Genomic DNA, 71,186 nt, shown 5'->3' with positions numbered 1-71,186 from the left:
ATGGTGGGCCGAGCAAAGAAGATCAAAATATAGTTAATGGCGATAATGCACATTGACGTTGTTAGCCAAACGTCTATAAACTGAACGAAGAAGAAGACCAGTAGCTAATAGTGGTTAACAAAATTAAGTTGATTTTATTGCTGCTATTCAGCAACGGTTACACTAACTTTAAAATGGCAAAAATATATAATTGACCTAAAAAATAACCTGCTTCTCTTATCTTATTCATCAGTCCCTTATATGTGTACTGTATGAACACATTATATATTAGCCTCTTTATCAAAAACATCTGAGCCAGAGCCTAGAGCTATGGACAACAAAAAAGGCAACAACAAAATGAGATATTCACACTTGTTCGACAACATTACTTGCTCTAGGCACATTCAACAACAAAGGAATCTTAAGTTCTGCAAGTAATATCTAAATCCAAGCATAACACAAGGATAAGGGTTTCTTTGATAATAGCAGCTGTACAAAGAGGGCTTACGGTGAGTGAATCAAAGAGGAAAAATAACAATGAATTTGCCATAATTTTGGGAAAAAACTAAACCTGCTCCACATCTTACTGAAAAATGCTACTTGCGGCAGCAGCAACACTCATGGGATAATTGGTCATCATAGTACAATTTACTGAAGTTAGACAAATCTTGTTGAATTGGTCAGTACAGATAGTGTTTTTCTTTTGTAGGTCGCATAAGCTCACCTGTTTTGATGCTGTGTGTACATCCAGTGCATCCTGTGCTGAAAGAGCAACCCCGGCTGGTGACGGGAGGCATGGCTCTGTATGTGTAGCCATTGATCCCACAGGCATCACCATAACAGGGTGAAGCCACAGAGTTACAGTAGGCAGGGTGGGCCTGCCCTGAGCCGTGGGACATCCGTGAACCCAGTAGCTTGGAGCCAGTCATCCGGTTAGGGCACAGACTGGATGGGGAAAAGTTCAGAGGTCGCGGTGCCAGGGATTGTGATGTTGTTCCAGTGTGTGTCGGGTGGGCAATGTGGACGTAGTAGCTGGAGAAGCAGTGGTCAGCGGTGCAGAGGCAGGGGTGGGGGCTGAGGGTCAGGGCTGTGTGTGGATGGGAATGGGTCAGGGACGGTGAGGTTACGAGGCACTCGCGCTTCACAGGGGTCATGGCTGTGTTAAGAGGCTGTTCATCTGATTCTCGATAGGGCTGCTGATCCAGAAAGAAGGCCAAACGGTGGCAGTATTCTACTGAGCCCTCTGGTGGACAGCAGTAGTATGGGCTCAGTTCAGTTTCCAGCGGCTCCTCCTTCACTTGTTTTAGTGGGTATGCTAGCATGCTGCGTGACTGGTAGCCGGGTTTGGTCAGTCTGTGTGTGCAGTTGCTTGTTTCCCACTCAACTTTGGGCTCAAAGTCCACCTTCTCCTTGCAGGCTGTGCAACCGCTGTGTGGGGAGGGGGCCTTCTTCCCCTTCTGCTTTTGTGATCGCCCTTTGTGTTTGTGTTTGACTCTGGAGTCCTGTATTGGGGTTGAGACTGCAGCCGGAGCCTTGCAGTCTGACGTGATAGTAGCTGTGGGTGCAGCCTTTAATCTCTGTTTACTGGTAGCAGAGGAGCTGGTTAACTTCAGCAGGGCTGCGGCATTGAGTCCAGCCAATCGTCTGGGGGCGGGAGCATCGAGACTCTCCTGACTCATCTCCCTGCGCTCATCAGCACGACTGACTTTGGCCCTCTTGACTGGCTTAGAGCTTTGGCACAGTTCTCGTCTGTGAGATGAGGAGACTTTACTGATGTTACCTCGTGAGGCCTTCAGACCTCCGGGGACACTTCTGGTTGGATCTGCATCTGAGGAACCCCCTCCATTTGTGGGTTCTATCTGTCTCCTGGCCTGTTTGGCGGCTGGCTGAAGGTCAGAAGCCCTTTCAAGCAGTAGACTGTTCACTGCCTCAGCATTGAGAGAGGCCAGCCGGCGCTTGCGTGGTTGTAAGACATTAATACCCTCCCCATGACTTGAGCTAACTGACTTTGATTTATTTTTTGGTGAACTCTTTGACTGTCTTCTTTCATTGCGTTTCCCTTTTTTGGGTTTACTTTTGAGGGCTGAATGTCGGCGTGCATTGTTTCCTTTCCTTTCTTCAGAACTCTCTTTTTCACGTATGCTTTCCTCCAATCGGGTGAGGAGGACGTGGCAGCTGAGCCCCTCCTCACCTGAACCCCCAGCCCGCCCTCTCAAGGGATACAACTTCCTGTCCAATTTTTTGTCACGCCGTCGGTCGAGTTTCCGGTTCTGATCAGATTTTTCTCTTCTCCCTCTCTTACGAGTCATCTTCTTGCCCATTTCTTTCCCTTGTTTGGTGACGTCAATTATCTTCATTGTCCTTCCAAATCGGAGTGAGCGCTCAGGCCCAGTGCCGCCCATAGTGCCACCATGTGGCCCAGGAGGACAGTTGTCCCACCACTCAGCAGTACTGCGGCTCTGCCTGAGGGAACCCTTCTGCCTTGCGTGAGTCATCACATGCTTCTCCTGGGGGCCTAGAGATAAGAGACCAGAAGTGGTTAAAACTCAGTTTGTCCTCGTTTCACCATGTCCGAGCAATGCTCACAAACTGCAGAACAACAACCAGTAATCTATAAAGAACTTCAATTCACAATCAAGGCTGTTAATTAGATCCATAGAGATGTGATTCAGTATTAACCATTAACATTTTATAACATCTATGGAAAGTTTTGTTTCTTATTATCACGCAGAAGATCTTACTTTTTTTGAATTTTCATTACTTAAAATTAAATAAAGCAGAACGTTTTTTTGATGTGTGGAAATAAGTGAGGCACAAAGAACATGAAAACAGGATTTAACCAAAAAGACACAAACATAACTAAGAAAATGATCTACCTAAGCCTTTAGTTTAGATATAAATAGACAGCAACTTCTGATTCAATAAAGAAGCCTAATGAGGAGTAAATTCAGCTGAATGCTTTGTAATCAATAACTCCAGCTATTATACACCTGTTTCCTCTCATTACACTGTGCTTGTGTGGCCGTTTTATGTTGAATGGAAGAATCTGATACACTCTGTCATTCATTCACTGCGCTTGATGCCTTATCACCCGATGTGCACCCAGCATGTAAATCAAACCTTGTTAAGGCCAATTGTTTCGTCTGAAATATTGACTCCGACAGGAAAACGGCTAAAAGGATTCACTACAGCAACCAACTCCACTGAGTAAAATAAGACAAAATAAACAAGCTGACTAAAAGCCCATTTAAACCAAGCCCACTTTGTACCTGTAATTTCATGGCATCGAATGACTCATTATCTCTATGTTACACAGAGGAATAGGATCTCTTGCATACATCTTCAGCATGTTAGAGCATAAATATTCCCAAAGCTCATTGTAAAATCATTTAGTAATTAAATGTACAACCATCCGCAGATAATTAGCTTGGGAGTTTTTTCATGGGAAAAAAGGGAAAAAAAACAAAGAATTTAAGTTAGAGCTGTGTATTTCTATAGTGAAGATCACAAGGAGTTATTATCTCCCTGATGAGAAGGAGAAACTTGTTTAGACTAAGATCTGCATTCAAAACTGTGCTTACACTGCCGCTCCCGAGAGAAAACCCCAAATAGAACTATATTTTCTATCATTCAACATTCATTTTCTAAATCAAACTGTTCTTTTCCAAACTCACAAGACTACCAATCTCCCATCCAATAATTAGCTATAAAATTTTGGCTAATTAATACGGTTCATGAAATCGCCTCTTAAAGAGTATTGACATGCATATTTACAGCAGTGCTTTCTAATCTCTAAAAGACTGCATTTGGGAGGTTTTTCCTCAATGGAGCTTGAAATATTCAGTCATTATCATAGCTTTTTAATGTTTCCCAATTCTTTCCGTATGCAGTAGCACTTCTGAGTTACGGGACAGGGCATCTGTTCAGACTAGCGTGGCTGTGTACGGCACTGAGAGGCTGGATGCACATTACTCTGCAGTTTAATCACATTCAAGACCGAAGATTTTGGCACAACCGACAACTGGTAGGCAGCCGAACACCGACAAGATGTTTGATTTTGTCTCGTCTGAGGGCTTGTGCATCACAAAGGTGCCATAAGACTCCAATGTGAGTGATCCTGGCAGTAGGGTTTAGCTCTAGGGCTAATGATAATTGAAGCAATTTGAGATTTCTCATTTAGTCTGATTAATTATTTATAAATTGATCAACAACTTAAATAGGAAGAAGCAGCCTTGTGTCTGGATCCACTGCGATTAATACGATGCACTTCACATAACACTAAATACAAGATTTACATGTTAATAATAGCTTCCAGACCTTGAAGCAACCACAAAAATCATCATTATTTGACACTGATCTGCTCGGTGATGTGTGAACCTTCATCTCATCTTAGCTCTGTCACAGAACGCCCAACTCTCGACTGCACTTCACAGAGAAGATCTAATCAGTTTCATGGTGTGACCTTGCCGACTAGGACTGAAATTCAATACCTCAATGGCACCAAAACAATCGGAGGTGTTTCACAATCTAACTCCGCATTTGTATGTTAATTCAAAGTAGTTCTGACATCCCATTCAATATTTCTACACAAAACTGCCCTACTTCAAAAGCCTTGAAACTTAGCTTTTATCGTTCCATAAGAGCATGACGGACAATTTTCCGGCAGCTTTCGTGGGACACTGCTACGAGGTGTGGGAGGGCAAACACCGAAAGAAATAACCTGTAAGATATTATCTCAGGTGGCAGCGCTCTGGTCAAATGGCAATTTGGCTCTTTAGAAACAGCTTGGCCCGGTGATCCTCAGGAAGTAATTTCACGTTTATAGCAAGATCAATGGCCCTGCGCTCTGTCTCTAATTGGTTAGAAAACAGATCATCAGTTCCTCTCTGAGCATCAAGCAGCCGGCTCACCAGGATCATGTTTTATGGTAAGACTTCTTCACACTCATGAGGATACGGTCAAAACAGCAACACAAATTAGTTTAAATAATGACTCTTCAGCATCGGGACACGCAAATTCAATTCAATTTGTCGACAAGCAAAGCCACACAAACACGAATACCAACAACACAAGCATGCATTTGTGGTAACTGGCCATGAATTCTTTAGCCTTTGGTTTGCCAAACTGTGGATTGAGAAGTTATTTTTGAGTAAAGTGCGACATTGGCCTTTTACAGCCGCTGCTCAATACTGCTGGTAAAATTAAAGACAGAATATTATTTTAAAAAGTAGAAAAATCTTCCTTGACACGTGAAAACTTTATAAAAATAAAAAAAACGGAAAAAAACACAGCCTAGCCCTGGTTATTTTAAACCCTTTTTTATCCACTAATAACTTTTTTTATTCTTTGTTTAATGCTGACATCTTTTTGAGCCTCTAAAAATATTTCAAAAGAGACGTCTCTGGGGACCCACCACTCGAGCAATGAAGGGTCACATACAGGTTACTTTTAAAGGATCAAAAACCACTGCATTAGCCAACACATGCACCCCTTCCAGTATAAAACTCAAACTCTGCTACAGCCACAAACACCTCCACACCTGCACCTGCAGTTAATACTCCATCCACTTGTTGTTCTCCCCTCTTTTTACTAATCTTCCTGGGTTTCCATTTGCAGGTGGAGGCGGCACACATCAAAAATAAATAGCCAGCCTGGGTAAAGGGAGCCCATCGGGTCACAGTGAGAGGGCTCTTCTTTTGCATGCTCTGTGTCCCAGCTGCTGACGGGCAGGTTGAACTGGAGGCGTTGGCATGTTGAGGTTTTTTTTCTCTTTTTTTATCAAGAGCAGATAAAAGACGAGAAGAATTTCAAACATTAGCTGGCACGGATTGTTCTTGTTTTCCTCCCAGACTTGCAGCCTTGAGCTTGATCTACATGCATTGAGGTGTCGGGAGGTTTGCATGCATGCACTTTACATCCATACCACATGCATACACATACACGCATGTATAAATGTGGCTGGGGAATACAGTAGGATGGGAAACAGTGCAGCTTGACGTAGCTTGCCCATTTGAAGTAGCCAGCCCAGGCTCTAAATATGGGCTGGAGAGGGGAGGGGGTGGCTACCAGAACACACACACACACACACACACAAATCAAGCAAAAATAAAGGGCAGTCACCCCCCACCCCCTCCTGATCACATTTACTTGACGGATCCCTCATTACCGACACGGCGGCTGTTCGGATCCCCGGTCCTGGTGGCGGAGCCCCGGGAGGACACGGCACGTAGCGGCTGCCCCTGCGATTCGCTTCTGGTGCACGAAGCGGAAAAAAATGGGCTCTGCGCTCCGCTCCTGGACGACTGGGCAGCCGGAGCAACTTCAAACATCCAGGGCCGAAGAGCAGCGAGAAATAATAATAATTTCAAAATAATAAGAAGAAAAGGGAGAATGTCGCCACAACTTACGCGCAGACACGCTTCCCCGTCTCCTGCCCTGCCTCGCCTCGCCTGCCAGCCGGGGAGCCGTCGAACAAATCCGCGGCTCGGGAGGAGGAGGAGGTGCGGGAGAAGAGTCGGACTGGTGCGATGGCAGAGCTCCGTGAACTGGGAGAGCTGGGGAGGAGTGGAGGGAGGACGGTCGGTGGCGCTGCCTGCGAGATGAGTGTGTGTCAGTGTGTGTGCGTGCGCTCTTCCTGGTTGGGCTTCCACCGATCAGTAGGACAAACTTAATCCAGCCTTCCTGCTCGACACCCCGGTCCTCCGCTGACGGACAGGCAGCTGTGTGTTGTGGAGGGCTGCTCGGTCCGCGAGGAACTAAATATTCGCAGTAATCGAGGGAACTTGTCTCCAACACACGGAGCTAGTACATCACGATGGATGTGACTGCCCCCCTCCTCCTCCTCCTCCTCTTCCTCCACCCTTACGACGGCAGCCTCACCCTGTCATTCGACGTGACCGAGCCACGACCAGCCAACCACCGTCACACTCTTCAAACACCGTCCAGAGACGTTCATGTGGAGGTGAACGCCGAGGGAGGCCATTAAAACCGATATCAACAGTGTCCCATGTGGTGAGAGGGACACATGGTTTTTAAATGATCCCCATTGAACAAAGTTCTGACGACTTAATCTGCACTAGACTCAAGTGCAGTTCATAAACAGAAAGTAAGCTGTAAGGGGTTAAAATAATATGCCTAAAAAAAACATTGAAATTCTTTAAACATATCCTGAGAGATTGGGTAGAGCTTATATCTCCGCCAAGGGCCCAACAGTCCCCTTGAATTCTAATCAAGCCACACCAAGTTGTCCAAATTCATTAAATATCAGGCCCCTAAATGTAGCTTATATTTTTTATCTTCAAGATCCATGAACGCTTCCCTGAGAGACTGATGAAAATTTGGAAAAACACCCGATCTTGCAATGTTAAGGAAAGAGATTCCTGTATCTGCCCCATTGTCTTTGCGAAAATGTAATGGATTCTTTCTTGGCCCATCTTCTATCCTTCCACCAAGTTCCGTGGAAATCCATCGAGTAGTTTCTGCCCGATCCTGTTGACAAACCAGTCAACCAACTAATAGGGGTCGAAATATAACCTCCTGAAGGTAACAACACATATCCTAATTTATGTAGCTGACATTCATCATTAAATGGAGAATATATAGAATTAAACTCTTCATAAGCAGCTGGGGTTGGAAAGAAAAATTAACCAATTAGGCTGCAGATCAAGTTCAACATGTTCAGATGGGAGGACGCATGTATTCCCTCTAACTGGCCCAAGAAACACAAGCAAAGCCAATTGTGCATTGTTGGGTTGTCTAACGAAAACACAAGTACTGGCAGAGGCAGATTATATACACAAGCAGCAAAATCCCACTATAAAAGCTACTCAGAAGTAAAAATCACCGTAAAGAAGTTTTATCACTAAAATATAAAGCGACATATGCATAGATTAACATGTAAGCATCAGTTTTGTGCTCTACCTGGTGGAAGTGAAGCTTATAAATATAGTTTACAGCTTTATAACAGTCATATTAAAGAGGTTTAATAAAAGAGCTGCATTGAAATAGTGAGACAATAAGTCTACTCCCTCCTCTTGTCTTTATAGTCTATAAAATGTTGTAATCATATAGATTTTTCAGTTTACAAGCTTTTTTTTAGTATGTGGCCTTTACTTAATACATTTTTAATATATTCATTTAAATATATCTAGAAATACACATTGTTTCAATATTTAAATGAAACTCAACACCGGTCTCTAAAACCTCAAATCCCAAAGCTAAATTCAGAGAACATGACCTCAGCATGCGCAACTAAAGCTACAGCGGCTTCATAAATTTTTTATGTACTTTAATCTGTAAAGTAACCCGTAACTCGGCTGTCAAATGAATGTGTAAAAGAGAAAAGTTCAATATTGTCCTTTGTGTGTAGTGGACAAGTGTAAAATATCACTGACAATATCCCAGAAGAGTGCAAACACCTCAATGTAGTAGTAGGTATTGGAGTTCTTAACTTAATTTTCACCCCTGCTGACTGAGCACAGGGGTGAAGAAGTACAGGAAAGATTACTCAAGTTTTTGATGATGTAATCCATTACATGAAATAGAGTAAACTGCCTTTTGCCAGTTCATTGAGGATGAGTGGATCTAGAGTGGTGAGGGCTAGAGGCCACGGTGTATTGTCACACCTTTTTAATACGGTGCAGCGACTAATGTTTTGACATGAAGCATGTCCTCATCACAGGAACAAAAGGCAGCAGCGGAGCTGATTAAATTATCTGCACCCTAATAGATGTCCCCCATAGAACAGAAAAGTCCTGGGTGTTGCTCTCGGGCGGGTGTCTCCAGCTCTTGAGATAAAGCCAGTGGTTCAATCCCGGGCTCCTTCACGCTGCATGCTGAAGTGTCCTTGGGCAAGATACTGAGTCCCAATTAGCCTCTGGCAGCTGTGCTGTGTGTGAATGGTCTGTGATAAAAAAAGCACAGCACTATTTGAAAGTGTGTGAACAGGTGACTGTAGCTTGTACTCTAAAGCACTTAAAGATCGATAAGACTAAGAGAAATACTATATAAATACAGTCGATTCACCGTACTGCTCTACAGGAATGTCCACAAGTGCGTCATCATCTTACTCAGATGACTCATTTTTAGTTCCAACTCCCTATTAAAACGTCATCATTTCAAATCCTGCCTCTTGACCACGTTTGATATGGATTCGATACATTATCGAGCATATGTAAATTTTATAAAATATTTTAATATCATATTTACCCAGAATATTTTTAATTCAACAGTTACTGACTATTTTATTTGTCTTTCAGTTTGAGGACCAGTACAGTTTAAGATCCACCTTTCTCAACACAATCTACCCCTGAAAAAAAACGGACTCTGAAACCGATAAGCACAAAGGCCTTGAGCGGCTCTCATACAGGCACCGAGCTTCTGAGATCCTCCGGAGAAATACACATAGAAACGCAATTGTCCAACTGAGAGCTTTCGGACTTTCTCAGGCCAGACCTCTAGTATAAAGTCTGCAGCAGGAGATCCTCCGCAGTATTCACCGTGAGCATAATGAAATACATTTTTTTTAAAGAAAACAAATATCTGTATGAAAAAGTGGTGCCACACACCTAGAAGAGACGACGAAGATTTCAAGAGCTTTCGGTGATAAGTGCCGATTCCAGTGTCGATGTGCTGTAAACAAAAATCTAATTAGTTAAAATAATGAATATGTTTTTGTCCTGCCTCTGTCTGCTGCACCACTGAGATGTCTGTGTTGTTGTGAACATGTTTGAGCAAAGAATCTCCAGCTGTGCTCTTCATGTGTGAAAGGCGAATTCCGGAAAGCCTCCAGACCCAATTTTCCGAAGATCCTATGGAGGTCATGTCTGAAAACAGCTTTTGTTTCTCTGCTTGTTAAAGAAATTTAAATACTATTGATTATCATAATTAAAAGTATAAAAGTATTAGTTTTAATTTCACCTGGCCTGTGTAGAGCATCAAATTATGTTTAGCCCCTTTCACTCTCGGTTTGAGTCATTTATTGTAAGAGGTTATATCATTTAAAGAATCCAAACTTGCCACCAGTGAAGAAAGCCAGTCTGCTACCAATCCAAACCCAGACTATTTTTAATGACAAGACCTAGTGATGAAAGAGCTTTGATTATACACGTACTGCCTTATTTAATGAAAGAGTTGAATACACAGTTATTACTTTGACACTCAACCCTCATAATCTACATTCCCAGTACAAAATACTCGTCTGTAAATACTTCTCAGGGAAGGAAGGCTGTGGTCAGTCTGGATTCATGGCGATAACAATCGGTTCTAATAGGGACCAGTTTTTATGGCATGGAAACATCCACAGAAACCTCTAATACATCCTTACGTTCAGAATGTTCTTAAAATTCATATTCCCCAAGACCACAGGAATTATGTTCTTACTAAATGATTCCGCAGGAGATGCTTTACCATCCAACGCCAATGTTCTGCGCCAGCAAAGGAAGCTGTGGTGTTGAAAGGAAAGCATGTGGAGGTCATGCACTCAGCTTGGACACTGGTCATCCGAGTTTAAGCCACATCGCAGTACAACTATCGATGTCTGGCAATATTTTGAACAGACATGTGCAGTAGAGACCAAACACTTAAAGTAGAGCAATATATCTCTTTTACATCAAAAGTCACAGGGTTTTTAAATAAAGGTAAACAGATAAATAAATAAAAAAAGGGGGGGGGGGGTTTGACTCCTTTCCCATAACCAGTAGTAGAGTTTGCCGTTCTGTTTTTATCCCGGGTGTGTTTGAGGTCCCGAGTGCAGACGACTGAGGCGCTCTCTCTCACCTTGCTCTTTTGACTAATAAGCGTGTTCACCCGAGTGTCATGTTTCCATCACACTCCAACGGAGCTGGTGCCGATAAAAACCCGTGTCTACAGCAGAGTCACTTGACCCGGGACTGAATGCTGATCATATCCATTCACATTGCAGACAAAGGCCACATGTTAGTGCGATGTAGTGGATTTTTTTTAAAGAGTGAAAAAGAGGATTGGATTTAAATCCGTCAAGTGAACAGAAACACCAATCAATCGATATGTTTTCAACCACAAAGATGATATGTTCTACCTACATGTCACAAAACCTTACGGGTCTATTAGCAGAAAATGACTAACACTTGACAACAGCAAATCAATTTTCACACCTGAGGTAAATCAATTAGGATCAGAAGCATCATATCAAAATATATAGTACTTTGTTATTTGAAAATCATACTGCAATAATGATCAATATTGTTAGATTATTGATATTGTTTAATTACCCAGTCCTGGATTAGCCAAAATCCAAATATTTCACGGTAAGTAAAGTTTATTTAATATAGCATTTAATGCAACTGAAGCCTTATGTCCACAAAAGCTGAACTGGAGATGATAACTCTCGCTCTTATATCTTCCCAACTCGATTACTGTAATTCCCCTTTTACCTGCCTCAGCAAATGGTCCAGAACGCTGCTGCAAGGCTACTGACTGGATTCAGCAAGATGACCCATATCAAAGCCAGTCTATATTCTTTACATTGGCTTCGCATTAAATTCAGAAATCATTTTAAGGTTCTCGTAAAAAATAGAGAGAACTTCATGGCCAGGCACCTTTATACACGTCCTACCTGTTGCTACCTTACATCATCAGCAGGTCCTCGGATCTGGGCTTTCTAGTTGTCCCTCGCACACGATAGAGACGCGTGCTGTTGCTTCTTAACCCTGACAGACGCAGCAATTTAAAGAAAGCGAAGAAAACTAATATTTCTTGGTGAAAAGCAGTGACACATACGTAGAAGACACCGACGATGATGTCAAGAGTTTTTGTGGTGAGAAGAGTCGGCCCCAGTTTCTGTGTGAAAATAGAGTTAATACGTCACTTCCTGTTTCTGTCTGTGCACCCGGCTGCTCCACCTCTTACCTGAAAAATGCGGAGGATTTATTGCTGTTGTGAATGCGTCCGTGCAGAGAACATTCCACTGTGTTGTGCATGTGTGAAAGGCAAACTGCGTCTTAACTCCAATTCTTCAATTTATCGCCAATTCTCCGGATTTTACAAGCAGGTCAAACAGAGACAAACTGGGCTTCATCACCAGCAACTGCTACAACTTTACTTCAAAACAGAATGTCAGAAATCGATGTCTTCACGAAAAACACGCAAACTATCAATGAGAAACCTTCTATAGGGTTTATTTTCTCTGCACCCTAGAAGCATTTCAAAAGCACAATCACCTTCATGCAATGCCAGCGATTGTATGAAAAACTGAAGATTTATTTGAGTGAAACACTGAAGAGTGCTGATTATGAACTCATTCATGTATTGGTCGGCTGCAAACACTAAATAAGTCCCCTCATATATGCAACCTCGTAAACATGCTTTTATTTAGAATGTATTGTAAGAAGAACAAGTAGGTGAATATTTTGGGGTTCGTCTCACTTCTCAATGCCTTTTTAAACTGATCATCATCAGCGCTACTATGAACCCAGAGCGTGGCGGGGCATCAAAAATGAATTCAATAATTAGGCCACAGCTTCTATAGTTAAAAGGGCTACCATGGATTAATTATGAAATTAAACATATAGCCCCGTAAAAAAGGACAGAGTCACACACGTCAGGCTTTCTGGTTATTCGCGAGATTGAGCTCAGACACTCACAAGCTGCAGTGAAGTTTGTAAAATAAAAAGCTTTATTCATATAAGATAATTGAACTCATAAACTTGGTGTTTAGGTACAAGACTTCTTTAGAGCCATGAGAGGGAACGAACATAAACAAGCCACTTCCTACGAAACAAAGTGACTGTGACTTTAATCCCATCGCCTCTCCTTGGAAGGTTCTGATCAAACAGCCAATGTAAACACGTCGGTGCACAAGATGCTTAAATAAGCGTTTCCCCCCGCTCTTTAAATGAAATGAATAGTCAATAAACCTAAGAACTGATAAGTTAAGAATTGATATTTTTCAAAGATTTTAAATGAACTGAGAGTAGGTTGTATCATATAGCATCATTAAATATAATACTGTAGATACACAATGTTGTTAAATAAATAATCACAAACCCTCCTCCACACTGTACATTACATATAACTGAAAACAGAAAGAAGCTTCTAGAGTTGTCCTCCCTAAAAATCCAATACTGTGTTATTTCTGTTGAACAGTGCAGAAAGTAAAATTGGCCTTTCTCACAGCTCCACTGTTGCAGCCGTTAACTCGGCTGCAACAGTGTTCAATGGTACGTTTTCTTTCATTTGGTGCGTGTTACACAATCAGCAGTCGCATATATCCATAATTGTTTCTAAAGTTATCCACTGCTGCTTGGTGTTTGCATCAATGGAAGATATGTATGTAATCAATGGAAGCAGCTTTTCCAGAGAGCAAACACAGAGACTGTAGCATTAAGCTTATTTTGAAGAGCTAAACATGCCTTTAAGCCCATTTCATCTACTGGCGAGATGTCTTCCTGGCATTCTTGAGGAAGGATGGCCTTCTCAGCTGCCATAGTTGCAACGCTTGCATATCACAACAGAGCGTTAAACACACGGCTGTTTACGTGTACATAAACACGACATTTCGTCCCGGCTGAACGCAGTGTTTCTGATCACATTACCGATAGCTCTGCTCAGAAATTAATTTCATTATTAACACCCGTGCTTCTCCTACTGTCACATGTCAAAATGTCTGCTGAGAAAAAGACCCATTATAGCCGATGTAGTATAAACGATGCAAATGATGTTATAATGAACTGGAATAAAATAAATGAAAACAAGTAAATACATTGAATTAGATGTGGACCAACTACTAAGATGTTTAGAATATCCAAAACAGGCTATTGGTCCAAAACCATTTCAAATGGCCCCTTTTTCTTTGAGGATTTACGCATTGAGATGTGTATGTTGGCAGAGATCCATTGCTAATCCACAGCTGATTGCCTTTACAGTAATGGCTCAGTTATTAGTCTTGCTCGGCTATTTAACGACAGGTCTGAGGTGTGACCCATTAAAACACTTTTATATTAAGTTTTACGACATTTACAAAGGTTTAGTGAGGTGGTGTGCGGTCGTCGGCTGGATCGTTCTGAACGAGTGCAGCGTCATGTGGAAGTATACGTCCGTCCACGAGGAAACTCCAAAAGATTAATGATCAACTACAATAAACTGGGGAGTCAAAGAGTGGCCCGGCAGATCAGTTTCTTTTTTTATCTACACTGCAGGAGAACCTCGTGGCAGAGCGGAAAAATTAGACGTGGTGGGGGGAAAAAAGTTATTTACGACAGCGTGAACAAGGGAGAGAGGTTTATATACAGGCCGGGGGTGGCTGTTTATTAAAATTGTTCAATCAAGCATGAAAAATACAAGGATTAACTGTGTAGCCGAGGAAGTTCTCTTTTATGTCTGCTCTTCCTCTAACATTAAACCAACTTTTTATTAGTTTAGTAAATATACTTATTAATTTAATTAATTTCTGAACACCACATCTTCTCCACTCGACTAACCTACCACATGCTTTTTCAAATTAGGATTTCCCTTTATTTCACTTTATATGATCACATATTTTATTGGCTTGTGATCCCAGGGTCTACCTCGTCACGATTATGCCGAACAAAGAAACATCTGCCCTCGAAACTTCTCACAGGGTCTCACTCGATAGCTGTCTGAGGCCCAAAGAGGTGGATTTATCCTGCACTTCACAACAACGAAATAAAGATTTTAAATAAATAGAAAGATGTGTAAGAGAGGTTTTTATTTGCACGCTCCCCTTCTTGTAAATAAAAAACTAACGTAAAGCACTTTTGCACACATGTATTTTACAGTGCATGTACTGTAAACACCAGAGCCTCCAGCCCCAGGAGGTTTATCTATGATGTCATAATGGCATCATCCGTTATGAGCTCATTGCCTTTACGACCTAATTGACAAACTGTGAAGTGGGCCAATTGCTCCGGTATTTGTTGAGCATCTTCATTTACCTGAGCTACATACACACAGGTTTGCACAGCTATCCTTATAAGGACACTGCATTTATTTCCCCCTATAGTGCAGCCTAACCTAAACCGTATCCCTAACCTTAACCATGGAATTAAGTTTTCCCTCATTATGACTAAGGTTCCCATGCACCTCATGGGGACAAAAGCCTAGTCTTAATGAGGAAAAACGTAATTTCATGAACACCGAACTCAGTGTCTCTACTGGAAAAGGTGCTAAAGAGGCAAAAAAAACGAGTATACCCACACACCTCAGTTGGTCAGACCCTTAAAAGGCCTAATATGGATCATACAAAAATTACAGCCCCAAGAAATGCCAAAGGGGGTCAGTAGTGTGAAGTTTATAACCCCTCATGCCTAAGTGTGTACCCCATACACACACACACTCACTCTCACTCTCACTCACTCTCTGGAGACTTGCTCTAACCTAAACTTGACTACTAGTCTAACCTTAATCTAAGCCTAACGCGTCACCTAACCTTAACCTCACCCTAACCCCGCTCTTAACCTAAACTTAACCTGACCTTTGACCTGACCTCAACCTAAACTGAATCCTTTTCCCACTCTTAACCTAAACTTAACCCTTCACCCAACCTTAACCCAAACTGAAACCTAACCCCACTCTTAATCTAGACCTAACCTAACCCTGACCCTTCACCTACAATTAAAGCACGTCTTCACCTTGCGATGTAGTTATTTGCGTTATAGGGATTTGTTCGTGTCCACATAACGGGACTGGGTAAATGATTAAGGTCCCCACATGAGTAATACATGGATCCCACGCACACGGACTGATATCCACGTGAACACAGCGCATCCATCCAGCAGCCCATCATAATATCAGTGATCTCCGAGGCCATGTGTCACTATCACTGACCCTGTTTGAGTCTATTATGTGTCAGACAGGAGACTTTGGTGGAGGCTGCTGGTGGCACAGAGGGGGGCAGACAGAGGAGGGGGCTGGCTATGATAACACAGCGTAGGGCCAGTCCGACAGACAGAGTACCACTCCCTGGGAATCTCCTTCATCACTATGGCCATTATCTGCCTCCGCAACGTCCCCCACACAGCACTCAAATAAAAATTGAACACACCACACGGAGCAGAGGTGGCGATAGAACCACACGGGGAGCTGGAACGAGCCGCGGCCACTTACCGTAACGTAGCTGTGAGCGGCTGCCACCGTCTCCGTCTGCTTGTCAGCGGCGAGAGAGGAGCCGGAGTCCGGGCACCTTGTTTCCCCCACACGGCCACAGTAGGTGAGGCGAGTCCGGCCGCCTGGTTATAGCCGACGCAGCTCCACTCCACTGGGGGAAATAAAGACGACTGTGGCCGAGGTTTCTCCTCCACACTCGGGGGGACCCCCTCGCTGTCGACGAGAGGGAGAGCGAACAACTCGCTGGGAGCAGAGGCAGCACTCCTCCCCGACGCAGGCAGGCGGAGGTTTCTCGTTTTTTACATCCGCTCCTCCTGCACCGACACGCGGCTGCGAGGCTCGAGAGAAGCCGCTGGAGACACACGCACGTCGCTGATATCCGTCACTTGGCACCAACACACACGGCTGCTCTCAGTTTGCGCACCAGTCAGTGTGTTTGCTGCTGAACAACAACTCGCAGGACACTGACGGACACACACACACACACGGTTGCTCCTCCTGCCTCCCAAAGTCCACCAGCCTCCCAACAACAACAAACTCTGCACAAGCGCCTTCACGATATAAGTAACAAACGCGTTTTACATAACGAGCACATCCTCATCCTACTTCTGCGCTGGAGCATGTGATGGCAACATGGTGAGCCTTTTAAAGGCGTATCCACGCGTAACTGCGGCCAGGGGGGGGGGGGGGGGGGGGGGGGGCGCCTCTCTCTGGATCCACCCCCGGCTCACTTAGTCTGGAGGATGATGTGCTGTGGTGTTAATTGGACACGGAGGTGGTGACTCGTCTTTAAGCCTGGAAGAACCTGCACATCAACACATGCTGTGTCTCAGAGAGGGGACCATGCCAACCCCTGCAAGCAAGAGTCCAACAGGGATTCTTAACGAACGTACACACATTTAGGCTTTGTCATTTTCCTGCATAATCGTACATCTTCTAATTCCACTAAAGTTTGTCTGTGTGTGGAACGAATATCTGGCAAACCTTCCTGGCTTCACGTTTTCCAAAAAACTAACCTTAAAGGGATAGAGGTGATCATTATCTAATCACCACTATGCCGATGGAGGGGGGGTTGAAGTGTTTGAGTCCACAAAACACTTTTGGAGTTTCAGGGGTAAACAGCATTGCAGCCAATTCTAATTCAATTGAAGTAACTGCCGACCACTTCTTTAAACGTTAAAAAAACAACACCAAAAAACTTAAAATGTCTCCATACTGCTCCTATGGTGTCATCCAAGTGTCCATGGTGCACGCTGGTTACTCGGTAGCATCGCTTGTTCCGGTAGCAGCGCTGCACAGCTGCAGTTACTGCTGAGTGTCGCTGATGTTGTCACGTGCCCTTTGGGCAAGAGCATGTGGCGCGAGCTTGTGCGGTGCGTGCACGCGGGAACATGAAAGTGGCTCCAGGCAGGAGGATAACAACGGACATTTAGGCTGAAAACATGGTGTAAAATCACGTCAAACATTTCCTCCTCCCCTCCATCGGCTTAGTCGTGAGTAGATAATGAGGGCATTTTTGGTGAACTATCCCTTTAACCTGACCTTAACCTAACCTTAATCTAAACCAAACCTAACCCTTACGCCACCCTTAACCGAAACCTAACAGGAACCTAACTTAACCTGTAAATGGAACGCATATCTCGCGAACCGGTCTAATTATCACCTTCACCCTTGTGCATTAACATGTGTATTGTAAATTGCCCAGGGAAGTGCGCTTGCAAGTTTGGTGTGATTTGGACACACTGTACCTCAATACACTATTAAAGACACACAGTACCCTCTGAGTTATAAATGTCCTCTTCTACGTCTTCAGATAAACTACAGCACTGGTAAGCAACTGGGTCAAACCGTGGGTCAATATCATCGCCAGATCATTCTGATAGTCCGATTTTTCTATTGCACCATGTCGGACTGATGAACTGACCCGTGACAGGTGCTGATCTGCGACCTCTGAAATAGTCTACATGCAATGTATGAAAACAATAACAGCAGTTAAGTTAATCAATCAAACTTATATATTAATCACACGTGTGACCAGTAATAAAGCAAATTTTGTTATATTTTATGAAAAACACTGACTATAAAAAATGCATTGCAGATAAACCAGGTAGGATGAACAGAAATATAACTAACTTCACTCTGTACCATTGACTGTTTATAAAAAAACTCTGCAAACAATGTGTATAGCATACAACAATACAATACATGACAGCATGTTGTAGAGCTGTTTGGGTGGACTCACTTATAACAATTCTGATAACGCTGGAGTGGCTCCAGGTCATCAATACAGGACAAGAGCACAGCCCATTCCAAACTGGGAGGATTAGAACAGACACTGCACAAAGTTACTGCTAAAGCAAGCAGCCAGGAGGCTTTGGAAGAGACATGGACACTGAGTGTATGCCTGTTGCATTATTCACTCTAAATTTTTAATGCTCACCATGCAAACACTCACTTTTTCCACTTTTTAACAGTACAATATTCATTTCTGCCTTTGCAATGCATTGCTAATGGGCAACCCATTTCACTGCTCGTATTCTCACATTGTAAATATTTTATTTACACAGCACATTGCATGTTTACTTATTACTTTTCATTTTTTGACTATGCTCTTTGCTGCTGTAACACTGCATATGTCCCTGTTGTAAGCCTAATATAGGATTATCTTATCTTATTTTGTCTTATCAATCGTCCTGGGCCACTGCCATTGAAAGATTATTTGACGTGTACTTTGACTTTTTAGTTTGGTCTGTGTCCCATCCAATAATATGGAGGAGGTAGAGGTCATGACCTATGAAGCAGCCAGACAAGTCTATGGTCATTACGAATTAGTGGTTGTATTATATGTTGGGAGTCTTAATATAAATGATGTGAATTAAAGTATCTTCTGTTAAGGAAATACTGTCTGGGGTTACAAATGGGGGTTTCAAATGCAGTGGCGAATGGGACACATTTTAAACTTAAATTTAAACCCAGGGTAAACAGGTTGGGTCCCAAACCCCCCCATTTACATGTTTATCAGTTGTTTGCAGGTAATTCTATTCATTTCCAAATTGTCTTAAAATATGCACCATGAAAAAGCAGCTCAACTAAGGAGGATCCTGCAGTTATCTCATGTCCACACCTATAATAGCTTTTGTGTCTGAACCAACAGATGTAAGACAGGATGCATTTCCTCTCAACCTCATTCACTTTCAAATTAAATTTAGATTTTGTGTCTCCATAACCTCAATTTACACTCATAATTAACTTCACGGAGACGTTCTTCAAGCAGCTATGACTTCACCTCAAGTCAAACATGTTTGATATTTTCATTAACTGATAATTAAATGTAATTATTCCACAAAGCAATATAAATCTTGAATAGCAGCCAACAACCTGATTGGCAATTGTATTCTGCATGCTGCTGCTCCTGCATATTAATGTTTGATAACCCTTTAAGCAGCCTTGTGGCTTTGTTGCTGCGGCTCAAGTCCAAGTTCAGATCTGACCTCAAATAGTCAAGGTCATTTGCAAGTTAATCCTTGATGCGTGAAGTCCAAGTCCAAATCTCCGCTTTGAATAATCTATGTAAGGAATAAATATCTATATATAAAAATAGCAGACATTTGGACTTGTCATAGGAGACAAACCATTCTTTCCTTATTCACATTCAGATTTTTCAAGGCTTTCACTCAAAATACATCTTCTCTCTCTCAAATATCCTGTAGCCTGTAAACCAGCTACGCTCCTGCTCAAGACTGTTTATTGTACTCATATACTGCTTTATCTGTAGATACCTGGCGTTTGATTTAGAATTGAAGACATTATTTATAGCATCTATGTTTAAAATTGTATTCAATTTTATCTGTATGCATGTTCTTTTTCCAATTTGATTGACTTTTTCTTTCTTCTTATTGTATTTTTGTTCTTACGTGGCTTTACTGTTATTATAACTTTTTAAATACATTTTACGGTATCTCATTGTCAGCATATTTATTTGTTTTATTTGTCAAGTCTGAAGTTCTTAAAACTGCACCAACCTGTATGAAAAGAGCTATACAGATAAAGTTTGTGTGTGTGATTGATTGATTGATTGATTGATTGATTGATTGATTGTTTGATTGATATACTACAAAGTCTTTACCTGAAGAAATAATGCACTCAAAATGAAAGAATGAAAGACCACACTCCTTATAAAGTAAATAAGAAAATTATTGCGAAATTCCATATAATCAGTGATTAAATGCAGCGATTAATTTCAACATTTACATCTGTGCGGTGTCAATACATCTCCAGTGATAAAATTATATTTCAATGTACAGATTCTTAATGTACTTATTATTATGCATTAATAAAAATGTGTATATTTCCCAGCCAATAGGATTATAAGGCCTCGGACTCTAACTTAAATTGTAGATCAATGTAGACTACAATGTGATGACTGCTGAATACTTCCTTTGTCACGAGCCAGAAAAATGGAAAAAATAAATAAAGTTTGCGTAGGGTTGGGGCTATTGTCTGACACCTTGGTATGATTTATATTACTATTAAACCTGTACATGCCATTTGATCAGGTTTCTGATTGCTAATTATTGGATGGTGAAAAAGGACTGAGCTGTCCAGTTTCATCGGGCAACACCCAGTTTAACCATAAACTGCCAATGTAGGGCTTATCCTTAATTACACATGCACAAACAAAGACACACACACACACACAGTATACACACAGTGGGATTCACAATTAAGCTGAATCAGGATATGGGATGGTTGAAGAGAACAAATGCTAACTAGACAGTGGAAAAGAGGAAAAGAGGCAAGCTGGAACATGAACTGGTTCTGTGTCAACAGCAGGGTCCACAAGCTTCTGTCACACACACACAAACACACACACACAAAGACAGACATGTGGTCAAGCCCAGACACATTGTTTTATTTTATTTTCAATTCTGGACCTTATATTTAATCCCTAAAATAAGGAGATTATTGTTCTAATGATCTTTCAAACTGACTATAATTGAACAGTGGAGCAGTTTGTCTTTTCTCATATTGTGTGTTTACTGCCCCTCTCTAAAACAGGTACAGGAAGTTCTAACCAGTACATCTTGATAGAAACCCAATTTACTTGAGCTCTCTGTCCTCTCTTTCTCTTTCTCCTCTCTCGTATATATATATATATATATATATATATATAGAGAGAGAGAGAGAGAGAGAGAGAGAGAGAGAGAGAGAGAGAGAGAGAGAGAGAGAGAGAGCTGTGACATAATCCCCCAACTTTCCTAAAATATTGAAAGAAACATTAGATTTAACATGCTTACAAAAGGGTATTAGGTAGAAATGTAAAACAAAAAAAAACAGTTATTGGACATTGTCAATTGTGCATCATAAGTGTAGCATGTTAATTAAATCACAAAATGAAAAAAAAATTGGTGGTAAATAAGAAGTGTTGAAGGATATTCCTGTTCTCGCAGGAGTTGTATTCTGACACAAAGCTGGTCTCAAGATGGAGCTTTGAAAAGCTCAAAGGTAAAACTTTAATGAGTCCCGCCCTTCAATGTTTCCAGCATCCTCTTGTTCTCCTTCTCTCTATAATGAGTGCAACCAATCATCATTCGAGATTCTTGCCACCTTTCAAATCTTGATAACAAGGGTTTCTGGTCAGTGATGCAGCAAATCATAACCCTCTTGACTTCTGTGACAACGACACAGAAGTCATTTTTTGGGGGACGATCTAGCTCATTTTATAATAATGAGTGGATTTTCTGTCAACCTCCTCGGCTTGAGGATCTTCATTTCTTGCATAGGACTTGTGGGTAACGTATTTCTCATCCTCTCCATCCTTAAGACCAAGTTCTCCCGGGTGAAGTCCTTTGAGTTCTTTCTGCTGGGACTGGCCACGGCCAACCTGGAGGAGATTGTCATCTTGAACATCTACGACACTGTTTTTCTTGAGGGTTACTTCATCATCACAAGCACTTGGCCGTGTCCCATTCTCAAGTTCCTGACTATGTTCGGGGAAATCAGCAGCATCCTCTTCACTGTCCTCATCAGCATCTTCCGCTACCAGAAGCTGCGAGACGCCAGCATGAGGTCCAGTCTCCCGATCTGTCTGGACAGCATCAGGTCAGCGTGGATGGTGAGCGGGCTTTGTGTGGCGCTCTCGTTGCTGCTCAGTCTCCCCACTTTTTTCATAAACCTGCAAGGCTCTGCGGACAATGCGACGAGAAACACAGGCTACTGCCCGCCAGACTTCTTTAATTGTGGTAAACATTCCTGTCACCTAATCAACCGCTTCTACAAATACCTGTTCATCCTGATGTGCAACCTGCTGCCTCTCATCATTGTCACAGGCACCGGCTGCCTTATCATCAAAGTGCTGCTGAGCCAGAGGAAGCAGGTGACGTCCGTGATGAGTGTGTCGAGCCAGACGAGAAAGAAGGGTAAAGGTCCGGGGCGTCAGCGCAGCGTGATAGCCGTGCTGGCCGCTATGGGGTTGTTCCAAGTAGACTGGACTCTCTACCTGATCTTCCAGCTGTTTTACTTCCCCACTGACCTTCCTTTTTGGGATGAAATGGAGTTCTTCATCTCAACTTCTTACACATCCATCAGTCCCTATATGTACGGGATAGGTAACAATCTGTTCTCTATCAAAAACCTTATGAGGAAGTGATGGAGAGACCCTCTTCAGGTCAGAATTATCAGATTTTTTAACTACATATTTTTGGGGGAAATGTAAAATAACAAATCAAATAGGTTTTTTAATGTCATCCATGAAAATGTGTTTTATAATTTGACAGTATATGCAAAAATTATGTTAGGTTGTTACGCTAGTTGCAAACCCTTTTTTCAGAGCTTTCGCGATGAACTAATCTTTACTTCTTCAAATTACAGCTTTTTCTTACAGTTGTATACCCTTATTAACATCACATATGAAATAAAAATGTTCCTTTGGTGCAAATGTTTGTTTCTGCCATTTTAAGAGTAGTTTTCAGTTTGTAAGTGTTATTATTTGCTGTTTAAAGAGACTCTCGCATGCAGGAGGAGGACAAGAGAAACTCATGCGGGGAAAGTGTGACCCGAAATAATTACTAGTCGCTGCTTTGCTCTGATAAATACAGACTCACGAGCTGCCTTCGGTTTTTCACTGCACTTGTGAACCTAACATTACACTGTTGTGCATAAACCAACACGGCCTAAGTTGCTTCTTCTCCCTCTCAGAACCAGCAGATTCATAACTTGACCCGTCTCTTTCCATCATCTTCTACTGTGCTCTCACTGCCGTGTAAATACAGATTTCATGGAAGGATTTGAAGCTGCGTGCATAGACGTGCGACTGAACTCTGAAGTGCTCAGCTCTTGACAACCTGTCCCATCCATTAACATTTTGTCATGTGACACGTCGCGTGCATTGACACCTTTGACCTGACAGTTAGCTGAAAAGATTCTCTTTTGACATTGGACAAAAAAAGGACTCACTTAACAAGACCACTGTTAAAATGATTAGACGCAAGTTCCATTTTATTCCTGAGGCTGGTTGTGATAAATGTATATACGTTTATAGAGATCTGGTTGATGGCAGGTTGATTGTAACACTCTGATAATATGAGGCCAGACACGTCTCCCTTATAAAAATACAACGAGTAGAATCTAGGTTTTAAAGCGTGGTGATTGATTAAATATGTTATTATATCTTTTCATGGTCATTTAAAACTTGGTTTGACAGTTGTGACAGAACTCACGAAGGTCAAACAATGTCTGTGCACCATTTATTGTCTGTGCTGCCACTTCTGATTTTTAAATGTCTGTAAATAGTTTATTGTTTGTTATGCAACAACAAATAACAAAGCAGAATAAAATCAATAGTGATAAACTTCCGATTTTACACAATAAAGTAAATATTGTATAACCAATGCGAAACAAAAATGATTATTAATTTCGAATGTTCACAGCATTATAAGTGTATTTTAAATGTAAATAGCTGTCTTGTGTTACAGCTGTGTGTGTGTGTGTGCGTGTGTGTCTGTGTGTGTGTGCACGCACTTGTCAACCCCTGAATTATTTTACCGTTTTATTAAATTGTGTAGTGATGAATTTATGTTTAATGTTTGACAAATAATCTGATCATCCCCGCACAATTTTGTGGAAATTGAAAAATACCCCCCAGTGGACATTGGATTTATGCATATTTATTGGATTTTTACCACTTTTTTCTTTTCTTTTCACACAGTTTGTATGCAAAAGCGTTTCAAAGTCCACCCCCCACGACGGAATACTTCGTTTATAAACTGTCAAAGCAGAATAACCCCACAGGTGTGATTATAGTTTCACTCCAAGACGAAGTGAACATGAGGTGTTGTCAGGAACAGACTGCAGCGCGTCACCACGAGACGTGCACGTGGGTCACAACCGATGGGTTCGCGTGGATTCTCCGCCACACTTCCTTGTCGCGAATAGACTCCTCCTCGTTGCCATAAACATCACGTTACATTTGATATGGTGATAATTTCGTCTTTTCATATGCAAACTCTGGATAATAACACCACAGTGAATTGAACCGTTTCAGAAAATGTAAGGTACTTGTGTATTTTAGTGGCACACGCGAGAAACGACCCAGATGTCATTATCTCACTATGCTGCGTGGTATCGAACACAACAGCTGCCATGCAAGCTCACCACATCTATTATAATTGTTTGCACCTTTCTCATGGAGGCATTGAATACATCTCAGCGCCCTCCTCTCCCCACCAATCAGAACAACGGTGGACAGACACCACCCTCAATGCACAGACACGTATGGCACCCAGAAAATTCTTTTTACATTAATACATTTTTCATCAACTCCATCAGTTTGCTGATCCATTAGATTTGATGAATCATCTGGCTATATGGATAATTGGTCGCATATTAATGTAAAACATAATATTTAGTGTGGAAAATACAGTACAGTTATATATATATATATATATATATATATATATATATATATATATATATATATATGTGTTTTTTTGTGTGCATTTTAAACACCCTTGCCAACATTAAGTTCAGTTACGTCCAGCTGCCATTTAAAAGAGTCATAAAAGTAAATTTAAGGCCATATAACTTAGCTAAGCATAGTTGATTGTGTTGTTATAAATTAGATTACCATGTTAGTATAATATTTAATATGAATCTAATCCCTGTGTACATTATAGTTAAATATTAAGGCAGGACTTACAGAGTGTGTATTTTCTTATGTTGTACATACTTGGGTATCAAAAACGTTCAAATAGGTTACTGCAACCCAGTAAATAGCCGGCACCCAAAAATCGCTTTATGCTTCAACTTCCTGTGCATCTTATGTGGGAATTCTTACACAGTGATAGAATAACTTTTAATCAGACTATCAATATTCAGCTAATTTATTCAGGCTAATTGTTTGTATATAGTAATATTAAATTCAATCTAACTTAGCCAATTGTTGTGTTTGTTTAGCCTGTAGGTGTTATATTCAACATGTAGTGTAAAGGTACTTTCGAGTATATTTAGGAAAAATAATAATCAGTAAGCCTTTACTATCTTCTTTGGTAAAGACTGCGAAAAACGTCAATATCCCAGTTAATAGCCACCACCTAACACCCGCCATGGTATAACTTCCTGTCCATGTGTAGGAACTCTAACATGACAATAGAATAACTTGGTTATTTACATTCAGGTTGTTTCTCTCGTTATTATGCGACAGATGTTTGCACGACAGAAAAGTTTGGGCCGATGTGCGATGTTTTTAATTTTTTTAACCCAGCGACTGCCGCCATGTTTGCGAGAGTCGCTGAGGTTAAAAACAGTGGGACTCACCGCAGTTTTGTGGCGTGTCCACGAAATACAGCGGTTATCGATTTAAATTGCGGAGGTCAGAGTTGACGATCGGCCGTGTGTCCGAGGAGAAAACACGTGGGTCATGTCGTAATTATTATATTTACGAACCAAATTAACATGGGCGGGGTGTTTTGGGCCGTTTTTACTCCGGACAGTGTCACGAGGAGAAAACAGGTCGTAAGAATCCTGCGGAGGCAGCGTGAGGATTGGCTGCGGGAGCGCAACCGCCATGGTGACCGCGTGACGTCACGACCCGAGAGCACGGATGTGTGTGTATGTGTGTGTGTGTGTGTGTGAGGGACAGAGAGGAGTGTGTGTGTGAGAGGGGGAATGGAGATGTGATCGTCAAAGGTGAAACAAGTGAAGAGGAAGAGTCTCAGGTGCGTGTGTACGTGTGCGGGTCAATAGAACAACACGCACGCATCCTCGTGCAAACTTGTTGTCCTCCCCGGTTCGCGCACGGACTCCCGCTCTCCTCGCGCTGCTGGCGACCCGGGAACCGCGCGCCATCGAGGAGAGAGAGCGAGAGGTGGGGGGTGCTGATATACGTGCATGCGCTTTGACTCCTCCGCGTGCACGCTCGGGTCGGTCGATACGAGCACACACTGGCGTGGCTCTCGGCCTCCATTTGCCAGTTCGTGTTTATGTTCGAGGGACCGCGACGAGCCTCGTTACAACCGACAGGACGTGCAACAGTCGCCACTCTTCGCCAGGAACAGCGTCTCCGCCGCCGGCCACGAGGAGCTCCAACCGACGGTTGAAAGGTGAGGCGTCAGTGAAACCTGCAACTTTCCCCAACTTGCTGAGTGGAGGAGCGGACGGCCTTCCTCTCCTCTCCGCGCGCTGTTAAAGCGGGTGTTAAACAACTTAAACCACCAGCCCGGCTTCATATTTGAATGGTTTACGTAGTTAGCCGGAGAATAGTGGTGTGTTTGCGTTGTAAACACGCCCGTAGTAAGTCGCTCGGCCGGTTAACACCTTTTCCTCAGAGCCCAGCATCTGGGTGTTGGTGTGACCGTGTGGGATGAACCGCGGGGCAGAGAACAGGTTTCCTCGGTGGCACCTCCCGTCGTCGACGGAACTGAACGCGCGTGTGGTTCTTGAGGTGGGACCCCGAGCACAAGACGTGTTGGTGTTATCTGTAGTTAGAAAAACACAGGCCCCGTCCGAGCGTTCGAGCCATGTCCTCAGCTGAGTGATCTCTGCCAGGCCATTGGTCAGTCACACCGAAGAGGTCTCGCTGCTCGCTCCAGGAAGACAAAGTCCAGCTCCCTCACACGGCCAAGACAAATGATCAAACTGGGAAATACTCACACCCTAAAGTCACTTGTCATTTTTTAAATGGAAGTAAAATCAGACACATGTCATCGAATGGAGATTTTAAAGCGTGCTAACCTAAGGGGGTAGTTACAGTTTTTCTCCTCCAGGGGCTTTACCCTGACCAGATTTAATTTAAAGTCGAATATTTTTATTGTGATTGTTATATATGCATATGCAACATTTCAACGTATCAACCTACGGCCAGTGTCATGCCACTATGGCTGGGAATTAAAACATTAACAGCCTGAATATTGTATTATATATTGTACATAATGTATAACAATATTATCTTATTCATATAGCACTTTTTAAAACAAGTTACACAAATGAAAACAAACAACTAAAAAAATAAGAGAAACGTAAGACATAAATTATAATAATATTTCCTCAGGCAGAGTGCTCCAGAACCTCTTAGTCTTTAGTCCAGAAACTGGAACTGTTCAGGAATCATCCAAACAACCCAGTCTACTCATAGTGTCATGCCACACAAGGGCTGGGCGATAAAACAATATTGATAATCATTGTAATTATTTTTCCCCCTACGTATCCTTCAATGTGAGAACAAGACTCCACCAGCTTTTCATAGGATGAGCGATAGCCCCCCCCCCCCCCCCCCCCCCTTGTAAATAAATGATCATTCCTCCATTAGCAGCTAATTTATTTTTCAGGAGGGTATGGTCTGATCCTACAATTGCTCTGAAATGGTTTGATTCACTATGGGATTCTTATTTGACATAAAGAGCTCTTCTATGAATCATGGAGATCAGATATCTTGAAACTTGTCCCGGATGCCTTTTTTATTCTACAGTCATACAGCTAGTAACCACAGAAACCGAGAGTCGGATGCCCGCTAAATTTGTACAATATAGAAACAAGGCTTTGATATTGACTTTCTGGTTTCTTGGGTTGATATTTAGAGTAGTGCTGCACATTGTAGGTTGTACTAATTGCTGATCATTGTTTGCATTTGTTGATTAATCATTAGCAGCTGTGTCTTTCTGCCACTGCTTGCTCTTATTGATTGAGCTCTAATTGCTTCTCTTAACTTCTGTTGTAATTATTTAAAACAACAATTTCTTGCCTTGGATTTCTATGCTCTGTCTTGCCTGAGTATGTTAATATCTCTGTAATATATGTTGCACCTTCGGAGCGCCACTCTACTAAATGAATAACATCATTATTCTTGTATCTTTTTTTTACGTTAGGCATTCAATGAAGTGGTATAACAATATCCGTTGGTGATGCCGGCAACAGACTCTGAGCTCACGTCCATGGAGGACCCCCCTGTGGAGGATGAAAAGGGGGGTCTGACTGACGTCCCTCCATCAGCCACTCCTGCTGCCATCATTGCTTCACCTCCTTTCCCTGCCACTATGACTAATTTCACTGGTGAGACTGAGATCGAGAACAGAGCCGTGTCCATGGCAAGTCATGACTGCAGCTCGGCTCTCTCCTCACCTGCTGAAGCTAGCCCAGCCAAGCCTGCAGTAACATCATCGAACACCCATGAAGGGACTGTTGAAACGAGCCCACCTACCTCAAACATAGCATCAGCCTCAGACTCTTTAAAATGCTCAGGGACAAATCTTGACAACATCCCAGACTCACTACCGTTGTCCAAGTGGCCATCCAGCACGTTTGGCGGTGCTGAACAGAAGCATGAATTTCCTGCTGTTCTAACTTTCAAAGGTGTCACTGTCTCTCTGGATAATAACAGCGTGTGGAAGCAGTTTAACAGCTGTGGAACTGAGATGATTCTCACAAAACAAGGACGACGCATGTTTCCGTACTGCCGGTATCGTCTGGCTGGCTTAGATCCCGAGGGCCACTACACTCTGGTCCTGTCCCTGGTTCCGTCTGACCAGTACAAATACCGCTGGAACAGATCCCAGTGGGAGAGCAATGCAGCAGCTGAAAACCAGACCCAGGGTCTGATCCGAGCCTTTGCCCACCATTACGCAACTAGCAAAGGCTCGGTGTGGATGGGCGGCCTGGTTTCTTTCTACAAGCTCAAACTGACCAATAATTTCCAAGACCAGGACGGTCACATAATCCTACACTCCATGCATCGCTACATTCCAAGGCTACATGTGATACCTGTCCCAGATGGAGTCACAACCACACCCGATAAGCCTGTGTTTATGGGGCCGGAAAGCATGACCTTCACTTTTCCACAAACTGAATTCATGGCTGTGACGACTTACCAGAACTTTCGGATCACGCAGCTGAAAATTAACCATAACCCGTTTGCAAAAGGCTTCAGGGAGGACGGACACAACCCTCGTCTAGTCCGGGTCAGCGCAGAGGCTCCATCCATGGTAAAGATAGAAGCTCAGTTCAACGTGTTGGAGCCAAATGAAAGCAAAGAGGAGGCTGTGGATCTGAGGTGAGCTGCTGTTTTCCTGTCTGATTTGGCCACTTTGTAACACATTCATATTACTCTTAGAAACCATTCAACAGTTTGCTTAGTCAGACCAGTTAAAGAGAGTTGTCATTATCAACCATAAACAGGTTCAGTGCGCTTCAATTTGGATTATTTTTGTGTTGTTATGCTGGTGCTGAACACACATACTGACTCACTGCTTTTAACTTATTATAACTACAGTATTAACTCAGTAAATCAACCCCAATTACATATTTAATAAATAATGAGTGAATTCTGGCAGTATAGAAACAATCAAATGTACAGAATGTTGACAACTTAAAAATATCTAAATGAAGTATTTTCTAAGACAACCACTCAATTGAGCTAGCACCTGTTACAGTCTTCACTAAAACAAAAAATGTCATGTATTCAGTATAATATTCATACAACTTAAACCAGTATTTATTGCGATCCTGTTGCTTTACTTTGCTCTTCCAGATAGAAAGCAATTTGCGCTGCACTGGCTGCTGCTTTCAGACCTTAATAGGTGGAGTTTGCATCCTTTTTTTGTTGAGACATTTTCCCTACCAACAACAAGCTACCTGACTCTTAAAACACATCTGACATACCTACTTGATTTGAAATGGGTATCCATGGTAATGCTTCCCTTCTGTTGTCTTGATAGACACATAAACTCAGTGTCAGATTATTCAGGGAATTTAGACACTAACAATATCATTTTTTTCTCCATTGTGCATTCCGTGCCCGACTGGAAGCTTCGTTTGTATTGGAGTGTTAGTCACAGCTTGCCTGAGAGCTCTCCAAGCTGTGTGCTGCCCTATAAGAAAGCAATGAAAATGTCGTTGTGCTATTGAGAAGAATGGGTTTCAGAGTGCAGCAGTTCTTAATAAGATATAAGATCCAAATCAGACTGTGTTATGGTCACATGTATTAGCATCTAAGCCTTTTATTCAAGTATATGGACATGTAAACATATACGCGTATAAGGGAAATGTGTGCCAACTAAACTACTGGAATTAGCTTGTCCAAATACCACCAACCCATGTATTACAAATCAATATATTTTTTATTAAAATCATCATTAAATCTTTTAAACTTGTTCATGTTTACTATCAATAAATAATATTACCTTCAATGTATCTTACAGCACAAAGAATCGCGTCGTCCCTGCTTCAGTCTCAAATGGTCCGACTCGGCTGGTCCTGAAGCCCATAATGTCGACATCTTCTAATAAGAACCAATTTGTTCACTGCTTACGAGGCAAGCATGCTCTTGGTGAGCTTGTGCTTGTCGAAAAACATCCACTTCTGGAATCCGTGGAGGAAAACCTCGATAACATTGCAACCACTAAGTTGCAGCACAGCCTCGAAGCAATATCCACGACTCCCACTCCCTCAATGTCTACCCCGGAGTCATTGCCGAGGACCCGCAAGAGAAGGAAGAAGACAAACACACGTTGGGTGACTCGGGGAAGAGAGTGGAGGGTTGCAGCTAGCAGCTCTTCGAAGGTCGTCCACAGCCCGTCACTGACTGTCGCGTTGCAACCAGAGCTGGACAATGTCGAGGGCCTGTTGTTTGTGTCATTCACCTCAAAGGTAAAACCACCATACATGACAAGCAAAGAATGCTCTGCAAATGTCAGCACAGCTCTGAAGATTTATTTAATATAATCCGGGTGTGGTTCCGCATCCAATGAGCTTGTTGACTTTTCTGTGAAGCTGCACACATTTCTGAAATGACATTTCGTTTATCTTTAGCAGAAGCATTATGAGTGGTCTGTGGTTTAGGTTCTGTAAATGTCTTTTTTTTTTTTATTTCTTAGGAAGCTCTTGATGTTCACATCAGGAACAAGCCATCCGAAATCACAGCACCAGTATCTCCAGTTTCCCCTACGACTCAGGAGCCACTGAAGCAAACAGGTGAACATAAAATCATTTTTATTTGTTCACGTGTTTTGATCTGTATTTGAACCTTTATTATACTGTTACAACCTAGTTTTATTGTACTTGACTAACATTGAAGCAAATGTTGTGCTTGTATTGTGATTTGTAAACATTTCTCTTGTGTGTGTGTGTGTTTCAGAGGAGCTGACCCCAGCGACTGACGAGGAGAAGATCGTTCACAAGGAGGCCGTCCTGCTGCAGGACCTCAGAGTTTTCAAACACAGACAGGTCATCCATCCTGTGTTGCAGGAAGGTGAGTTCATACAAACACACACAATCATCCCAGTGGCTGACCAGGATTTTACCAAATAAAAATAATGTTATTATTTTCTGCCTCTGACTCCTTTCTCTCCTTTTATAGTTGGGTTGAAGCTGAGCTCTCTAAACCCGACCAAGTCTGTTGACCTGCAGTATGTGGGGGTTCATCTGCCTCTTCCTCCAGCGGATCTACCAGAACAAGAAAACTCCACTGCGCTCTCTCTCTGTGGTAAGTTGGACAGATTTTTGACTGTTTGCAAACTTCATTTATGATATATCGTCGTTGTACACATAATTTGTGTCAGTGTTGCCATAATAAGAAATTGAGTAAAACAAGTAAACTCCAAGATTTAACTTTAACCTGTGTAATAAAAGAGAATATAGGATCATAGTTTCTCTGACTAACTTGCTTATAGCCTGTCAATAATGTCAGCAGAAACTTTCAATGTTAGTGATCAGATCATAATCAAATGTTTTCAGTTTGTGTATAAGGACTTAATGAACATTTTCAGCACATTTGTAGGTGAATTATCATCTGAATCTGAATTTTTCAAGAAATTGTATCTAAAAACCTGATACTTTAAGTTCTGAAACATCTAATTAAATGTTCTTTAATAAGCTAAATGTAGTGACTGTGCAGGTGTGTCTTGTTTGTACTTGTCAGCTTTGTTTCCACCCTTGACAGAAAGAGAGTCAAGAGATTTGTTATGATTTCTAGACACAACCGATCAGAGTGTAATCTGATGTCTACACAAAAGCCTTCCAATGTGATGATTAAATGTATGTCATGGTGAACCTTGCGGGCCTTTGCTTACGTATTTGCAGATGCAGAAAAAAATAGCTGGCTGAAACATTGGCTCAAGTAGTTTAAGAAAATAGCCTAGTAATAGTTTTGAAGTTTTATGTCTGTGTTCCAAACACACCAGACAGAAATAAGAAACAAACAAGTCGGAAGGGTCTGGGTCTGTGTGGTTCCCAGGACACCTCCACTTTGTTCTCATTGGATCGAAGTGTTCAGTTGATCAATGGACTAGATTTAACCCATTAAGACCTAAGGTGCTGAAACAAACGCTCCGTTCAGTCATTCTAAAGAACATAATTAAGTATTCACAGTGTTATTTACACCCATCCCCTGATAATGATACAATAATACACACAGACATAAAACAGGCAGTGGTTAATCGTAGTTCCAATCTTGTTCCCTTGTCCCAGTTGTTTCTATCAAGGATTGCTGCTTAACATTTTTTTAGGATTTGCATTTCTGTCAATTTACACATTGTATTCTGCAATAATGAGAATAACTGTAGAGAATCTGTTGCCTAAGTAGCACTTAAACCCCACACTGTGAAGCTTTGTGTGCTTTGTCCTTTAACTGAAGACTAACACAGAATATCTCCTTCACAGAGAAAGGACTACCCTTCATCTCCAGGACTGGGAAGACAAGTGACGTGACAAAAATAAAAGGATGGAAAAACAAGTTCATAAAAAACAAAGAATCATCTTTGAACAGTGATGGTGAGGCTTGTTCCCCTTGTTGTAGTATCTGCTGTATTTCTTTTATCATTCAGTGGGATTAGTATAGTCATTGTTATTACTAAAAGATTAACTGAACTGAAACCAGCTGAATATATTAGTGTCTGATTCATTATTCCCCATTGATAAATTAAAATCTCTTTATTCTTCCTCTCCAAAAGGATTACAAAAGAACCTATCTGCCTTCTGCAGCGACATGTTGGATGAGTACTTGGAAAGCGAAGCTAAGCAAATCAGTGAGCGGGCTGCTGCCTTCTCCATGTACCCTGAGGACTCAGTGGCCTATCAGGTGCCCGCTAAAGGCTCCAGCTACGTGAAGACCCTGGACAGCATGCTCAAGCATCGGAAGCCTGCTCCCAACAAACCCTGCCCGCTCTCCCACAAACCCCGACTCCACTCTGCCGTGACGTCACCGGCTCCTCCTCTTCCAAGCCCTGCCACACCCGTTCAAGCCAAATCTCCGTCCACACCGACAGATGCTGCAAATGCTGCTTCTGGGTCTAGTGCAGTTTCACACAGGTACGCAAGAACCTGTTGGTCTATGGTTTTATTTGATTTGATTTTAGTGCAGAAATTTGTAGTATTGGTATAAGACCAATGTGGAACTGATAACTTGGAGTCCTTGACTCCTTGGTCAAAATTGATCTCAATTCACTTGGCTTGGCCGTGCATGCTGTTAGCGAGATTAGGTCGTGTATCGAGGGTTATTTCCTAGTCTGCTACTTCATCTTGTCTTAAATTATGGAGTGTAAGTATTTCTGTGACCCTTTTATATATCTCGTACTTGACATAGTTGTTACATTTCATTCATTATGGTCTATTAGGTCCTATATTTAACTTGTTGAAACCTTGGGTTTCTGAGATGCAGTTCTTTCATTTACTAATGCATTGCCTGTTCTAAACCTGCCTGTTTGGAATGGGCTTTTAACTTGACCCTTTGGTAATGCTGGTTGCTGCTTTCTTGCTGAAATTGTATACCTGCCCTGCAGTTATAGAGCTGCAGTCTACAGAAACCAAAACAGCGCCGCCGCTTCTGCACAAAGATCTGTTTATTCAAAGTTTAGTGACACTCGACGCAGTTCACAGAACCGTAAACTTGCGTTGATGAGACCCAGCCACCGCTGCTACAGAGTGCTGGTCGCCTGTTTAATCAGATTTAATTAACGTTCAACATATTGTTTACCAAAAAATGTTAAATCACATATCTACTCACCACTTTGCCGATTTGGGGGTGGGTGAAGTGTTTAAGTCCACTGAACACTTCAGGAGTCTCAGGGGTAAACTTTATTGAAGCTGAGTCCAATACAACTGAAGTAACTGGTGATTTACACTTCAGACGTAATAAAACAACATAAAAATAAAATGCCTGCATACTGCTCTTGTGGTGTCATATTCGACTTCAAACGGCATCCCCTAAGCCCCCCCAAGTCCTTTACAACAAGCAAATGTATCGACTTAACAAAAAGGGATTAATGTGTTTAGTCTTAAAGTTTGTAAGAGTAACTCCTGAGCTTATGTCTTGCTTAGCCCACTTGTCTTCCTTAGTATGTCTGTGTTTGTAGAACATGTTAACATGCTTTCTTGGAGATGTACACATTTAAATTCAATCTGAATTAGCACCTAGATTTTAATATACAACAAATATCTTTCCATGTAACTCCCCTCCATCATTCCACCTACAGTCTTTCATCTCATTGTTTTTCCCATTAAACCTCAAACCACATAGCACATAATTTGTTCCTCTCTCTCCTCAGATCATCTACACACCACCCAGCAAACTTTGGGCAGAACAAGGGTGTAATACACAGACCGGCAAGCTTACCTAAGTTTGAGGTCAAACTGTTGCAAATGGAGGTCGGAGCCCTGAACAAGGGTCTGAGAAGAACACAGCTGACTCCAGACAGGCTGAAAGTGGCTCTGTCTGTTCTCCTGACAAAACAGGTATATGACATACTGTGTTTGTACAATCATTTGATACCAATGACAGGCTGTGTCTCTTATAATGTATTTTATTGGTCAAGTAAAAAGTAATTCTTGTTTTTGTAATGTAAAATCTAAATCAGTGATTAAGAAGTGTTGTCTGTCTTCTCCTTTCCTTTTACTCAGACGCATTTATGGGGCCGGAAGGAACCTTTAGATCCACAGTCTGAAGACACCGGACTAGAATGTACTCAGGAGTTCTGCAGACTGGGCTGTGTGTGTTCCAGTCTGCAGAATGTGAACAGAGGTCCTCTCCACTGCCGCCGGCCTGAATGCATGTTTGGTTGTGCCTGCTTAAAACGCAAGATCACCAAGCACATTTCTCCTGGGGACAGGGAACCAGAGATCCAACCTGTTTACTGTAAGATTTTGTATATCATTTATGTATTTTTATTCTGACTCCTAAATGGTAGTTTCAATATGTATGGCTTTTGATTTATTTGGACGTCTGTTCTTATTCTGCTCAGTGTGGTCGCAACCCTCAGTAACTCACAAGTGTTAACCACATGCTTTTGTCCTTCCTCAGCTATGACTAATACGCAACATGTGGTTCAACCTTGCCCAGGCTCCCACACTCATAAGTTGTGGAAATGCAACATTAGTGATGAGGATGCAGAGCCACTCTTCATCCCCGAAAGTCCTCAGTATTTTGTCCGTGCAAAGAACGTGAAACACAACAGTGCAACTCGTATAACACAGCAGGTAAATTATAAAAGTCATTCTTTTATTGGATTTAATTGAAGCTTTTCCAAATGTTTGTACTAAAAGCTCGTTATTTATTCATTAGATTCTTGTAAATATTGCTATTTATTGACTAAGTTTTATATAAAAAAATCTGTGCTCTTTTTATTTTTCTTCAACCCATTGTCCCTTTTTAAATTTATTGAAATTTGTATTATTTTAGATTGGAGAGGAGGACAAGGAACCAGCGTATAAATACTGGGATGGCATGACATGTGCTCGTGTCAGAGAGTTTAAAAGCAGAAAACAGAAGACAACAACTGACAACCCGCAGAGAAACCATGCAAGTTCTGTAAAGAAAACAGGTAAAGACATGTACATGGGCAAATTAAAACATAATATAATCCTGTTTGTTATACCACAGACAATTAGACTACATTTTCTTAAATCCTTATCTTTTTGTTTTGTGTTTTCTTATTCTTTGAAAATAGTGTTTCCGTTGTGTTGGCTGGATGTACCCAACTGTATGATACTGAATATATTTGCTGTTATACATAACCATATCTCCTTATGTCCCTCAGCAAGGAAGATGGGTAAGGAAACCACAGAAAATGAACCAAGGAAGCAAATCCAGATCGAATCAGCATGTCAGTGGAAAAGGGACCACAAAATGGTCCTAGGAGCTTTAAGTCGGCGCATGAATGAGAAAAGGTTGTCTCAGAGTTTCTGCATTGGACCATACCTCATCAGCCCACTCACCAAGATCTCCATGCCAACTGACAGTGGCTCGATTGTCACTTACAGGGTAGGATTCCAATGAGTAATCTATTGGTTTTAAGAATTATACAGAAGTAATGGTGGGGTGTTTTTTCACTTAAACCTACAGGCGTACAGCTTTGATTTCTTAGCTATTTGCATGACCATTTAAAAAGAGCAGCAGGTACATCAAAATAAGACCAGCTTCTACATATTGTAAGCCCTCAGTGGTCGTTCCTAAGTACTGTTTTAACCTTGTTTCATTACTTAGAGATATATATATATATATTTTTTTATAATTCTCCTACTCTACTTCTTGTAGGTGCACATAAGTGAACCATCAAAAGCCAGTGATAATGAGGAGGATGAACGTGAAGATAGTGATGAGGAAAAGCCAGTTGACGGGGAAACCAACACAGAGGAGATACTGGAGTTGGAGATGCAGGTTGGAGTCACGCCTTTCCTGGGTGGAGTTTTACCTGCAGGCAATCTAAAAGCCAGGACCAAACCTGCTGGCAGCCAACCATGTGCACTTGTACAGGTTAGCCTCAAGGAAAAACACCTTTTAACTTGTAGAAAATGACTGACGGTGTTGATAATGGTTGGGTGTAAAGTATGTTCTTGTAAAGTTTAACATTCTCATATATATATATATCTTTGCAGGTGAATGGCAAATCTTACAATCAGGCCAGACTGTTGCTGGGAGGTATGGGATCTCTACATCCAGCTAACCGCCTTGCAGCATACGTGACAGGCCGACTTAATGCTCCCGCTGACATTTCTCATAAAAACTCTCAGAAGCCTAGTACTCTGCATGGGAAAGCCACAGCCACTGAAGTGCCTCAAACTGTCACTGCAAGGAGAACCTCAGATCTGAAGATTGCAGTCGAATCCTTAGGTAAGATCATCTCTGTTGCTACACCTTAGCACACACACACACATTGTTGAAACTATATAGATGACAGCACACCCAATCCCTGCTTCATTCATGTTAGTAGGTGTGATCTGGGTCAAACTGACAAAGTCAAAAGTATACGTCAAATTCATTTTTCCCATGAGTTAGTGCCTGTCATGTTAAGTTCTTAGTGTTTAATTTTTCATATACCTGATAAGTTTAGTTTTAATTAGTTATTTGATGCTATAAAAATGGGGTGAAACTTAATTATTGACATCTGAGACTGACTCGCGATTGGTCGAGTGGGTGTATCGGCTTCACCCCAGCTCCACACCAGGATCCCTACTAAACAGCCTTTGGCTCCAAATCATGTCAAAAGCACAAGATGGTAGCACCAGTATCTGATATACATGTTAGCCCCATTTTTGTACGATGGGAGGAAGTAGAGGTGCTTTGTCCGTTCTTAATTTACAATCTATTGATAAAACTAAATTTCATGTTAGGTGGAAGGCTCAAATAAATGAACCCAACCCTTTGTCTGTGTTCTGTGCATTTTAATCATGATATTTCTGTTACAAGTACAATAAACAAAAAAACTGCATTGTAGATATATCAGCATTAATTAAACATTGCTGCTAATTCACAATATTAGAGAATCCAAAGATAGACCTTCATGTTATACCTTCTCCATAATTTGTCTTTAAAGAGTGACATTCTTGGGATTTTTCTGTTCCTTCAGTTCCGTTGCATCTCGACTCCTGGAAAAAAGGATCAACCACCTTCCCACAGAATTCACAAAACTCCTCCAATGTTATCGCTGTCAAGCAGTTCATCTCGAACCACCTCAGCTCAGTCAGTCACGTCCAGAACAGCTCCAAGTCTTCGCCGGTCTCTCTCACCGTATCCCCCTCCCTGAAAAGCCCCAGCTTCCTTGGACAGAGTGGGACGTATTCTTTCAGGATCTGCCCTCCAGCCAACGAGAGCACCAGAGGCCAGAATCCACCAGGAGTGGCCTTGCCTGGGGGCTTCACCCTCATTGACCTCCCAAGGTCTGGATCTAATGAAGCTACACAACCATCACAAACTGTAAAGACTATAAACATGACCGCTGCTAAAACTATAACTCCCCCACAACAAGATGCCTTGTTTAATTATAGACCATTACCTAGTTGGGATGCAAACTGGCTCGGTTTGGACACTTTCTCAAGTAGTACATCATTAGAGCCTTGCTCCTCATCTGACCTGGTATGTGGTGAAAAGACGTCTCCAGGTTATGACCCCAACAGCGGACGGGTGGAATCAAACATGGATTTCACCTCAGAATGCCTAGGCTCTGAAGACTCCGACTATTGTGGAGATGGTGACGACGAAGACGTATGTTAAAGAAATATTTATTATATAGCGTAAATTGGTTTTGAAATGTAAAATGTGAATTATATGGCCTAAACAAAAACATCAACCTGTAGTCACAGCTTAAACAACATTGTGAATGTTGTTTCTTCAGGAGGAGCTATTGGACATTGAGACGGTAGAGGAAGTAAGACAACAATTAGCCATCGAACAAATGAAGGAGGCTGCTATGAAAACATTACAGGACTCACGGTAATTCACACGAGAATGTGTGTGCTTGTGAATGAAAAGATAAAGTAGTGTGTTGAGTTTGAATTATACTCTTGAGAGGTTTTGAAGATTTATTTTTAATTCCTTTCTGCGATTCCAGTCTCTTCCAGTCCAGTCTTGTACCTAAAACGGAACCCAGCACCCAGGTAACCATTTCTAAAATCCCTTGCCATGACTTTTTAAGTAGAGGTTCAGGTTGGTTTTTCATGGGTTGCTCATTATCTCTGCTGTCTCTCCCCCCAGGAAGAACGGGACAAAAAGAAGCAAAAGATCCACACGGTGTTAGAGAGGCAGAGACGCACTGAACAGCGGATCCTTTTTGACAAACTCCAGACCATCCTTTGTGGTGACCTGGTTGGCATCAAGCCCCCCAGGCTCCACCTGCTCTCGATGGTCAGTTCCACAAGATCCTCCAGCAGTTTATTTTTCTCCAATTATTGGGGCCGACAAACATGGAGAATAAAACCCCTTTTGTAGTAGCTGAGATTCCCCCCCGAGTTACCCAATGTAAATATGTGTAGTCCTGTAAGCAGCGTAAGAAACATGATCAGAATTGGATACTCGACATGTAAACTTGTAGAGTGATCCTACCTTCTCGTTACTTGCACACATAAACTCTGATTTGCTATTTTCGAGGGAGAAACAATTTCCAACATTTTATATAAATAACATTTTCAAAAGTCGGTTAAAGCCAGCTATTTGGGGCGACTCTAGAAATACAGTCACGTGAGTCAAACTTTCTCAATTTCACGTTATGTGTTGTGATTGGGGGACGGCAACAGATTCATCAAAAGTCCTCCAACGTGCACGTGATGTTTGTGTTTCAATGTGCACTTTTTGGAAACAAGTAATAGAGAATACGAGTAAGGGATCGTTGTTCACCACATTCCAAATAACTATGCATGTTTTAGATTTGTGCTTGGCTGCCCACACAAACTACAAATAAACTGTTACAAATGTATAATTGTAGTCTGACAGGATAATCCATTCACAGCGCTGTTATCTTCACAGTCTTTTCTTGGTGGTTCTTTGTTTGCAGGCCGTGAAGGAAATCAAACACATAGCTGAAACGTCCAAGTTCCTCAAGGAGAAGAAGAGGAAATTGGCTAAGTTACAGTCCACCTATCTGAATAAGCTCTCCATTTTGTCTGGTATGTATAGTTTTTGTTCCTACAAGTTGACATTTCAAATTCGATAAATAAAATGCAGCCGCTCATGTTAAGTTGTGTGTGTGTGTGTGTATTTTGGCTGCCTTCACTTAAACTTGTTTCATGTGAAATGTCACAATTTTTTAGGCAAGTCTGCGAATCTGATCAAAAATAAGCTGAGTGACATCTGCAATAGGCATAAAATGAGAGAAAAGGCGAAGAAATGGAGTCCATTCTTTTCCGAGCTCCTCAAGTCCAGAGCTGCTTTCCTGCAAGACGCAGCCTCCCAGTCCCAGCACATGCCCCTGTTACATCCTGACTTCATCACAACTCAATCGGAGGCGCGGCCACACAACACTGCTGCCCAAACAAATGCACAACCCCTGCTTAAGCCCAACTCAACCAAATCCAGTGGAAACCTTCCCAAACCCGTGTCAACACCACTGCCCCATCCTCAGGCTGCGTCCACGCCTGCCAAGGCTGACCTCACTGCAAGGTTATCCCAGGGAGAGACTCAGAAAGAGCCTGGAGCTCCAGCCCAGGCCAGTGTGCCTGTTTCACAGTCTCAGGTCCCGGCAGGTAAAGACATTCCTCCAACCACTGCAACCCCTGTAACTAAAACACTTAATCCCAGAAAGCCCTACAAACGCCGTTCCATTCAACTTCCTCTGATTCGCTCTAAGACCAGCAGACTCATACTTCCCTCATCCATGAAACCAAGTAAGTTCTTGCATTGCTTAAGATATCAATGAAAAACTTTATGTACTTGTTTTTAAAAAGAGCTGTATAAATATAGTTTATTAGTATTATTATTATTTATCCAGGTCTAATTGTTTCACTTAAATTTCCAATTATCACTTCATTAAATTCATATTTTGTTTACCTTCTCACAGCTACTCCAGGCTTCTTTACTCTCATGCTAATGGAGGCAAAGCTGAAGACAGGAGTGAATGGGGATAGCACTTTAGCTGATATGCCGTCTGATGTGCTGTCTGATGTGGAATCCAACCACCAGGAGAAGAGCCTGTCTTCATCCAGATCAGCCTCGCCCTCAGAGAGCAGCCATGTTCTGGAGGAAACGACTACATCCTTAAACTCCGATCCAAAGCCTCCACAGAAACTCAATCCCATGTTTGAGTTCACCCTCCTTAACAAATCAATTATCATGCCTTCAGTGGCTGTGCAGGACAAACAGAAAGGGGGCACAGTGGAAGGTTTGAGCAAAACACTGCCAGCTGCTCCCTTTAGCTTAAACAGTATGCAAGAGTTTTATGATTCTAAATCTAAATCCAAACCTAAACCCCGCAGAGGCAGGCCTCCAAAGAACCGCGTCGCTACCCAACCTTTCCCCGTGGTAGATGAGACCAGGAAACCAGTCAGTGAAAGTGCAACATCTCCTCTGGTCGAAGAAAGACAAAGTGAAACAGAATATTTGGGATTGACCAAGAAACGAGCAGCGGACAGGCCAGCAGTGGCCAGTGATGCAGCAGACAGTCCTGTCCCAGTGAAAAGAGGCAGAGGACGGCCTCCGAAGCCGAGGGAGCCGGTAGAGATGTGGATTCCGGCTGGACAGAGAAGAGGTGTTTCTAAATCCAACGAGGACAGCCCTGTCAGACTGTCGTACCTTTTTAATGGCCATGATTCCCTTACTGCCTCACTAGGCGGGCAAAACACATCACGGCCGTTAACGCGCGGTGCTTTAGGAAAGGACCTCCCCAGTGCCAAGAGGCGTTCGTGGATCGATGTAGAGAAGGAGCTGGAACTAGAGCTGGAATCTGAGTAGTTCCATTAACTTCCTGCCGCTGCAATAACCAACGCACACGATTATTTAACCTCAGTCTCACACTGAAACCACATCCCTCTCTGAGTCTTACATATGTAGAGGGGGCTTGTCTTGAAAGCCTCACCAAATGTGCCTGTGTTTAAATCCAAAGGACCAGAGACCAACACTAGATGCTGCTCTTTTCTGTATGAGTCAGCACACAACTCAGTGGACCTCCTTCATACTGTAGAGATGGGGCTGTATATGAGATGGCCGAGACGTCTCACAATAGCACATTTACGGAAAACACGAATGCAAGAGCCACAGCACAACTGCCAAAAAAACTCTATCACCACACTTTGAGCGATGACGTTTATTGACAATGAAATGAGCAGAGTTGTTGTTCGTGAAAACCTAGTCAAGCCTGCTTTAAATTTGAAGCTTGTCTATGTGAGGTGTTGCTTGAGCCTCCATAAAATGAATTATGCACCTGTACCGTAACATCTCTAATAGACAAGCATCTAATTTAAGTGGCGACTGGTTTGTGCGCGTTTCAATGAATTGACGATAGGAGGTAATACTCGTTTCATTGTCAACATAGGTTGTCACTCACTTCCGCCGTGGTTGGGTTTCCATTGTGTGTTTTTTTTTGCTGTGTGGAGGCTTTTGCAGTGTTTTTTGTGAATTGTATGAGAAGTCTCGCCCATTTTCATTTCTGGTATAAAGAAGAGAAAGCATTACGTGACCTGCTGAATGTATGAATGAAATTTAGTTTTGATATTTTCCGTGGTAAAATTATTCTTTAAAAACAATACTAAGACTAATTCAGATTGTTTTTGTTGAAGTCATTTATTACTAATCTGTCATATGCAAATTAATATAAAACCGTACAGATGACATTAATTAATCTTCAGCCTTCCAGTGTGCATTAAATGGAATAGTTTCCTGAATAGAATTAGACGATACGCTGTCATTAACCATGTGAACCCTAAATGTTAATAGTTTTTTATTTTATTTGGTAGAAGCTAGTCTGATCTGTATTATCTCATTAGAATTCCTTCTTTGTCACCAACAGTGAAAATCATCTGTAGGAGCACTTTATGGTTCTTTTAGTATATCTGACTTGTATTTATCTTTATTTGGGGATTTAGTTCAGTAATACATTAACCTGAGGTGTCACAAGCAATCAAGAGGCGGTTAGCCCTATATCTATAAAAATAACCTGTACATAATGTATTTCTTTTTTTAATCACTATATATCTTTCGCAAGAGGGATTTTTGAAACACTGGTTGTCCTAATACTTGTGAGTTATGAGTTGAAAATGTGAAAAGTAATGTGGCCTTCTGAAATGAATAAAATGTTTATGCATTTATCAAGGCACACTTGATAGAATTGATTTTCCTTTTGTGAATGGGGATCGAACACTTTACCTCTAGAACAAACCCAACTGGTCAGAGAATCTACTCATTGTTTTTAAAGAGATCATTAAAAGACACTGAATTTAAATCGGAATTATTGTTTCTGTTCAATTCATTTTACACTTAGTTATCGTCCAAGAGCAACAATGACGGAACACACTCGCGCTCAGTCGACCCAATCAATTCAATGTACTTTGTTTTTTGTGTAAATCATTGCCTCTGGAATAAAAGCACCTTGATACACGGTGAAAGGGACAGATTTGTAATCTCAGTGGAAGTAACCAGCTTAAATGGAGACTAATAATAAATGACTAGTAGCATGGCGTCACTGCGTGGTCACTTTTGACAGGAAGCCAAATGGAGGGAGCACGTGGCCAGAGCAAAACCTTTAAATCTCCAGGAATCACCTCAAACTGATCCTATTTAAATAACGTTACTATCTGACCGCTGGATGATAATGAAGCGCCCGAGATACTTGACACACTATAACTGTGCTGGCTGTCTTTTTATGGCTCTGTCTGATTTTATTGCATATGAATTAGATGAAGTGCCTATGTCTCTACTGAGCTTGCTCTGTATTACAACTCATTTTAAAATAGATGAATACATGGCTTATTCTATTATTTGAATATAATTAGTTTCTGTTATGGTAATTTTTGTCCTTGCTTCTATTAATTAACTATTATGAATGTATTATTGAACTATGCACACGATGATGGATCAGTTGCCTATAATCAATCGGCTTAGAACACAAAGAGCAGTGGTGCCTCAACATCCGCCAATCAGTGTAGAGAGTCCACGGTCTCTGTTTAATCCTATTAAATCAATTAGTACGAACTGCAACAAAAGCAATCTTTGATTTAATCATGAGACCGAAGCAGATTAAGGCTGTGATGTCACACGCAGGCAAACAAACAGCCTCTCCTGGATCCTGGTCTGTGCGTAAAAGGCAGCGCGACACGCACCGAGGCTGAGGACCCGTCTCCAGCAGCCAGCAGCAGTCCAGAGGATTAACAGAGAGAAGCTGCAGGAGAAGAGAACAGCGATCAGTGTCCTCATGTCCCGACAGAAGTGTCCAACTCCGTAAAGAGATCCACAGATCGTTTTCCTGTGGAGGGTTTGGAGGATCATTACGCACGCTCACTAACTTCCTCCTCTGGTGGTGGATCTGGCTGAGTGGACGGTCAGCTGTGTTTGCGCGTGTGTGTGTGAGAGTGTGTTCGAGGTGGAGGTCTGCAGACAACATGCCAGGAGATGGATTCACGATCAGAAGTCGCCTCAGGAATTTGCTGCGCTCTCCCTCAATTAAGCAAAAGAAGAACAGGAGAGAAAACCTCAGCAGCAAGGCGCGTATCTACACACACACACACACACACACACACACACACGAACACTAACACACACACTCTCTTCTTTTATGAGTATTAACGCAATTGGCGTCTTTTATTTGTAGAATCAAATCTCCTGCTACATTCAACAGTAAAACTGAACAACTTAACTTGCATGCAGCTGCAGAGGAAAATATCTACTAAGGCTTACTTAATAAATATTCAAGATAAAGCTAATGGCCTTATTGATGGCAATCAAATCATATCTATGAATCATATGAGACATTAACAAGAACAGCTTTTACCAAGAACAACTTAGTAAAGGATAATTGACATGAGATGATTGGACTCAAATCTGTTCACAACATTATTAAACATTTATGAACGATAACTTACTATTGAGCAAACCCCCAAATGTGTTCTCAGATGCAGCCTATAATAAAAGTTGTCTATTTAGAAAGAGGTATAGAGAAAAACTATTCATTTATGATATAAGAGCAACGTAGAAACTACAAGCTCACACTAGCTCATACTGTGTTTCTGGCCTGACAGTATCTGATAGTGCTTTTAAATATTTGCTGTTATTATAATAATATATGTGTCTGTAGGACACAGTGGACTCAGGTACATTCATTTGTGGCTCCAGACGAATCAAAAACACTAAACAGCTGCTTTATAAATCCACACACAGACATGACACGCCAAGCCGGCTGTGGCATCCTCTGTTTGACTGTAACGTTAAACTCGCCATTTACTTTCTTACTCTACAAAAAAGGGAGAAAGAATAATATTAGTATTTCAAATGGAAATTCGACGGAGTTTATACATGCGCTGCTCATATTAAATAGCAAAGTCCCATTCCACCATTCACACACATTCGTACAGTCCCTCTATATGCTTCGCTTTGTTGTTTGGTGTCACACACTGACGGAGCAGTTGCAGAAGAAATTAAGGGGTCGGGATCTTTCTAAAGGGCACTTCGGCATGTAGACCAGAGGAGCTGGGAATTGAACCTCCGACCTCCTGAATCGGGCCGCTCGACTATTTCAGTCCAAAGCTTCAGTTTGGAACCCAGGAGATGCCCCCTGCTGCACGTGAATCTTGCCAGCTCGTTTAGCCTGTTTGTCCTACACTTGTTTGTTTATCATGGGGAGAATAAGTCGGCATTAACCAAAGTGCCTGAGCAGGTCTGCTCACACCAGCAACCGACCCATCAGCAACCCGACACATCAATGGTTCTTTATACCAGGACACTATTAGAGACACAAGTAGAGAGATACGGGGGAAGGCCGAGTTTTGTAGATGTTACTGAGTGGTTTGATTTAAGTAGGTAACATGAAGCTAATCATCTTTGCACAACACAACAGCACACAGCAGCAGTCTATTTCTGTCTTTCACTCCTCGACGAATCTGCTTAGGCACATCCCTGCTGCCTTGCAATTATCCCAATGTCAAGCAGCTCTACTGTCCCCTCTCACTGAAAAAATAAATAAAATATGCTAAATGGTATAGTGAATGTGTGTTTTGCTGCTTTGTGTCTCCACAGGTGACGTTGGAGAAGGTTCTGGGCGTCACTGCTTCAGGAAACAGTGGTCTGGCCTGTGACCCCCACTCTGGGCTAGTGGCCTACCCTGCTGGGTAAGAGGCCGATCATTATCTAACAGCTGACCTTTGAACTATCAATACCTCCATGCACAGCTTCCTTATCATTTCTTCCTCACACAGATGTTTAGTGTGCATATATCCGTGTGTGTGTGTTATCTCAGAGGAACTGAGGAAGAGAGCTCTGTGGGCCGTCTCATCAGAGAAGCTCCACAGCAGTTTATTATCCTCTCCTCAGGAAGTGCTCCTCTGATAGTCAGTGATACACTGATCTACAAGGCACTGTGTAGTTTTTATTCTTTCTGTGCAAACACTGACACTCAAGATGCCCGTTGGGCCTCGGAGCTGCAGCACCACCAGGGTGAGGGTTTCAGAACAAGCAGAGTGGGTCCCTAAAGGCCAGAGAACTGGGCCCTGAGCCTCTTATGGGTCGCAACGATGTGTTAATTCTATAAGACGTTCAGCGACTGGAATACAGAGGAGAATTAGAGTCGTTTACTCTATTAGCGTGTCAGGAAAGGTCATTCATTCTACCTTGATTCATTCATCTGTGCATTTCCTGCCATTCATCTATTTGATTATGGAAATTAATAACTGAATAATGATTGTAAAATTACAAGGTGTTGCCAATAAGGAAGACATTACTTTTTCTCTGAAACATTCATATCATCAGAGGCTCTCATGTCTGCCTGTAAGTTTGAGGCTATAACCATTGGTTCTTATCTCAGCATAAAGAGTGGGAACAGACAGGATCCTGCTCAATGATACTTCCACATAATGTGATCTGATGTGTTTTGAAGCTGAGTTTAGCTACTTTGCCTTAAAGTCCATAAAATGCTTCTAATTAACATTCAGCCTTCTTTGACCTGCCTTTGCAGCAGTGTTTGTAATATTAATTAACTCAAGCACACTTCATTAGTGAATAAAAAGTATTATTAAATGTGTCAACAGAAGAATAAACACAGGAATGAGTGTATATTTCAAACTTGAATCCTATGGTAAACCTGTAAACTCTGATTTACTTGTGAACAGATTAGCTGCTGGTTCAGTAATGCTGTCTGGATTCCTGTGCAAACAGCAGAGCTTAGATGTCTTTAAGTTCACAGTGTATAATCTGTACCATGCAGTGTGCGTTCAATCAACTTTAATAATCTTTTATTTTCCACTCAGGCGTGGACAAGTGTTTGCATTTCCTGAGAACACAATGAAAGATGGCAAATTTCCCTTTATACTAAATACTAACCTCAATATATGCATAACGTTAAGGAATTTTTTAAACCTGTACCAACTGAAATATTTATATGGATTCATATATCTTCTGATCCCCCCACATGTAGTTGTGTGGTTGTGCTACTGAACCCCAAAAGGAACAGACAGCACCACATAATCAACACTTCAAGGTGAGTCACAGATACAGTCACACACGTTACACTGTGTAAAGTCCCAGTCGAGCAGAACATAAGCCTCTCTCTCTCTCTCTCTCTCACTCTCACAGAAAGGCCATCACAGCTCTATCCTTCTCCCCTGATGGCAAGTACCTGGTCACAGGAGAGGTGAGTCTTCTAACATGTCAAAATTGTTTACTATGCGTTCGCTCATAGTGCTGGATCAAACGCTCCCATCCTTGAGACAGGGTGGGCAAAGTAGGCAATTGCCCGAGTTGAGAGGGGACCCCCGAGAACAGTTGATAGCGATACCTATGTTTTGGAGCTCCTTGAACTCCTTCTATTATCGATGATATACAGGAAACTGCAGCCATACCGTGGTTGGAAACCCCCTAACAAGGACCTGTGCCTGGGATGGTGGTAGAAGTTTGAACTTGAACTTTACTTTTAATCGCCTTTTCTACTGGTCAAAAAACCTACTAACACCTGCCAACCTCTGGCTTTTGTCTGCAATGCGAATGAACACAAGGGGATAAATTATCTTGTCATCAGAGCGTCCTGACCCACTGTGTTGGAGTTACAGAATGTGATTCCACACAACATGCTTTCTTAATCCTCCCTCCCTTCCGCGAATCAAAGCCGTTGAATGACTTCTCTATGTAAGTGGATAAGCACGCTGCACTTGCCATGACGGCAGAGACCAAAATTCAAAAACCAAATACGCAGAGGACAAGCTGTCCTCAGGGTTGAGGGTTAAGGGCGGAGGATGTCACACCCTGTTAAGCCCTATGAGACAAATTGTGATTTGTAAATATGGGCAATACCAATCAAATTTGATTGATTGATTGACCTCAGTGTCTGAGGAGGTGTTTTTGGTGTTTATTGTTCTCATTTACTGGCCAATTGCAAATGTTGAATGTATCTTATTCATCTGCAAGGATTGGTGTGGTTCTTCTGACTGGTATTTCTGTGATCAAGGCTCTGAGCCTCTCAGCTCCCCTCGAGGATTTTCCTGCAAGAGGAGAAGAGATATTCCTGAATGACCTGATAAGAAACCAAACAGTGGCTCATTTACATAAAGGGCAGGCTGACAGCAGACATCTTTCTTTCTTTATTCTCTCTTACTGTCTGTTACTATTGGAAGCTGCGCTGCCTTTAGTTGAGCGGTATCCATTTCCAGCCTCCTCCAGGCTGCCTTTCCTCTCACCTAGTAACTGACCTTGGAGAGGTCGTTCCACCATATTAAAAAAAGAGGCGACACAAATAGCCTGCTGACCTGGTGATCCCCGAGAGGAGAATAATGTGAGCAGGTTGAGGGACAAGTGCAGTGAGCAGAGGTCAGAGGACAGAGAGGATAATCTCTCAGAGAGCTGGATAGACTGCAGTGACAGGTGACTGCTGCCTGTATCCTGCTGCAGAGGATTTAAAGGAGCCATAGCATGAACATATTCAGATTTATTATTTAAATTTGTGTTATTACTTTTCAACTATTGACCCGCAACTCCATAGTTAATCAGTGGGGTTCTACCTGTTCGTATGCACATAATAAACTGTGTGGAAACACCAGAAGAACCTTCTTAATATTGCAAAAAGTTGTCCAAATGCTTGGCTGATGTGGTGAACTGGAAATATCTACAAAAGGTTGACAACGTTAAATTAGCAATTAAATCCCGATGTACATGTACATGTGACTTAAAGGTGACATATTATGTTTATAGGTTCATAATTTAACTTTAAATTATGAATTGAAAATGTTTACGAGCTGTAAAAACTTCAAACTGTCCAATGCTGCAGCTCCTCTTTTCAGCCTCTGTCTGAAACGCTTGGTTTTCGCTACTGTCTCTTTAAACCAAGACTGCTCTTATTGGCCAGCCTGCCCCACTCTGTTGTGATTAGTCAACTGCTTCCATCATGAGTAGGAGCTGTTGGCCCATGTGCTCGCTTTACATATCTTTGTTTGGGGGCGTGCCAGACTAGCTGCTAGGTGAGCATTATGCTAATGTAGGTCATTGTGATGTCATCAGATTCACAGGAAGTATCGGCAGCAGTATTGATGGGGCTGTGTTTTTTGTGTCCCTTTATCATGGACTTTGGACTCTTTAACTTTGCAGAACTTTTACATAAACAAACACTGACACACTATAAGAAAGAAAAACATAAAAATCATCATACACCACCTTAAAGAGATGTAATGGATACACACAATAAGATCCTTCTTCATTGATGATCAAATATCAACACATCCCTCTCCATTTCCCCAGAGTGGTCACCTACCGGCAGTGAGACTGTGGGACGTGGCCGAGCGACGACAGGTGGCGGCGCTTCAGGAGCACAAATATGGCGTCTCGTGCGTGGCCTTCTCCCCCAACAGTAAATTCATTGTCAGCGTGGGAAACCAACATGACATGCTGGTGAACGTGTGGGCGTGGAAGGTACTTCACACTCCCTTTAAGCTCACAGCCAGCTCCTCTCAACATCTGTGTAGCTGTCACATGTATTGTTGTGTGTTTGTTCTCTTCTAGAAAGACGTCGTTGTCGCAGCCAACAAGGTGTCGAGTAAAGTGACGAGTGTGTCTTTCTCTGAGGACAGCTCCTACTTTGTTACTGTGGGGAACAGGCACGTCAAGTTCTGGTATCTGGATCACTGCAAGGCCAGCAAGGTACTGAAGTAACATATAACTAAAAATATTTGATCACCACAGAAATATGGGCTTTATCCTCCCAGACCATGTTTTGTTCTGTCTATTGAAGAGAATATTGTGTTTTATGAGTGATTTTGTAGAAGTCCGTCCATCTTTATGTACCGTCTATGGTAGGAAAGCTCTTTGCATTAACAGTGTCACGTCAGCTAACCCTTCCCCTTCTGTGGCATTCAGGCCAGCGCTCCCGTCCCGCTGCTGGGCCGCTCGGCGCTGCTGGGAGAGCTGCGGAACAACTTCTTCTGCGATGTGGCCTGTGGGCGGGGCTCTAAGTGGGACTCCACCTTCTGCATCACCTCCTCCGGCCTGCTGTGCGAGTTCAACACTAAGAGGATGCTGGACAAGTGGGTGGACCTGCAGGTGAGTGACAGGTGGTTTAGATACTGGTCCTGTTTTGTAAAGACAGTAATGGGATGGTAGTGATTGGGCTGTGTCACTACATCCACCAAGGAAACCTTATCTTTGCTGATACACAACACTGATTAATCAAAGTGTTTGTCTCTCTGCCAGAAAGTCAATAAGCACCATTGCTTTAGTACAACTTGTCTCTCCAGCTTGATACACCTCTCCATTTATGTTAGACACTGCCTTCTAATGAGAGTTGAAAATATTGTTAATTTTGTTGATATACACAAACCATCTACTGCACGTCTGTCCTTCCTGGGAGAGGGAGCCCTCACCTGTGATCACTCACCTGTGACGCTCTCTGTCTCTACATTAAAAGTTTTTTGGGGGGAGTTCATCTCCACTGTAATGGAGGGTTATGGAGAAAGGATGTCCCTGCATGTATCCATCACAGCTCTGTACCCGTCATGTGTATGGTCAGTGTCCAGCTGTGGTGTTTCATTAAGAGGTGAGGTTGAAGGCGTGTGGCCGCTGCTCCTGCCTTCTGTCGGAGGATCGAACACAGATTAGGACCAAGGACAGGATATGTTCCACTTGGACCTTTATTATGAGGGACAGGCAGTACTCCTGTGGAATGCACCTAAGATAAATTATTATTTTCAAAGATAAAAACATGCATTTTTTGGGGGGGTTAAATTAGTAAATCTCCACAAACTGCAACTTATTACTCCATGTCCTGCTGATTGTTACTAAAATCCTCAGTTTACATGTCTCACTTTACTCTGGACAGATTTCCCTGCTCCTCAGTGGTTACCTGTAAATAACAGATCTTCTAAATCGATCTGATGTGTCTACTTTTTTGTGTGATGCGCTGCAGACGAGTATGGCCCAGTCTCTGTCCCTGTCCGAGGATCTGATCTTCTGTGGCTGCGCTGACGGAACGGTGCGAGCCTTCAGCCCTGCCGACCTGCACTTTGTCTGCACGTTGCCCCGGCCGCACCCCCTCCGCGCTGACGTCTCGGCCATCACCCAGGCCAGGTGAGGAAGAGCTCAGGAGCCACACACACGGCCAATCCTTGGCAGCGATCCACTGCGGGATCAAACGCTCTCTATTTATAGCGCTTCCTGTCTCCAGCTGCACCATTTCACAGTCCTAAGCCCTACCTTATTGATGTTTCAAAAGGAAATATCTGGTATTGTTATTCCATGATCTTTAAACAACCTTTTCTCTCTTCCACCAGCCACCTATTTTCCACCAAGGCAGATGACCGTTACCCAGCAGCCATCGCGGTGACCTACGACCCCCTCGGCCACCGGCTCAGCTGTGTGTATAATGACCACAGCCTGTATGTGTGGGATGTGAGAGATGTGAGCAGAGTTGGGAAGGTGCACTCTGCCCTGTTCCATGCTGCTTGTGTCTGGGACCTGGAGGTAAACATCCAAGAGGAAATGAACGACACATGCAGACAGATACTGGCTCAATAGTTTGGATGTTGGTTATTGATTAGGTTGTTGATTCTGGGAAACGGGGGGGATTGATCAATATCCGGGACCCGGCTCTGGTTCCCGAAGTAAATTTCCCACTAATTCTTTCCACTGACGTTCCAGAAAATCCTTATTAAGAGAGTATTAAGCCTTGAAGTAGATCGGCCAGCTACGAGAGGAAGCATGTTCAGCTTTTGACTCGGAGCAAAAGTAATAGAAAATTTTGGAACAAAGAAACAAGACTGGGTATATAATTGTTTTAAGAGTAAAGAAACTACACATCCCATAAACCATCGCAAGTGATCCCTTTCCAACAACTTCCAGTGCACTTCTTCTTGTTTTTAACCTTGTTGTTAGTGTAGTAAATGTAAAATGTAAATCTAATCTAATTTTAATTATTACATTTAAATTGACATTAAATCATTTATATAAAGTTGTATTTACAGATGATTTACATTTTAACTTGCTCATATTAGGCAATAAATGCTGGTGCATAGTCTTTTGTTAAATCGCTTTATTGCACATTATGCCAATGCTCCATTTTGACTGTAAAAGTATATTACAGCATTGTTTTTCAACACGTTTAGCTTGCTGTAGACTAGTTTATATTCCATCTTCTCTGCTTTTCCTCGTCAGATTTTCCCCGATGTTCCCGGGGAAGTGGCGGCCGGTTTGTCATCGGGCGCCTTCCTCAGCTGCTCGGCTGATAACACCATCAGGCTGTGGCGCATAGACGACTGGTCTCAGACGCGTGCTCAATTCCAGAACATCCTCAGCAGGGTTAGTTTGGCGTTAATATCTGTATGTCCTCATGTCATACAAAACAGATTAAATCTCGTGAGTGTATATTTTCGCTGTGATGATGATGATGATAATGATGATGATGGTTTTATTGGGGTTAGAGTATTGCGGACCTCTGCCAGGACAGAGGTCTAGAGGGTGGGGGCTGCCACACACTGAAGCCCATCCAGGTCCTTCCTGGTTCCCCCAAGCAGAACTCCATGATAAGTTATTTCTCTGTCCATTACTGCTTTGCAGGATCTCCTGAATATAATCTATGCAGATGGAAACACTGCAGCATTACTGGATGCAGACTGTGTAACGAATGCAGATAAATTAGGGGATGGACAGGCGACAGAAAGCAGGACAGGCATCAGGACTATCTGTGTCAGTCCAGATGGCAAACACCTGGCTTCTGGAGACCGCAACGGCATGTTGAGGTGGGACAGATTTAGACAATGTACCTTTCCCAGAGTTTGACTGATAATGACGGAGAGGTAACGTTTGAAAATGTTTTTAAAAAGTGTGTGTGTGTGTGTGTGTGTTGTCTGAAGGGTTCATGACCTCAGCAGCATGGAGGAGATCCTGAAGGTGGAGGCCCATGATGCTGAGATAATCTGTCTGGAGTACAGCAGCCCAGAAACAGGTCAGTGTCTTCACGTGTCTGTGCTACACAATGTATTGAGAGTAACTGTGCATCGGCCGAGTGCACGATATTAGCTTTAATAGAATTCTCCCGGTCAGGTCTGAAGCTGTTGGCCACAGCGAGCAGGGACCGTCTGATCCACGTGTTGGATGCTGAGGATGACTACAGTCTGGTGCAGACGCTCGACGAGCACTCTTCATCCATAACTGCCGTCCGCTTCGCTGGTGAGCCCCACAAGACTCTGTCAACATCCGACAGCTAATCTTTCCTTAAACCCTCGTTTTCATCTCCCTCCTTCATGTCCCTCTTTTCTATTTGGCTGCTTGTCTTTTTTAAGCCCCACTGAATAAACCTGACTGACGTTGTCCTGCAATTAATTATTTTTGTTCCTCAGCCAACGAGAACAAGGTGAGGATGATCAGCTGTGGAGCAGACAAGAGCATCTACGTCCGGACTGCACACAAGGTAGGACACAAGATTCAGTTTGCAAAATCCCACAGTCAAATTTGTGGAATATGCTGTAGAACATCCAATATACACACATAACTTTATCACCGCTGCTCACATCAGTTATACTAAACGAGGATGCAGTGGGTCAGAGAAGAAGCATTACCTTTGGTCAGGATTCAGGTCAGAAGGAACTGTAGATCCAGGACAATTTTTGACGTCTTCAAGACAGTTTCTTTGATTTCTCAGAGAATAATTCATGGATCTTGATGAAAAATCTGGCACATTTAGGAGATTGATATTTGTATGTGTTTGGTGCAGATCCAAATAGAACTCTGGATCTTGTGAATTTAAATGTGATTTCATAAAGGGGCCTGGCAGAGGTATGTCAAATAAACTACAGCAATAATATGCTATTTATCAAAAAATATTTACATAATCTTATTTTCACATCACTTAAAAAGCAAAAAGTAATTTGAGGCTCGCAGCAATTTTAATATCACTGTCAGATTCCTGGTTTCTCCGGATTTACTGTTTCATTTTGGTAGAGAGGGAAACTCCAGCAGGGTAAATGAGTCATCAAGGCAAGCACCCTATTTTACTGTGCTAAAGAAAGTGCAAGAAATTCCCGGATCCGACCGTTAATCTGTATCTGCTCAGACATTTAATGGGTTCTTCTCTGGGTCATGCCCTATCCCTCCACCGAATTTAATGGAAAATGGTTCAGTGGCTTCTGAGTAATCCTGCTAACTAACAAACAGACGAACTAGAATAGCACTCAGTGAACCGCATACCTCCGCTAAGTCCCAGCAGTCCTCTTATGAATCCACATTTAATGAATCGGCTAGATTTAGATTTGGATTTGGATCCGCACCATATTACAAATACTTATAAAAACCAGTCCTCTAAATATGGATATAAAAACCCATGAATTATTCACTGTGAAATTAATGAAAATGTTGAAAAACAACACACAGTGTTAAAGACAATCTTGGACCTATTAATCAAATCCACATTTTATCTTGGACTATAAGGCACCTGTCCACCAAGCTTCAATGAAATAGAAGCTGTATTTTTGCGCAATCCTGTGAACAGACAGTCAAACAGCCATGAAAACACAGCCTCCTGTCTGTGGTTTTTCTCTCCGACCATAACAGACACAGCGAGGAGCTCATCTAGGTTCAGTATTCTTTGCTGCTTTTTTGCCCAAGCGAGTTCTCACTGTGCAGCACAAGAGTTACACAATCCATGTAGACTCTTTTTGTAAATACAAAAAAACTTTACAGCATGTACCAGATAGAGACCATCTGCAGTACAAGTTGTATAACTGAAGCAATAAAGGAGACGTCATGCTGCTTTCTTTCCCCGGGTCACTGTGGTATTTTTCTGTTTGATTCGTCTTGCATAAGTTACAACAATCTTCTTAAACTTAAGACAGAATTCAGGTCAGTGCACATTAAGATTTTTTAGAGCACAATAAACAGCGGCTTATTAGTGTTGGAGCAGAACCTCTCCTCAGCATCCATACACTTAGAGACAATAGTCAGTAACTCTCTGTGACAGCCCTGTGCTCTCTGCAAAACATGAGTGAGCATCATCGGTGCTGTGATTTCTCAAGGACTCCTAATGGGAGTCTCCATTGTGCAAACTTCAGAAACGGTTTTATTATTTGATCTTACAGTGGGTCATTGTCAAGCATATTCATTCCTCCAAATCCATTTGAAAGCAGTAAAACAACTACATGTATGCGTATATTCTTACTTCTAAGTAATAAGATACAAATATTAGTATTTATTCCAACCAATCTCTGCACCTTTTAGATAATGCAGAGGTCATGTCTGCCTTCTTTGTATTCAATACATGTGCTAAATTAAAGCGCTTAGAATAAAATAAAAAAGTCTTCATCCCACTCAAATTGGGTTAAAGTTCCTGTCTGTATGTGGAACGCATACATCAAGAACCATTCATCTTATCGACTTCATACGTGACATGTGTATTTTTAATGATCCAACCATGTGCAGTTTTGGATTTGTAGCAATTTGGACACATTATTTGTTTCATTACATTATTTTTAATAAACAGGTGACCAGCGCTCTGTAGCAGCAGCGACTGGCACTCATCAGCTTAAGTGATGTTGTGGACAGCAGCAACAACTGATTGTCCAGTCCATGGTTCTGCTGACTGAGCTGAGCTTCACCGAACTTTGAATAATCCTGTGAACGGCTCTTTGTGCAGCAGCAGCAGCTTCAGGGTTCTGTGGACTCAGTCCAGCAGCAGGTCTGTTCTTGCCGCAGCTCGATTACTGCAGGTCACTTTCACAGTTTCACAAAGAAAGCTGCCTCACCACAGGCCAAGAAAACAGCCCGTTCCAAACAATGGATTTAGAACCTGCCCTGCGCTTGTAATACAATACTTATTTAGAGAACATTATATTATTGACGTGCACAATAAAGAGGAAGTGCTGAGATGTAAATGAGAATCCATTTTACCATGTGACATAAGGATAACCCTTGATACTGATGCTGGTCAACAGGATGTAGAGATCCTGGGGATCTGATTGAGATGGATGTAGACAATGGAGGTGACTGGGGGGGGGGGGGGGGGTCGTTCAGTGACAGAGTGGAGGAACGGATTATTACGTCTCTATTGACCTCCACCAAGGAGGTTGTTTTCATGAGCGAGGTTGGATTGCATGAAAATTGGTGGAAGGGTTTCTTATGGGTCCAAAGAGAACCCAATAAATGACGGTGCCCATCCGCATCATGGTTAGGGTCAACATTTTTTGCTTGTGTGAAATGTGGTGCAGACCCACATACAAATCTAGATCTAGGAAATTCAAATGTGGTTTCACAAGTGGACTGTTGGGACTTGGTGGAATTGTCATTCTCGACTTCATTTGTTTTAACATCCCACATATCTTTATGTTTCATTTGCATCTTTTCTACTGATGCTGAATCTGCAGCCTCCCTCCTCCCCTGCACAGACCTGACAGTGTTTCTCTTTGTTCTGCAGACGGACAGAGGGACAGAGTTCAGGCGCTCCCACCATATGGTGAGCAAGGCCACGCTGTACGACATGGGTGTAGACCCCACCTGCAAGTACGCTGCTGCCGGCTGCCAAGATCGCTGCATCCGGTGAGTGTGTGTCATGGGGATGCATGAAGGACAGGGAGGTTATAGCAACTGGATATGCATCTTATAAGAAAGTTGTTTTTTTAATATATTTGTGTTTTCTTTCCCTCCTGCCTCCAGGATTTTCAACATCAGCAGTGGCAAGCAGAAGAAGCTCTATAAAGGATCGCTGAGTGAAGATGGCAGTCTGCTTAGGGTAACATCTTTCTCCACTGTCCACTCCTCTCTCACACACACTCAAACACACGCACACACACACACACACACACACACACACACACACACACACACACACACACACACACGCACAGTTCATAGACTATAGAATGTGTTTGTATCCGGCAGGTGCAGATCGATCCCTCAGGTCAATACGTGGCCACGAGCTGCTCCGATAAAAACATCAGCATCTTTGACTTCTACACAGGGGAGTGTGTCGCCACCATGTTTGGACACTCTGGTAACAGAACACACACACACACACACACACACACACACACACACACACACACACACACACACACACACACAAACAAACACACACAATTCATGCAGCCAAGCTGACCATAGTAATTTACACATTTTATAGCAAGAGGGAATAGGATGCAATGCCCGACACAGCCGGGGGCAATAAAATAACTAACCAGCCATAACTTTGTTTTTTTGCAGAGATTGTCACAGGGATGAAGTTTACCAACGACTGCAAGCATTTGATTTCTGTGTCAGGTGACAGGTGAGAGACAGCATTGTGTCTAGCTATACTGGAAAATCCCGAATCGAGTTGATAGCTGGAATAATGTGATATTTCTGACAAAGAATACCATTAGTGATATATTTCAAATGAGAGCTGTGACAACGATAAGATGCGTAAGTATGAACAATTTCAGTGCAGTAGAATAAGACTGGACCCAGGATGACAGCAGCACCCAAATTAATATCATCCTCAACCTCTGATGCAGAAGGAAATGAGTGAGGAAATGTGTTTGCAGACAGTTTCCTCAATGGTGCAGCTGAAATGAAATGCTGAATTTTTAATGCCTGAATGCTTTTATCTCCCAGCTGTATCTTTGTGTGGCGACTGGCTCCTGAGCTGACAATCAGCATGAGGGAGCGGCTCTTCCAGCTCAGACCGAACCCGAACACGCCGCCCGCCACCACCAGCCTCAGGTGACGACTCACGCCGCCATCGAGGCCTTTTCATTGACCACGTTCGTTCTTGTAATGATCATCCAGGTTCCACTTTAAACATTTTTTCTCCGGCCCTCCGATTGTGTTCCTCCAGGCGGGAGGTGTACAGCGCCCCCACTCTGGGCGCCATGTCCTCAGACAGTGACCAAGAGCCTGAGGGGGAGGACAGGGCGGAGGACGCTGCTGACCCCAATGAACCTGAAGACACCGCAACCACCGCTTCCTCCCACAGCAGCCATGACGAGGAGGACACAGGTACGGTCTGAGACTCTAATCCAAATGATTATAAAGGGAATTAGAATCAGCGTGTAGCACTGAGTAGAGGAATGTCCTCTCGCAACCGTGTTTGTGAGCACACGCCCTGCTGTACTGTTATTTAACCTCTGTGCAGAGGGCAAGAGAATAAAAAAAATCCAAAGACGGCATAAAAATTGCATCATGGTGTAATCATTGTTCATAACTTTTAATTATTGTGCTTTTCCATACATCAGGAGGCTCAGATGAAGGACAGGAGTGGGGGCAGACAAAGGTAGGTGCTTATATTCAATGGATTCAATGGATTTATCAGTATAAATAAGATCAACTTTGGATGCATGTTTAAGTATTAAATGTGTATAGTATTGTATTTATAAATTCAAAATTATTCCATCATTATCTTTCAGTGAAAAAGTAAGGTTAAAGCAAGTCTCCAGGAAATCTATATAAGTCAATGAAAAGTCCTCTGTGTGTGTGTATGTGTGTGTGTGAGTGTGTTCCAGTGCATTTAATTGTCATTCCATGTTAATCACATTAATTCACAATACACAACTCATCCTTGACTCCATCCCTGCTTAATTGTTTTATGAACAGTGCATAATATTGAGTATAAATATATATATTTAATACAGCCTGGACAGCTGATGAGTACCATGTCTTTCTAAAGACTTTAGGAGGACTGAAGTGGCTTAAGGATCTCAGGCTTATCTCCCCCAAACATGAGATTAATCCCTCTGTGATGTGCTGGGGGGGAGGCTGAGTCTTTAAAAGTGATATGAAATTCATTCTGAAATACGCAGTTCAATTTGGGGCACTATACGGTACACCACATACCCTCATCTTGTAGAAAAAATGACATTAATTAATTCAAACTTTCATTTTTTCATTTTCCGGAACCTCTGTGCGATATATTTCAGCCCTGTCTTATAACAACAGAGGTCATGGTCTCCTGTCTCATTCACAGCATGCAGTCACCAACCAGGTGGCCCTGGACCCTCTCAGGCGTCCTCGCCGGCAATGGTCTCATCGTATGGGCACTCTGGAGCTGATGGTCAAATCCATGCTGGACCTGAGGCAGCTGGAGAGCTTATCTCACAAGAAAAGCCCCCCCGGCCTAGTGAGGCAGAGCACGTCCAGTCTGCAGGATCCCGAGGTGTGCATGCACGTACAGGAGGACAATAAAGAGGTATGTTTGTAATTGCTCTGCTGCACTAAGTCACCTTTCCTCATTTGCTGCTGCAGTTGGAGGAGAGATCCAAGAGGCACCAGGCCTGGCCACATGCTGACTGGCTGTCCTCACCCGCGTCCAAGGGCATCAAGGGGAACGACGGAGCAGTGTTGTACCCCGAGGACAATGAGGACAGCACAAGTCTTCAGGGCAGGTAAATCCCTGCCTGCATGCAAACACACTGTTTTCATCCCAGTGACCGTGAGAGAGAACAAAAGGGCCTTTCTATTCTTAGTTTGCTGTTCCCCCCTCTCCGCCCCTCTTCTTCTCCTCATTGTTATTTCCACCTCTCTGTGTTTTCATACGTCAGTGATTACATAGTGAAGGAGCAGCACCGCAGCATGCAAGGACGAGGGATCCGCAGTGAGGGCCAGGACAGCCGCAGCCCGGACAGCGCCTGCTCCCTGGGCTTCGACCACATGGAGTCCAGCCTGGATGGGGTGCTGGATGGTGAGGGCGACCACAATAAGAGGGACAGTAACCCAGAAAAACAATTAAATAGATGTCATGTCATAACTTATCTTCCCTTGAATAAAAGCACAAAGCACCACAAGTTAAGATTCAAAGCTATTTGTCTCATTGCAGTTAGACAGTCTCTGACTTTAGTCCCCCCTAGTGGTAGTATAAGAAAAGACTGTGGCTGTCAGCTGTTCCTGCTCTACATTTACTAAAAATAAAGTAAATGAGTTTTAAAGTGAGAAATCGCAAATGACACAGATTAAGCATGTACATATCTCTAATAAAACCTCTTTAACTCTGCTATGCCTCACTTTATTAGAATAATATTCGGCACCGGTAATTTTCAGATGTTTTGCTTTGGATTAAAGAGGTTTATTTTGGCTGTAACTACATGATTCCATAGAGGATTTTCACTAACAATTTTTAGACGAACATTACGTTTTTCAGCTATGTTCTGTTCCATCTTCATTTACTCTAGGTACATCTATACCGATTCTTACACCTCTGCAGAAATCTCACAAGACACCAAGATTATTCATATAGACCCTGCAGTTGCAGAGACTTTTTTCTGATAGAAATATTTCAGATAATAACTTTCTACCACATAACCCTCAGAGTTCTGACTGGCAGTTTCTAAGGATTATCTTGTACGTGTATCTCTATTTGTCCTCAGATTTTGCAGATGTTGAGTCCCTGAGCCCGGACAGCTGCGACGAGGAGGACGATGAAGAGAGGGAGGAAGTGAAACAAAAGGCAGAAGTGACGAGTATGGAAGAGGCTCTGAGGACGGTGACCGACAGTGCCGACCGCAGCCGGGAAGACTTCCTCAAGCGGAACTTTGAGACACTGGCAGAGAGCTGCAGCACGGGTCAGACAGGGCAAACACACACGTGCTAATACCGACACACACAGTATTGATTAGTCTGGTGGTTCTCCTTCTACTTTAGATTTATCTTTCTTGGGTATTTCTCTTCTTTCTCTGCCAATGTCTACGTTTATCCTTTTTTGTTTGTTTTATTTGAATGTCCACTGTCTGCCCACAGCTGAGCAGAGCAGAGTCCCCAGGCTCAGCATGTCTTCACGCTTCCTGGCCAGAGGACATAATAACAGGTACTGCTGACCACTTCAGACCAGTGTGGACTCACAGCTATAATTACCGATCCATGTGGACTCACGCACACTGCTCTGCTAAACCATCTGTGTACCCTCTTGATCCAGCCGGCTGTCGGTTTGTAAAGACATTGTTAAAGGCTCTCTGGGTCATTTTGTGTGAGAGAACGTTGTTGCATTGTTTTTGGTCCTTGGATGACCTAAAGGTTGTAAAATGTTTACTTGCATTTTTCATTGCATTGCAAAGGATCTTTTTTTCTCTCCGCCATCACCAAGCGTTTGCTCGTTTGTGGGAACTTTTGGATTTCCTTATAATATTGTAAGGTCCTGACCTCATTACGTGAAGTGCCTTTAGGTAATGCAGGTTGTGATTTGTGTTTGGAATTCACTTGTGTGAATTGTTATTTAATTTATGAAATGGTTGAATATTTTCTGGAAATGTGTTTATCCATATTCCTGCCAAATGTTAGCTGAGCGAATGGATGCCTCCCCCATGTCAATGCAGTTCAGCGAATGTGAAGTTACAGCCAGCAGCCAGTTTACAGATTGGAACCCGGGACAAACAGCTAGCTTGGCTCTGTTCGATGATAACAACATCCATCCACAAGTTAATGAAGTCTCTGCTGGTTGCTTGGCAACTGGTCTTAGCCCATTCTTAAACCCCTGTAAGACACACAACTTGTTTTTTGTACAAACACAACAAACAAGATTCAATGATTTAATGTGTTAACTAGTGAGCTGATGGGTATTTTTTTTTACACAGAGCCATGTTAGCTGTAAGCTGATATCTGTCTTCTGGCTCTGTCAACATAGGCTGTGTAGCATAAGTACTGTAGATACTTTCTCAAACAGTGCAACTATTCTCTTAAATGAATGTAAAAATCTATGAATATAATCAAATGTCTAAAAGCTACTAGTGGCTCGGTCTTTGTTTCATTTGAACAAGTAACATTAAAGAACATGCCATGGTTCCCACAGGTTAATGGGCTGAACTGTTTCAGGTGCATTCGAATAATCAGCTCGTAGACATAGCTTCATATTTACTAGAATAGAATGATCCTAACGTGATTGTGCTAACTATTCATTTAACAGGGTATTACATTGTGTATCTGCTGATCTAACTCTGTCATGATTTCTGTCTGAATAGGAGCAACCACTCCCCCAAGCCTCCTGTGTCAAAAGTACGGCCCTTGATTGATGATGGTCAGAGCAGAGACATGGAAGACAAGACCCCAGAGTCCCCTGGCTGGACTGAGGGACCAAAGTAAGGAGGAAATACTGACGTGGATCTGAAAGATGTTTAATCTTAGACTAGGGCTGCTTTGTGGAATAATCAATTATAAATTAAATGTTCACAAAGTACAATTGTTAGGCTACTCTGTTTAAATAAATGATTATAACGCATTGGTAGAGAGCAGGTCATTAAAATGAAACACAGACTGATATTCACTTTAGCTTGTTTTTATTTATGTTGTGACGAGTGATAAATGTGCGAGAAGTGATTTTCAAGCTGACGTGTCTCAGCAGGGCCGATGCTCCAGAGAAGGAGTGCACTCCCACCCTCAGAACCGGAAAGAAGAAGACTTCCAGGTCCCACCTGTGGAGGATGTCCAACCCTCCTCCACTGAAAGCTCAGCTCCTGCTGGACAGAAGCACGTGTTTGATGAAATCACAGTCTACTCAGAACCTGGCCTCGGATGGTACGTTCCATCCTCACTTAACTCATTTATTACTTTATATTTGAGTTTGGTTTATTAGCTTGTATTTTACAGGGATCCTGCGGGACACAACCTTTAAGAGAGAGTTATATTATTATATTATTAGCCAAGGAGCTCATTTGCATCTGTGGTCCATGGGTAGAAAAAGACAATAGAGTACAATATTACCTCTGTAATAATTTAGTGAACATGAGGTCCTATACTATGAAATATAAAATTTTTGTTGGTTTTACTTTTGATAATTACCCAGAATTGACAATATATATATATATATATATATATATATATATAAAAGCCATAAATTAACATTCATTTCCCCCTCAACATTATTTCTCCAGCTCCTCACTCCCCCGTCCTCTCCGGCGACCGAAAGGACTTGCGCAAGAGACCTCAGCACCTTTTCCTGGACCAAGACCCCTCCAGGCCGTCCTTCCACTTTTCCTCACCCTCCTCTGGCTCTCCCCAGTCTCCCCAGTCCCCCTTACCTTGGGAGAGTCCCAAACTCAAGCCCCCGCACTCCTACATGAACCCTACAGCCAGCTCCATGGCCAAAAGCAGCCGCTCCTCCTCGCTGTCGGAAGGCATCCAGGTCGGGACGCCCCCTGGCTCCCCCTCCTTCCTTAAGGGCATGAGGTTATCGGGGGAGATAGAGGTAGAGCTCCCGCTATTCACCTCATCTCCCATCCCTGCTTTCCCCTCTATCGTCAATTCATCGTCATCCGTATTGAACCCTCTGGCAAAAAGTCCCTCCCCTGCTTCTCCCCATCGTACAGCTGCAGTTTCACCTGCTACGTTTACTCACAACATTCCACCCTCTCGCATCCCGCTGCCCAAGCAGCCTCTCAGCCCTCGACGCAGCCTCTGCCTGGAGGTAAAACCGAGCACCAGTGGGTTTGGAGGCCTCAGAGACCCCCAGTGTGACTTTCCAGGAAACAAACAAGGTAAGACAGCCAGCCTCATCCTGTAATCCTCCTTATACACACAGAACTACATTCTCACATTTGTTGCCTTGTGTTTATCTTGTTATTTTTAGCAATAGGTCGACATCTATCTCTGACTTTGGATCATTCTTTGCCGAGTTCACTATCAGTGAAGCCGAGTGGAGGCTTGGTTCCTAAGAGGTAAAACCCTTTTACTACATGTTTATTACACTTTATGGTTTTATTTTTGCTTACAATATACTTTATTTTATTTTATACTTGTACTTCACTTTTAGTTTTAGTTTCACTTATATATATTTTTTAGATGTAATACTCGAATTTTTTTTGATTTTTGTTACTAAATTATATTGTGTAACTGTAATCTTATTTGATCTAGTCTCATCTTTTTTTTAGAGGGACAAAAGCACATTAAATAAAATTATTTGACTAACATGTAAACGTGCCAGATTGTCATACAGACTAGTTTTTATCACACAGTCCCTAGCAGGTTGACGGGAAAATCCTATGTCAGAAACATATACATACAAACACAATCAGTGAAATTAGACAGAGAAAAAGTAAAACAAATATAATATAAATATTCAGGGCAACAATGACCATTAGCCGAATCACTAGTTAACTTGAGGAAAATGTTTGAGTATGCATTAACCACTGTTTTATGTTTTATAGTTGCCTCTCTACGTTTGTGTATTTGCAGAATTCAGCTCATTATAGATTTTGCTAGTTATTTTCTCTTCTATTTCAACATATCACAGTTGCATTAAATACAGTTACTGATACAGATTTCTCTCATGCCCCCAGTGCCTATGAGTCAGGACAGGTGGCTGCGGCTAAAGAGTGCCCTCTGCTGCGCGGACAGGCCCTTACATCCAGTACTGACCCTCAGCCAGGTCTGACTCCCCACAAACCTTTTATTAACCTGCCTCTTCATCACTGCACCTCTTCTTCACACTGCTTGTCCACTGTCTACCTTTGTCTGCCCTCCTTCTGTCAGGGCTTTCATTAAAAATGAGAAGTTTGATTATTTTGTATCATCCACTCTTTTGGTTTATTATGGCCCGAGCACGACTGGGCAAAGGCCCTATTACTTTTGGTCTGACTATTCAGGTAAATGATTAGCATTTATGATAGCCTGAACATACACGAAAACTCACCAACCTTCACGGGCGCGTCAGTCCTGATGAAACTTGACGTAATTTGAAATGGGCGTGGGAAAAAAGGCTCAACAGCGCCCCCTAAAACGCAGCAATTCCGTCTGGTTTAACCGATCTTTACGGAATTTGTTACACACATGTATCATGACCAGATGGAAAAAATAGCTCCGTAAAAAACAGTTTTGCTCCTGAAGTATGATCCAGTCATTGGAGTGTGTTTGATGGGTGGCCATCTTAAAAGACAGCAGGGGGGGGTGATGTCAGGGGCTAAACGACCAAATTCAGTGTGTTTCTCACCTAACCAACCACAGCACACACACATCACATAGATAACAATAAAAAACATGTGAAAATGTAATTAAAATTGCATGTGTGTATGTGTCTGTGTGTGTGTGTGTGTGAGAGATTTATAGTTTCTTTTGATTCTCTTGAACCTTTCGCTCAACATCAACTGTGCACTTGCTGCACTCCATTAAAGTGTGTCATAGTGTGTCATAGTGTGTCTATACTGTGTGTGCACACACTGATTTGCCACATGCCGCGCTGCACCTGAAAGAGTCGTTCTCCTGCTCTCTTGACAGATCAATCTATCACCCTGGAAACTTGCAGGCGGACGGCTATCGAGCTTCACAGCAGTCTGAGCAAGACCATCATGCTCTACACCACGGTCAGTGAGTGTGTCTGTGCTGTATGTCCAGGTGTGTGTGTGCGTGCATGTGCGTGTGTGACAAAATTAAATCACAGGAAACGAGAGAGATGGTGAAAGTTAAGAGGAAAGGTTAACATGTTTACATACCTGTCACTCTCATGTTTGTCTCATTGTTATAAATTGCATGGATAGGTTAAATATTTATTGCTTAAATTATACACATTCTTATAATGTATTGTTTTAAAAATTGTACTTGTGTGGATGCTGCTGTTGTTATGTTTGTTCATCTCGTTTCTGCAGAAATTCATTGTAATTATCACGCATACATTCTTACATCTTGACTGTAGGCCTGAAATTGTTATTAAATATTCTAATATCAATTCTGTAATTATTATTGATTATTTTTATAACCAACTAAAAACATATTATTTTCTTCAATTTTTTGATTTTCATAATCATTTTATCCTTTGATTGTTTCACCAAACTGTCTGTCTTTACTCACTGTCTGGGTGCTAAATAAATGGGTTGATTTAAACCAGGTTCTACAGAGTGGCCAACAGCCCAGTGAGGACCAGCAGCAGATGAGGCGACTCCTGTCCGAGGCCATGTTCACGGTGAAGACGGAGCTGGACTCTGTGCTTCAGCCGCCCTCCCAGTGCGAGGGGAACCAGGACCAGGCGGTGAAGGGGTAGGGAGACTGGAGCAGTACATTGAGCTGCTGCTGAAGGCTGTGGAGAGAAGGCTGGATAATAATCTGCTGTCCAACACATGAACAAACGCATGCACTCTCAGTAGCACTGTGAATTGCACACTTGTTATTTGCACAGAGATGTCTTTTTTAACTGTAAACTCATGAGATGTTATTATATTTGAAGAAATTGGTACGAAATCACGAGTGTCATGCACTGAAATAATGAATACAAATGTTGCCTTATTTTTCAAGATGCCATAGTTTGTTTTCCACTTTTATTAAACCTTAATGAGTCGATATGCGATGGAGGGAGACACTAGAGGATCAATGAGGAAGTTACATGAAGAGCACAGTTGGTATTAAACTGATAAAACTGAATTCAGTTCAGTTGTGTATCACTAAACAGCCACATTGTAAATCTCAGACACTTTACATAGTAAGACTAAAGTGCTGACTGCAGGACAGTCACATTATCAGGTCCTCTCTGCTTGTGGGACAACAATCTTTTTGTTTATATATTAATAAAAACAGAGGCTTGTGACGCAGTGACCATGTTCAGATGGGACGTGGAAGGAAGTGAAGCTCAGGAGCAGGATGTTAGAGGTCACGTGTCAGATGAAGGATATGGACAAGACTGAAATTTAGCCATGTGATTCTCTTTTATTGCCAATAGTATACCCTTCAATACAAAAGTAGCTGTAACCTTTGATACAGTTATTGCTTAATGTATGTCATGTAATGAAGATTTGTTAGTGTCTGTACATTCTTTCTCTCGTTCTCATAGTGCAGGTTTTAGAAAGATCTTTGTACTCTGTTGTTGTCAAACACTTACAAACTGCTGCACTGTCTGTAGAGGTCTCTTACAAAAAATAAACAATGAAGACGTTGGATTTGATTGTTTCTTTCTCCGCCATAATCTAATCTAGGAATAATTACAGTAAACAGAATAACAGAAAATTGAACCATAATATCCTGTGGTCTTCAGACAATATTGATACATGTTTTATTTTCTCTTATTAGTGACAATTTAATAGTACAATTGTGCACAATAAAAAAAGCTTTATGTAAATGGTTAGCGGTGTAATTAATTGTGGCACTTTATAGAATGAGCTCAGCTCTTGTGATTATTAATATTCTTAAAAACACACAATTATTTAATGTCTAAGCACTATGATATATAAAGAGAAGGCTTTAGTGATTTCACATTTCACAATACATTACAATTAATGTATTAATTGCCCGTGTGCGGGCAAATTTCTAATGTGTACTATATATGTGTTTTTGCTGCATTTACAACGCACTCATGCATCTATACTTGTTGTTGCTAGTACACATATACATGCACTTGAGTTACAGCGTGTTTTCTATGGAAGTGTCTCGACGTTGACGTAGGTGAGGACGACGTCATGCAGGATGTTGATTCTGTCGACCCGGTTCAGCTCCCTGATGCGGTGTCGAAACTCAAACAACGGGATGTTGTTCACCGCCACCCTGAACGCCTCCTGAGTGCACAGGATCTTCATCTGGAATGGAGCGGGTCATCACCACCAATGTCACACTAACCACACACACTGTGCTATCAGACTACCATGCATGCAGTGCTCAAGTTAAATATAAAAAATACATAAATAAATCACAGGCAGTGACTGTATATAGAGATGGATCAAATGTCTCCACTTCCTCCCACTGTACAAAATGGAACCCAAAATAACTCATGTTCTGCCACTGCCATCTTGTTCTGAGGGGGCTGAGTGGTACATTTCACATGTACTTTAGGTTTTTAGTTCAGGCTTATGACGTATGCTGCAGCCAGCCACCAGGGGGAATCAACAAGATTTGGCGTCACTTTTAGGAGCTGTAATGTCGTCCATCTTTTAATACAGTCTAAGATCACAGCAGTTTTTTAAGCGGTTGTTATGTTGGAAAAGTATTTTACCTGTCATTCCAGAACAGGATAATGATGTAAAGTTAAGGATTTTCTTTAATTATTTGAAATCCTGTAAAACTTTAACCTTAAACTGCAGTGAAACACACAGTGGTTGTTATGTTTGTCAGTAAACACGGACATGAGGACTCGCGGACACATCAGGGACAGAAATAGCTTCCTCAGATTAGTCACCTCCTGGAGAAGCATAATTGTTATTGATGTTATTGAGCAACGTGAGACCCCCACTGACCTCCAGTAGCCTCCCTGCAGTACAGCACTTCCCTTATCTAGGACTCGCTTGCACAAACGACTTTCCAACCCTTTCAGTCTTTTCCAAACGTTCCCCTGACGTTAACCATGAGAAAGTGACCTCAGTTCAAGGTGACGTGTGGAACTTTGAAACATCAACATCTTTTAAATCTCACCACAAACAAATGGTTAAAAATGATTAGTAATGTCAGTTAATTGAATGTAATTATGTAATGGTATATTAACGGCAACAGATGCTGACACTTGTAAATGATAAGGTTTTTAATGATGTTAGCATGCTACATATAGCATCTGAATCCACTATGAGGTTTCTCTTTCTAAAACTCACCTCAAACGGGCTCCCGGGAGCAAAAGGGAAGGGCGCCTTCAGGTCCCTCTCTTCGGATCCCCAGTGCTCGCCCAGTTTGTGGTTACGGACAAACACCTGTTTGCCCCCTTCATTGAAGCGAGGGTTGATGTGAAAGGCGATGTCATTGCCCCTCAGAAGGTTCACTGTGAACCTGCAGGAGATCAAAGCTTGACTTTCACTGATGCTGTATTTTCTCTGTTGTGTTGAATTCGTCAGTTTTTCCCTTAATAATGAGACTCCCATATTTTGAATGTGTTAAGAAAAATATATAAGAAACAGATTGGCACAGGAAGACATTAAGTACATTCAAACATGCTTACATTTTAGCATTAGGTTTCACGTGGCCCAAGATGGTCAGCATCATCTTGTCATACACCCCGCGGGTCAGGTTCCAGTTGTATGGAACACTCTGATCAGCACAGAAGGGAGAGAAGGATCATAAACCAACCTGACAACCAAGCACCATTTTGGTGAGATTCCTTGCATTTGACTTACTAGTGATCCAGATGTAGGTGGAAGCCAGTGGAGAGGCGTCATAGATGGATTCTGTCCAGGCCACCCTGACTGTCCTGGGTTATAAGGCCAGCCAGGGTGGGCAGGCCACCCAGGTAAACGTTGATGGGGGCTCGGAGCAGCAGCAGGGGTGGGAGCAGGTGTTGTAACTGGGATTAGAGTTGGAGCCGGGGCCGGAGCCGGGGCCAGAGCCGGGGCAGGAGCAGGCAGCTGGGCTTGAATTGGAGCTGTCGGCTGAAAAGGCTGATACCCGGTGCCTGGCCAACAAGGGTTGCAGGGCTGCCCTGAGGCTTGAGCTGGAGCTAGAACTGGAGCTGGAACTATGGTGGTTGGTGCTGGAGCTGGTGATACAGCTTGCACCGGGGCGGGAACCAAAAAAGGAGCAGGGACGGCGACCTGAGCTGGTTGTGTCGCAGTCCAGCAGGGTGAGTTTGGCTGGCCGGTCCAGCACGGTGCGGCCTGGGTGGGCTGTCCCGGCCACGCAGGGAAACCAGTTCCAGACGGAGGCAGGGTGGGCCAGAGGCTGTTAGTCTGTGGGGCAGAACCATAGGACGGGCAGCTGCCACAGAGAGCGTCAGAATGCTGAGAGGGAGGACAGGGGGAGGAGGGAGAAGAGAGAGAAGGGTCAGGGGCGAGGATAGAGATACGAGGGAGAGAGAGGGTGGAGAGGATGGAGGAGACCAACTTGCAGTTGCAAACATGGCAGTTTGACACAAGCAAAGATGTAAGCACTTGTGTTTAGATGGAAAAATGGAGAGAATGACTTGTGTAAGTCTTACCATTGCAGAGATCTGACAATTTGATGAGGTACTTACATCCATGCTGCCTGTCAGAACAAGATCAAGTAAACATTTGATTATTTTAAACTGTAGTGACAGAAAGAGAAGAAACCTAAAACGGAATTTAGTCATAAAATCATAAAAAAAAACGGAAATGGCATCTTATGGGACATAACAGCCAATTAAACCAGTTTTGAGATAAATACAAAATAATTCAGACAGTAGGATTGAGACTGTATTAAATGCTTTCTTTTCTTTCTTTTCTTTCTTTCTTTCCTTTTGTCACTCCAAACACTGAGTTTTCATAAGCAGTGGGGAGGAGAAAATTGTTTTTCAGGTGACCACCAGGGGACTCTCTAGCTGTTTAAAGAAGTCGTAAAGTGTCAGCAAACAAATGCATCAGTGAATGACTGCCTCCATAGAGTCATACATTGTTAACTGCAGCTGATTGGATGCCATTGGACACACTAATGGAATGATGAGAGCAGGACACAT

At 42.4% G+C, this 71,186-nt stretch overlaps 5 protein-coding genes across 7 annotated transcripts in view; 3 read left to right on the top strand and 2 right to left on the bottom strand.

Moving 5' to 3' along the window:
• LOC128460112 (bromo adjacent homology domain-containing 1 protein) overlaps positions 1–6,930 on the bottom strand; it is a 16,127-nt gene extending 9,197 nt beyond the window's left edge. Inside the window, exons 1-2 of one of the 2 annotated variants that reach the window (XM_053445152.1) lie at positions 6,387–6,930; positions 704–2,494 (exon numbers count right to left, since the gene is read on the bottom strand). In XM_053445152.1, coding sequence (XP_053301127.1) covers positions 704–2,474 — 1,771 coding nt within the window. In that variant the 5' untranslated portion in view covers positions 2,475–2,494; positions 6,387–6,930. Of the gene's footprint in view, positions 1–703; positions 3,992–6,386 lie in introns of those variants that run through there. The other variant, XM_053445153.1, reaches the window with a different exon arrangement.
• Positions 6,931–21,808: 14,878 nt separating this feature from the next.
• Positions 21,809–22,729, top strand: LOC128460413 (uncharacterized). The gene has a single exon (XM_053445595.1). The coding sequence runs from the start codon at positions 21,809–21,811 to the stop codon at positions 22,727–22,729; it is 921 nt and encodes a 306-aa protein (XP_053301570.1).
• A 3,422-nt stretch (positions 22,730–26,151) lies between these two features.
• magl (MAX dimerization protein MGA-like) lies at positions 26,152–43,709 on the top strand. 2 transcript variants are annotated; one of them, XM_053445561.1, is made up of 22 exons: positions 26,152–26,294; positions 28,440–29,620; positions 30,768–31,215; positions 31,443–31,539; positions 31,703–31,816; positions 31,925–32,050; positions 33,226–33,336; positions 33,516–33,873; positions 35,109–35,295; positions 35,461–35,695; positions 35,861–36,036; positions 36,239–36,380; positions 36,597–36,820; positions 37,094–37,312; positions 37,435–37,669; positions 38,406–39,040; positions 39,171–39,268; positions 39,387–39,432; positions 39,530–39,679; positions 40,326–40,437; positions 40,582–41,154; positions 41,328–43,709. In XM_053445561.1, exons 2-22 carry the CDS (start codon positions 28,476–28,478, stop codon positions 42,215–42,217), a joined length of 6,321 nt encoding a protein of 2,106 aa, XP_053301536.1. In that variant the 5' UTR covers positions 26,152–26,294; positions 28,440–28,475; the 3' UTR covers positions 42,218–43,709. The 2 variants fall into 2 exon arrangements, with proteins under 2 accessions (XP_053301536.1, XP_053301535.1); XM_053445560.1 differs by lacking the exon at positions 26,152–26,294 and adding an exon at positions 26,500–26,678.
• Positions 43,710–44,859: 1,150 nt separating this feature from the next.
• Positions 44,860–66,854, top strand: LOC128460230 (mitogen-activated protein kinase-binding protein 1). The gene is made up of 33 exons (XM_053445314.1): positions 44,860–44,961; positions 46,490–46,581; positions 47,883–47,945; positions 48,041–48,098; positions 50,192–50,362; positions 50,453–50,590; positions 50,807–50,989; positions 51,852–52,012; positions 52,216–52,405; positions 53,096–53,239; positions 53,498–53,679; positions 53,794–53,885; positions 53,984–54,109; positions 54,280–54,350; positions 57,345–57,466; positions 57,584–57,659; positions 57,809–57,920; positions 58,130–58,193; positions 58,520–58,627; positions 58,743–58,903; positions 59,140–59,177; positions 59,868–60,056; positions 60,146–60,285; positions 60,442–60,581; positions 61,264–61,458; positions 61,634–61,700; positions 62,848–62,964; positions 63,225–63,400; positions 63,757–64,359; positions 64,452–64,539; positions 65,161–65,249; positions 66,095–66,180; positions 66,702–66,854. Exons 1-33 carry the CDS (start codon positions 44,860–44,862, stop codon positions 66,852–66,854), a joined length of 4,497 nt encoding a protein of 1,498 aa, XP_053301289.1.
• A 1,363-nt stretch (positions 66,855–68,217) lies between these two features.
• Positions 68,218–70,733, bottom strand: LOC128460571 (galectin-3). The gene is made up of 5 exons (XM_053445812.1): positions 70,692–70,733; positions 69,895–70,494; positions 69,720–69,808; positions 69,379–69,550; positions 68,218–68,376 (listed from the first exon to the last, which is right to left on the bottom strand). The coding sequence occupies exons 1-5, from the start codon at positions 70,731–70,733 to the stop codon at positions 68,218–68,220; spliced, it is 1,062 nt and encodes a 353-aa protein (XP_053301787.1).
• Positions 70,734–71,186: the final 453 nt, after the last annotated feature.

Source organism: Pleuronectes platessa, chromosome 17 (genome assembly GCF_947347685.1).
Source record: "Pleuronectes platessa chromosome 17, fPlePla1.1, whole genome shotgun sequence".
Taxonomy (NCBI): domain Eukaryota; kingdom Metazoa; phylum Chordata; class Actinopteri; order Pleuronectiformes; family Pleuronectidae; genus Pleuronectes; species Pleuronectes platessa.
The sequence above is the reverse complement of the archived record's forward strand: the minus strand, read 5'-3'. Positions and strand labels throughout refer to the sequence as shown.

What these genes read in the sequence shown, in the direction of transcription:
- magl (XM_053445561.1), top strand. Translation starts at nt 28,476, where the DNA reads ATGCCGGCAACAGACTCTGAGCTCACGTCCATGGAGGACCCCCCTGTG. An exon ending in CACTGCGCTCTCTCTCTGTG is followed by an intron (nt 32,051 to 33,225) that starts GTAAGTTGGACA and finishes TCTCCTTCACAG; the next exon opens with AGAAAGGACTACCCTTCATC. An exon ending in GATTGCAGTCGAATCCTTAG is followed by an intron (nt 37,670 to 38,405) that starts GTAAGATCATCT and finishes CTGTTCCTTCAG; the next exon opens with TTCCGTTGCATCTCGACTCC.
- LOC128460230 (XM_053445314.1), top strand. Translation starts at nt 44,860, where the DNA reads ATGCCAGGAGATGGATTCACGATCAGAAGTCGCCTCAGGAATTTGCTG. An exon ending in CTAGTGGCCTACCCTGCTGG is followed by an intron (nt 46,582 to 47,882) that starts GTAAGAGGCCGA and finishes CCCCACATGTAG; the next exon opens with TTGTGTGGTTGTGCTACTGA. An exon ending in TCCAGAACATCCTCAGCAGG is followed by an intron (nt 53,240 to 53,497) that starts GTTAGTTTGGCG and finishes ACTGCTTTGCAG; the next exon opens with GATCTCCTGAATATAATCTA.
- LOC128460413 (XM_053445595.1), top strand. Translation starts at nt 21,809, where the DNA reads ATGAGTGGATTTTCTGTCAACCTCCTCGGCTTGAGGATCTTCATTTCT.
- LOC128460571 (XM_053445812.1), bottom strand. Translation starts at nt 70,733, where the DNA reads ATGGATGTAAGTACCTCATCAAATTGTCAGATCTCTGCAATG. An exon ending in ATTGTCAGATCTCTGCAATG is followed by an intron (nt 70,495 to 70,691) that starts GTAAGACTTACA and finishes CCTCCCTCTCAG; the next exon opens with CATTCTGACGCTCTCTGTGG. An exon ending in GTGAAACCTAATGCTAAAAT is followed by an intron (nt 69,551 to 69,719) that starts GTAAGCATGTTT and finishes GATCTCCTGCAG; the next exon opens with GTTCACAGTGAACCTTCTGA.